At 41.4% G+C, this 52,332-nt stretch overlaps 1 protein-coding gene across 1 annotated transcript; it reads right to left on the bottom strand.

The window, feature by feature from the left end:
• Positions 1-15,628: 15,628 nt before the first annotated feature.
• On the bottom strand, positions 15,629-51,071 carry rem2 (RAS (RAD and GEM)-like GTP binding 2). The gene is made up of 5 exons (XM_085254083.1): positions 50,534-51,071; positions 47,279-47,603; positions 44,630-44,703; positions 30,678-30,855; positions 15,629-17,266 (listed from the first exon to the last, which is right to left on the bottom strand). The coding sequence occupies exons 1-5, from the start codon at positions 50,543-50,545 to the stop codon at positions 16,938-16,940; spliced, it is 918 nt and encodes a 305-aa protein (XP_085110209.1). The 5' UTR covers positions 50,546-51,071; the 3' UTR covers positions 15,629-16,937.
• Positions 51,072-52,332: the final 1,261 nt, after the last annotated feature.

The following is a 52,332-nucleotide window of genomic DNA, read 5'->3' as shown; positions in this document are numbered from 1 at the left end:
TGTGTGTGTGTGTGTGTGTGTGTGTACCCATATTTTACAAATTAAATAGAGTAAACAATAAATAAAATATATAAAAATATACAGAGTTGAGACATGTGCAAAACAGTGGCATTACTGTACAGCATAGGTGTCAAACTCTGGCCCGCGGGCCAAATTTGGCCCGCAGCCTAATTACATTTGGCCCGCGAAGCCATACCAAATTACTATTAGAGCTGGCCTACTGGTATTATACAGCTAATATATATATTGTTTAGTATTAAGCTTTGCTTGTTCCATATTCAGTTTTCCAGCAAAACTTATTTGAGTCCATAAGAAAAGATTCATTCTTATATCTGGAGGAAGGTTTTTTTTTCAATAAATATTAATGTTAGCCCGGGACTTTGTTCCAGTTTTGAATTTTGGCCCACTGTGCATTTGAGCTTGACACCCCTGCTGTACAGTATGGAGTGCATAATGTTGAAGTTCCAGTAGTGAAGGTGAGGTGTCTATGACGTGTTCAGCAGTCTGATGGCCTGGTGGAAGAAGCTGTCTCTCAGTCTGCTGGTACGGGACCGGATGCTGCAGAACCTCCTTCCTGATGGAAGCAGTCTGAACAGTTTATGGCTGGGGTGACTGGAGTCCTTGATGATCCTCCCCGCTTTCCTCAGGCACCGCTTCCTGTAGATGTCTTGGAGGGAGGGAAGCTCACCTCCAATTATCCGTTCAGAGCACCGCACTACTCGCTGGAGAGCTTTGCAGTTGTAGGCGGTGCTGTTGCCATACCAGGTGGTGATGCATCCAGTGAAGATGCTCTCAATGGCACAGTGATAGAAGGTCCTGAGGATGCGGGGGCTCATGCCGAATCTTTTCAGTCTCCTGAGAAAGAAGAGGCGCTGCTGCGCCTTCTTCACTGTTTTGTTTGTGTGTACTGACCACGTAAGATCCTCAGCCAGATGTACACCAAGGAACCGGAAGCTGCTCACTCTCTCCAGAGCAGCGCCGTTGATGATGATGGGGGTGTGTACTTCTCTGCACCTCCGGAAGTCCACTATCAACTCCTTTGTCTTTGCGACGTTGAGGGTGAGATGGTTGTCTTGACACCAGTGGGTCAGGGCGCTGACCTCCTCCCTGTAAGCCGTCTCATCACCATTGGTGATAAGACCCATCACTGTAGTGCCGTCCGCAAACTTCACAATGATGTTGGAGTTGTTAGTGGCTGTGCAGTCGTAGGTGTAGAGTGAGTATAGGAGAGGGCTCAGTACACACCCCTGTGGAGCACCAGTGTTCAGTGTGATGGGGGATGAGGTGATGCTGCCCAGTCTGACCACTTGGCGTCTGTCAGACAGGAAGCTAAGGATCCAGCTGCAGAGGGAGCTGCTCAGTCCTAGATCCTGCAGTTTCCTGTCCAGCTTCGAGGGAACGATGGTATTGAATGCTGAGCTGTAATCTACAAACAGCATTCTCACATACGTGTCTCTCTTCTCCAGGTGTGACAGGGCAGTATGTAGTGTCAGGGCTATGGCATCATCAGTGGACCTGTTGTGGCGGTATGCGAACTGTAGAGGGTCCAGTGAGTCGGGTAGTGCAGAGCGGATGAAGTCCCTGACCAGCTTCTCGAAGCATTTGCTCACGATGGGGGTCAGGGCTACAGGTCGCCAGTCGTTCAATGAGGAGATGGTGGAGGATTTGGGTACAGGGACGATGGTGGCCATTTTGAAGCAGGCTGGGACTACAGACAGAGAGAGGGAAAGGTTGAAGATGTGTGTGAACACTCCAGCCAGCTGAGCCGCGCATGACTTGAGGACGCGGCCGGGAATCCCGTCCGGACCAGTAGCTTTGCGTGCGTTCACCTTCCTGAAGCACTTCCGCACATCCTCCTCAGACACAGTGTGCGCACTGACGTCATCCGCGGTGCGCACACTGTCCGGTCTCATGGTGTTCGCTGTGTCGAATCTAGCGTAGAATACGTTTAGATCCTCACACAGAGAGGCCGTGGTCTGCGGTGTGCTGGGTTTCCCTCTAAAGTCTGCGATCGTGTTTAGTCCCTGCCACATACTCCGAGGGTTGTCAAACTGTTGCTCCACCCTGTCCCTGTACTCACGTGGGAGGAGATCACAGTAGCTATATCAGTCTTTTATGTCCACATGAATCCAAGTTCTATAGAGTTTGCTGTTATTTGTCGAGAAATAGTCCTGTGGATTTCAGTTAGCTAAAATTAAACCTAATCTTAGCACAATAATGCTAAGCTAAGCTAAGTTCCAAATAGTGATGGGTCGGTCGCGAACGAAATGGCTCTTAGAGCCGGATCTTTGACGTGAACGACGCGAGCCGGCTCCTTATCGCAAGCCATGGGGTTTTTTTTCTTTCTCTCACCCTCTCTCGCACTTTTTTCCGCTTTACTCAGCATGCGAGGAAGAGGGGGGAGGGGCAGTAGTTGCACTCAGTAGCACAGGAACAGAGCAGGAGGGAGAGACAGAGAAAGAGCCAGGGACAACAACCTCACATTAGAAAGGTATAGTAATCATCCACAACTATTTTCAGTTGCAGATGATAAAGGATTCAGAAAGTTTATTCATGCAGGTCCATATGACAGAGAATATGCATGTTCTTTTTGTTTTCATATTATAATTTATATTTAACTGTGTTTTGGTTTGCAGTGTTTTGTGTTGTTTCACTTTAAATTTGTAAAAGGAAAAAGCTGAAAATTTAAATAGTTAAAAGTTGAAATGTGAATAGTTGATTTTTGTATTATATGATTTATTTATTACATTTTATGTGGAGTGAATAAATAAAAGTATATTTACGGTGGCCCCTATGACAAAGCACATACAAAATTCAAATCACGTACAAACTCTGAAACGCGTACAAACTCCAAAACATGTTAAAACATGTAAAAACTCCAAAACACATACAAACTCCAAAACACGTACAAACTCCAAACCGCGTAAAAACTCAGAAGCACATAAAAGCTCAAAACACGTACAAAAGACAACAGAAGTGCTCCAGGATGCTAGGGGCAGTGTTGAGCTTTTGTTACCTAGTGGCTACACAAGCCAGCAAGTACCAACGACCGGATTTGATTTGGTGTGTGGTAATAACAGGTAAATGAACTTTTTTAAATATTTGACTATATATGAATGCTTGTGTATAAATACATAAACAATACACATATACTTTCATGCTTTCAATTGTGTAATTTAATATAATATTATTTAATGTAATAAATATATGCCACCGCATATATTTATATATAAACATATATAAATAAAACCACTTTTTTTGTACATTAGTAATTCCTTTTGTGCATAATTTTATATTATTGTTAAGAATAAGTTAATTAAAGCAACAAAACAACCTGAAGAGCCGGTTCGGAGCCGAAAGAGCCGGAAATCCCATCAAAGTTCCAAATGCCCATGAAAGTAAAGACAACATTGAGAACAGATCTACTCAGCTCCTTTAACCTCCTAAGACCCGAACTCTTCCACTGCATGCATTTTTATTTCTCTTTGATATTTGGGCATATTGGGACCCGATAAATATAAAAACAAAGGATTACCAGATTTTTTGAGAGCCACATATGAGGATATTCATTTAAAATTTCGATAGAACAGTAGCAGTATAATGTCCTCGAAAGTGGATATCAGGCCCTTGTAGAGCAAAATTGAGTATTCTGGTCTAAACAACCCAAAATGTGATGTCCACATATGTGGACGCCAGGTCCTAGCAGGTTAAAGTGATTGATTTATAGCAGTGATTAATAAATAAATAAACTTTCTCTAGTTCTACAGAGTGAATCTTTTTTAGGGTTGCCATATTTTGCAACACACGGCTTTGCTTACACGTTTTGACCTGCTATTAATCCACATTACTGAAAATGTGGGGAGCACTGTGTGGGGAATTCAGCGCATAATGAGTTTGTTATTACAATCCCCTGGCCTTATTGTTCACCGCAGCTTTGACCAAAACAATTTTTATTACATCAGCGGGAGATAGTCAGGCTATCGTCTGGCTCATCCTCACTCCTTTTGTTGCATTTTGGTTATCTCGAATGTATAATCGGCTCTATGCACTCATGAGACAAAGCAGAAAAACAATGACCTTTGAGCTACAATGAGCCGTTGCTCCTTGAAAATAAATCACATGAATTCCCCAGAGCTTCCCTCCAATGCCACTTAGTGCCCTGCCATACCAGTGTTGCGGGCATCTCTGCAGCCTCCACATGTCCCGGTCCCAGTTACCATCATTACCCCCTTGCTTACATGCCCATACCAACATATCAGGGAAATATGCTCCTTATTAGTTATGCACAGCACTTACTGAAAATAGTCTATCTATGGTGCAAAATGAGGAGTAAGTTTGACAGCCTTTCTCTGGCACACAGTAGGTGGTGTTTCGTCTTTTAAGCTCCCTGTCTTCCCTGCTCCCGAGAAGTATTCTTTTTCCCGAAAATCACAGTAAATGCCCACAGAATGAGTCAGCGACAGAAATACAGAGAGAGGGAGGATATCTGTCACGATTTAAGAGACTGATATACTGTCAGTGAAACAAATTCTATCATATTTTCCTTTTCTTTTTCGTTGAGAGATTCTGTATGGCTGTCAAATATCTGACAGCTATCTGACCTGTTTAAAATGCCATAAAATCCGTTCTGCGTCTTCTCTTCTGAGAGACACGTTGCACAGTTATTTTGAAGGGCCATCCAGCGCGTGCGCGTGCTTATCACCATCTATTTGCTTATTCAACAAAAAAAAAAGAAACAGAAAAGTAAAAGCGAACATGCACAAAAAAATCTCCCCTGTTTCTGAAAATCAACATAAATATAGGACATTTGAGATGCCAAAGGACTCTAGGACTCATCGTCTCCCTGACAACGGTCTCCAAGCAACCATTACTCCTCAAAGCCTTTCTCCAATCCCGTCTCTGCCTCTGAGTCTCTCTCTCCTCAACCCCTCTCTGTGTCTTTGCCAGTTTGCCTTCCTCTCAAGTGTCCTCCCATGTATCCACTCCAGATAGTTAATGTACCAGTGTAAGAAAACACATCAGCCGTCCGATGTGATCGTGCGTGATTGGGTGTAGGCTGTGGCGCTCTTGCATTTTGGCATGAGGCTTTTCTCTACACCTGCTAAATCTAGGGTGGAGCAGAAAACGGGTAATGTTCAGATTCTTCATGGCATCTTTTTTTTTTTTTAGGTTGTTCTGTCAAAAAAGCTTCTAGTACTGGTGAAGCAACTTAGTCCTAAAGGGGCACTATATGATCTGTAGTGATATCCATGCTGATTTTATTTTTGGAACTACATTACTTCAGTAAAACAGGCAGGGCATAGTTATTTTTAGCTGTGTTTTTGTTTTGAGGGAGAAACTAATACCCCGAAGATCACAACACTGTTTTTGTTTTCATCCCAGACTGTATGAAAAATTTGTGCATGACGTAAAAGGCTCTGAAACTTTTCCTGCCACAAAACTGGTTAAACCAGTAATAAAATAAGACTTATGCTGTTTTTTATTTTGTTGTTTTTTTCCGCCTTTCTTCATACTTTATGTGGCATATTGCTCGCTAAATAAATCTTCCTCAGGGCACTCGTGGTTCTTTTATTGTTGTACAAGAAAAAGTCCCAGGCAGAACTGGAAACATTAACAATGCTTCAGTTCCAACAATCATTTCATTGCAATGCGGCAATTACCAGCCATTTTTTATAAACTGGCGTTAGAGAAGATGAAATGTCTGCTGTGAAAACGGTCTATTTAACTTCATTTTCCCATCGTCATACGCTGCCCTCTGGAATTACGCTCTGTGAAATTAAATGTTCTTAGCAGTGCGAGTGGTACAGATGAAATTCCATTTACTTCCGTTTTACTGGGCTTAAAGCAGACATCTGAAAATCTGGCCAAATAAATCCAAACTTTCTGCATGGTGAGATACTATTAGGTGTTCAGTCAGTGAGGAGAAAAATCATGCAAGTTGGATGAACCACAGAGCTGCAGTTCCCAACCAAGAACTAAAATTACAAAGTCAAAAAAATAAATATAACTGAATAGGTTGGAGCTGAGTGTGAGATTGAGTTAGCAAGTGAGCAAAGTTGAAGTTAAAAAGTCCAAAAGGTATGGAGCTACTGAAGCCTATAAGGTTCAAATAGTATTTACAAGTTCTTTGCAGAACATCTTCATACGCTCCTCGGCCGCTTTGCTCTGGACACCTGTTCAGCTGCTTATTAACACACATATGTAAACAGCCATTCTTAAAGCAGCAACTCAGTGCATTCAGGCATGTAGACATTGTTAAGATGACCTGATGGAGCATGAGAATGTGAAAGAAATGTGTTTTACGTTACTTTGAACAGGCTGGTCTCAGTATTTCAGAAACTGCTGAACTGAACACACAACCATCTCCTAGGTTTACAGAGAACGGTTTGGAAAAGGGAAAATATCCAATAAGCGTCAGTTCTGTTTGTGAAAATGTCTTGTTGATGTTAAAGCAGAAGGTATTGCTGCTTCAAGTTGATAGGAACGCAACAGTTAATCAAATAACCTCTCGTTATAGCCAAGGTATACAGATCTCTGAGTACACAACATACCCAACCTTGAAACACCTGGGCAACAGCAGCAGCAGAAGACCACACAGGGTGCCATTCTTGTTAGCTACAAAGGCAACAATTCACACATTCTTAACACGACTAGATATAGAACACTGGGAAATGAGGATTCTGAATTTATGTTGCGATGATTTGGGAGGGTAAGATATTGGTAAATAACATGAAGTCATGGATCCATCTTGCATTGTATTAACAGTTCAAGCTAATAATGCAATGCAACATTACACCAAAACGGTTCAGGCTGATGGTGATGTAACATTGTGTGAATATTTTCTTGGCACACTTGGGTCTCTTAATAGCAATGGATCAATGTTTCTGCTTCCAGCAGTCTAAAGGAGCACCTTTGGAATATTGTGGAATGGGAGATTCACTCCGTGATTCAATATGAATATATATTGAAAAAAACAAAAAAAACACCCAGCACGCCCCTGCGGGCGGTTTATCCTTCAAGCTCGGGTCCTCTACCAGAGGCCTGGGAGCTTGGGGTCCTGCGCAGTATCTTATGCTGGGCTTACACTGTGCGATTTTTGGCCCATTTTGAGCCAATTTTTGAGTCGTGCGACCGTTTTGGCAATCGGCCCGATTTTGGCCTTCATCGTGCGTCGTGCATCGTGTAGTATACGTGGGGTAACGAGAAGCGATTAACACCTCACGACCAGCTCCCGATCATCAATCGCTTGGTTTCAAACCTGTTTGAAATCCTCGCGACCGTCGTGAGGGTGTCACCGTAGTTTCTCACACTGCGCACGCGCAAACACAAATGTCAGCGAAAAAGACGGCGCAGCACAGCAGTGTAGCGTGTGATGTGGACACAAGCGATGGAGGCACAATTTGTAGAACTTTGGAAAGCTCATCCGAGCCTTTTCGATGTGGCATCACAAAATTATCACGACCACAACAACCGTGAAAATAGTTGGATCTACATTACTGCTCAATCACAGCTGCCTGATCAATGTTTTTCATTAGCAATTTAGCAAAGTTGATGGTGGTGGTGTGTCTGTGTGAGTGAAAGACAGAGAGGGAGAGCGAGCGACAGAATTTCTGTTATAACCTTCATTTTATGGACGCACAGTGTGAGCACTCGGGTCGCATCAGAGCATCGGGTCGTATAGTGTGAGACCCTGCATCGTGACCTATGAACTTCTAACCCCTGCGAGTCAATCGTACAGTTTGAGCAGGAGCTGAATCGCGCGACTGAAAAAATCGCACAGTGTAAGCCCAGCATTAGCTGTTCCCAGGACTGCACTCTTCTGGACAGAGATCTCCGATGTTGTTCCCGGGATCTGCTGGAGCCACTCGCCTAGCTTGGAAGTCACCGCACCTAGTGCTCCGATTACCACAGGGACCAGCTCGAGAGTGGAGGGTGACTCCACATCCTCTCGAGCTCTTCTCTGAGCCCTTGATATTTCTCCAGCTTCTCGTGTTCCTTCTTTCTGATGTTGCTGTCATTCGGGACTGCTACATCGATCACTACGGCCGTCTTCTTCTGTTTGTCTACCACCACTATGTCCGGTTGGTTAGCCACCACCATTTTGTCCGTCTGTATCTGGAAATCCCGCAGGATCTTAGCTCGGTCATTCTCCACCACCCTTGGGGGCATCTCCCATTTTGACCTCGGAACTTCCAGGCCATATTCGGCACAGATGTTTCTGTATACTATGCCGGCCACTTGGTTATGGCGTTCCATGTATGCCCTGCCTGCTAGCATCTTGCACCCTGCTGGTATGTGCTGGATTGTCTCAGGGGCATCTTTACACAACCTGCACCTGTGTTCTTGCCTGGTGTGATAGACCCCAGCCTCTATGGATCTTGTACTCAGAGCTTGTTCTTGTGCTGCCATGATTAGTGCCTCTGTGCTGTCTTTCAGTCCAGCTTTGTCCAGCCACTGGTAGGATTTCTGGATATCAGCCACCTCCTCTATCTGCTGGTGGTACATACCATGATGGTTCCTCGTCTCCCTCCTCTTTCTTGGGTTTCTGCTGCCTGAGGTATTCACTGAGCACTCGGTCAGTTGGGGCCATCTTCCGATACCCAACATCCACAATGACGGCGAAACAACTAGTAGCTCAGTGTTCCAACATTCAAAAGAAGGGACTGCTCTCACAGCTAGAGATTGACGAGGTACAACATAAATGCTATGGCAAGGGGGAGCCAGGACGCCAGGTCAGGGGGGAGATATCATCACCCCCACCCGAGATTGGGTACCAAGCCCCAAGTGCGATAGGAGAAGGATCGTTGAGTGCGAGAGGAACTGACCTGAAAGATAGGACCATGGCCAAGATTGAAACCTGGACCCCCCCGTAGCCGGTTACCAAAGGTGGAAAGTAACGAATTACATTTACTTGCGTTACTGTAATTGAGTAGTTTTTTTTGTGTATTTGTACTTTTTAAAGTCATTTTCCAAGTCGGTAATTTTTCTTTTACTTAAGTATATTTTTTAAAAAGTATTGTACTTCGCTACATTTTCAATCACACCCGTTACTGAGTAAATTAAAAGAACAAACAAAGAAAACAACAACATTGCGCTTCGGAAATACTGCAGGGAATGATGGGTAGTAGAACAAATTAGCGTTGGGTCACGATAAAAATGGAGTCTGACATCGGTGGTACGGATCCAGCGAAAAAAGAAACCCCATCGAATTCTGCTGATCCTGAACTCGAAGAAACCGATGTGAACCCCTGGCCGTATTTAAGGGACCATTTCGGCTTCAAGTGCAAGAAAGGCAACAGCTTTATTATGCAGTGTAAGCTGTGTTTGCACAGAGAGACCGAGTTAGCAGCTTTTAAAAATTCCACATCAAACCTGCGCAAGCATGTAGAGGTAAGTTAAATGAAACTTGTACATTTATTTTAGCAAAAAAGGCTGTGCTCAAGTTAATCACATTAAGTTAAGACATAAGCTGTTATTGGGCACGTTGTTGTCCATGCAACTTAAAATATTTTTACTTGATTGGTAAATTGCCAAAAGAAAATGTGTTCACTTTTCCTGTTTGTTAATAATAATAATTAAAAAAAAAAAAAAAAAAAAGTTAAATTAGACAGAAGACAGAAGCGGCTACTTTCTTACTTAACCCACATATGTTCACACTGCAGGCAAAAGAATAACATGTGCTATGTGCAGAGGTGTTTTTTTCTGTTCTCAAACTGATCTCCCTGTTGGAGCTCAGTCTAGGGCATAGGTGTCAAACTCTGGCCCGCGGGCCAAATTTGGCCCGCAGCCTAATTACATTTGGCCCGCGAAGCCATACCAAATTACTATTAGAGCTGGCCTACTGGTATTATACAGCTAATGTATATATTGTTTAGTATTAAGCTTTGCTGTTCCATATTCAGTTTTTCAGCAAAACCTGTTTGAGTCCATAAGAAAAGATTCATTCTTATATCTGAAGTTTTTTTTTCATATAAATGTTAGCCCGCGACTTTGTTCCAGTTTTGAATTTTGGCCCACTGTGTATTTGAGTTTGACACCCCTGGTCTAGGGGGACTTATTTTTTTCTTCTTATCTTTCCTCACGTGGTGCATTTTCCATCGTTATACCTCTCTGACCTGTCTTCCCCATGTGATGTTTGTGTAATGTATGTATGGTAGGAGGGTAAGATGACGCTGGCAAAGGTCGGCAACCTTAACCCAATTTCCTTCGGGGTCAACCTTCAGGATCAATAAAGTTTTATTGAATTGAATTGAATTGCTCCTCAAAATTAACAGAGCAGGGCCAAGTTTAAAAAATTAAAACACATTTTTATAGCAGCTGCCGTACAGCTCAATTCAGTACTTGTTCTCTTATTTGACAGTTTAAAACACATTCACATGTAAAAGAATTATATGGTTTTGACAGTTTGGTTGGTTGGTTTGGTGACCATTATCCATTTTGATGTATAGACTTGCAGTTTAACTGCCACTGAGCTTTAATTTGTAAAGTTTTTCTTTTAATTAAAAAACAACTACTTTGAGATTTATCCCATTGTCTTTTTTGCACTACTCAGAAGAGGTTGTCCTCCTGCTGACAAAAAAGTAACTATGTAACTTTTACTCTGAGTAAATTTTAAATGAGCTACTTTTTACTTTTACTTGAGTAAATTTTTAGACAGGTAATTTTACTTGTACTTGAGTAAAATTTCAGCAAAGTAATAGTACTTTTACTTGAGTAAAATATTTTAGTACTCTTTCCACCTCTGCCGGTTACCAAGATTACGTGAAGTACCCTCAGAAGGTCTGCTAGATGATGTTAATGCAGCACTACGGACGATACCTACAGCCACGATTACCGACACTAACAAGCTGATGTACAATACAGCAGCAGTGATCAGTGAGATGCTTGGCTACAAGTTGAACAGCCACAAGGGGCAGTACCCTCCATGGAGAAGGAGGCTAGAGGCTAAGATCAAGGTAGCACGGAGGGAGGTTAGCCAACTATCGGAGTTGCAGAAAGGTGCGATGAGGTAGGTACCTAAGAAGTACAGGAAGCTGTCTACACCTGAGGCCTTGGAAACTGCCATATATATATATATATATATATATATATATTAGGGGTGCAACGATACTCGTATCGATATTGAACCGTTCGATACAGTGCTTTCGGTTCGGTACACATATGTATCGAACAATACAAAATTTGTCATTTATTTTATCAACTTTCCTTCTAACGATGCTGTCTGTGTTGAGCGCTCAGTGAATCTGCGTTCGACTACTCCGCCTAGGCTGCACTGTCGAGCGCAGATCCACTGAGCGTTCAACACAGACAGGATCATCAGAAGGAAGAGCGCAGGGCAAGCTAGCGAGACAGAAGTTAAGCTCTCCTTGCAACATGGCAAATTGAACCTCCCCCACCCTCATTCAGATCTGGCGTTTGGAATTATTTTGGTTTTCATGTGACGTATGACCCTGAAGGTAAGCGCGTCATGGACTAAAGTAAAACAGTATGTTGGATGTGCCACGCAATGCTCAATTACATGGGTGGGAACTAGTGTGTTAGCACAGTTAGCTCGTTAACGTGTTAGCCGTCTAGCCCCACGCAGGGGTAGCTCGTTAACGGAGATTTCCCGTGTTGTGGCGTTAACATCATTTCAACGAGATTAACGCTGACAGCACTAGTGGGAACACAACGAATATGACTGCACATTTACGCCGACATCATCCTAGTACAAAGACAAGTGGAAGCAGACAAAAACAACAAGCATGCATGCTACAAACTTTATCCGAGTCATTTAGACAGCCGTTAGCACATGATTCTCCTTATGGGGACCTGCTATGTTTAATATTGTGGTGAGCTCAGACAAGGAGGAGACGGAGGTATCGTTTGGTCTTGCTTCCCGTGAGCTAGCCAGGAAGCACAGCCGTTTATTGACATCTGCAGAAGAACACTGCCGCTAGCTAACTGCTCAGCGCGGAAACCGCACAGCAACAACAACAACAACAACACACAGGGCGCCCTCTGACCCCGGAAGGACACACCGTCGCAGCGAGAAGGCGTCACCCGTCACTATGGCAACATAAACAAAACATAACTGTACAAACAGAACCCCGAACAGCCCTGACCCGCTACAATATGCTGCTGAGAATATAGCCCAGAAGAAGCGGCTAGTATCCGGTTGTTCAGTCTGACGTCACTAGCCGTGTCTGGGTCTAAACTCCGCTGCAGGTCCATATATCAAACGATCACTATGGCATTACTGAGAGTTGAAAAACTGTCTAAAGTATTTCATCTTTAATAAAATGATCAGCCTTCTCCTCTACCAGGTGTAACAATTGAGTTTAACATCCAGGCATCCATGAAAACGGAATTTATGACATTTAACGGAGTTAGAAGTTAGCAGGGAGTTAGCTCACTAGCTTCTATCTAAATACAATATAGCATGTCCTGACTGCGGGGTTTTGGAAACAAATTAAAACGTACAGCTCTGCTATCACTTCCAGCATAAATGAAGACAGAAAACTAAACAGCAGTGACGTTTGTAGGGTTACTGAAGTTGGGCTAGCTGGTATATAATGATGTGCTACGTGACCGCTAGCGACACAGCTATGTTAGCATAATATAAACAAGCTAACTTTTTTTCCACTCGATAAAAGTTAATGTGAGTGTTCTCGGTGGTCAGGAACAAATGTAATCGCATGGCAGGATGCTGTAAAAGGACCAAACTTCAGCCAGGAGAACAACTGAGATAATCCATCCACAATACGAGGTTAGTCATTCATATACTGCTGCATGGGCTGGGCTGTAGTTACATCGTAAGGTTTTAAAAACTGAGCTTAAATAAATGATTAGCGGTAATAAAAGCCGAGGGAGGTCAACAGTGGTCGCTGACTGTTTTAGGAGCTTTTTGAGATCAAATAGAAGAAAATATATAACATTAAACATGTTAACAACACAAAAGCCATATTAAACGCAGACTACTTTAGACCCGGAAGTAGGATTCGTCGCGTCATCACTGAACAACCGGATAGCTTTTATTTTGGAAAGAGCCATTTCTCTGTAATAAACTCTCTTTTCCAAAGATGAGTGATTCCTCAATCAGATACAGGGCTCACGAAATCGCTAGCCCGACGTCCCGGGGCTAGCGATTTTTCCAGTCGGGCTACCAAAATCTATCTCTGCCCTGCCCGTCGGGCTATTGTAGGAAGGAAAAATATATGTCAATGCTTTTGCATTCTTTCAGAAATGTAGCTGGGTAATTATGTCATTGGCATCGGTGAGCCACTGTCAATATGTGACATATTGAAATCGCGTTTGAATTTGCGCTTGTTTTTTTGCTTTCACTTTGCAATCGCGCGAACTGTGTATAGAGAGCGACAGCACTGATCTGTGAGTGATGATAATTTGCGCACCAATTCCTCTGACATCGTCTTATCAATCGTTAGCTTACTATGCAAACATGACAAGTGAAATCTCCCGCAGCAAGCTTAAGCATATGAGAGGTTGATCGCGCAGAGAATCGCTGACCGTGTGTGTGTAAAAGTAGCAGGATATATATTTCAGTTCTGCTGAGCCAAATAAGACAGGTCAGGGTGAAGAAGTGACAGCCAAAGAAAAGCTTACCACAAAACGGAAAAGTTATGACAAATCAGACTATAAGGCAAAAAGAAAGTGCAGCTTTATATTTCTCTGTAATAAACTCTCTTTTCCAAAGATGAGTGATTCCTCAATCAGATACAGGGCTTGCAATATCGCTAGCCTGACGTCCTGGGGCTAGCGATTTTTTCAGTCGGGCTACCAAAATCTATCTCTTCCCTGCCCGTCGGGCTATTGTAGGAAGGAAAAATATATGTCAATGCTTTTGCATTCTTTCAGAAATGTAGCTGGGTAATTATGTCATTGGCATCGGTGAGCCACTGTCAATATGTGACATATTGAAATCGCGTTTGAATTTGCGCTTGTTTTTTTGCTTTCACTTTGCAATCGTGCGAACTGTGTATAGAGAGCGACAGCACTGATCTGTGAGTGATGATAATTTACGCACCAATTCCTCTGACATCGTCTTATTAATCGTTAGCTTACTATGCAAACATGACAAGTGAAATCTCCCGCAGCAAGCTTAAACATGTGAGAGGTTGATCGCGCAGAGAATCGCTGAGCTTATGTGAGTGCGTGTGTAAAAGCAGCAGGATTTATATTTGACTACGATGACCTGGATGACTGAGAACCTTCACAGACAGATATATATTTTAGTTCTGCTGAGCCAAATAAGACAGGTCAGGGTGAAGAAGTGACAGCCAAAGAAAAGCTTACCACAAAACGGAGAAGTTATGACAAATGAGACTATAAGGCAAAAAGAAAGTGCAGCTTTATGGTTTCATGGACAAAATAATTTCTGTGGCTGCAATATGACGAGCTAAATAACCAGGGCTGCACATAAGTGGTCCGCAGGTGCGCATTCGCTGTCAAAATAAAAAACACGCACAAGGGTTAGGGTTAAATTTAAAAACTGTATTTTTGAGTTAAAATATATATTTATAATTTTAATAAATGACAAATTAAAAAGGCATGAACATTTTTTTTGTATCGAAAAAATATCGAACCGTGACACCAAAGTATCGAACCGAACCGTGAATTTTGTGTATCGTTGCACCCCTAATATATATATATATATATATATATATATATATATATATATATATATATATATGGCAGTTTGGACATAGCTGTATTAGCCGAACCTGTTTAAAATCCTTAGTTACAGAGACACAGTTAAAAATAAGGAATAGATATGTAGCTTGGAATAATGGTTAAAATGTCCAAATATCTGCACACTTGAAGAAAAGTTCCACAAAACAACAAAACTTAACTCCTTTGTATTAGCAGTAAGCTAATGTATTTATTGAGTCACACATCTGGCTTCAGCTGACTTGATTGAGGTCTTTGACCTTAAGCGCTGATGTTTTATCCACAGTTAGCGACACAGTTTGCACGAGTTACATTTAGCAAGACTTAAAGTAATTAGCTCAAAGCTACAGATAGCCTATATAGTGCTAAAAACAATGGTTAAACTAAAGGCAAATGGTGTGCTTTTGTTTATCTACTAACTCAACTACAAAACTACAAAAATTGTAACGATATTCACTTTCATATTAATAAAATCAATATAACATCACTTTAAATAAGCATATTCAGAGCAGAGGGCTGTGGGAACAAAGGGGTACTTCAGTTGATCTGCAAGATACTGCACAGGTTTGTAAGACTGAAAAGGCTAGGAGTGAGTGCTATAGAAGGATTTGTTTTTTGCACTCTCATCATTAAGCAGGTAATTTATCACTTCACACAAATTACAAGTGTTCTGTATATATGGTGGAGTTCAGGCAGTTCATATTGCTAAGCCTTGGTTCATATTCCTTCCTCCGATCTATTTTTAACCTAAGATTTTGTTACAGGCGCACAATGATGAGGCAGCATCTTTTTTGCTGCTAGCCCTAAATGGAGCCAGTGTCCTGAGAATCCATCTCCCAGTCTGTCCAGAATACCTGCGAGTCATCTGATGGTTTATTACACCATCCCTCAGTGTGACTGACAGCTGTAATGAGGCGCTCGTTTTCTAGTGGCGTCTTAAAAAACTGACGAGACACTCGGACTGGATGTCAAAGAAATCTTTATTTATTCTCAGTGGTAAAGACGAGAGTGCTCAGTTGACGATGACAAACAAGTGAGGAAGTGTCAGTGACGCCCCCACGCTTGATGAGATATCAGAACAACGTTTCCAGAACGTTCTTTTCTGGGTCACCTGTGTGGCCAGCCCCCACAGAATTCAGTCGAAACACACATAATAATAATAATAACATTAATAATAATGATTATAAGAATCATCATCATTCATCATAATAATGATGCCGGTGGGTAAAAAAGGGAAGAGAAGGAATACATCAAACAGCCACAGGTAGATTAGGTTTTCTTGTTTTGTCCCCCTGCGCTTCGAGAGTATCTCAGTGTTCTGTGACTCAGCTTCGATTGAAGAAGAGTTCAGTCTGGTTATCCCTGCCAACGGCTTAGTCCTTACAGCCGTCTTGACCTTTTCTCCTTTGCTTCACATCCTCCAGTAAAGGGTTCTTTGTGCTGATCACTCGTGGTGCGTTCAGCAAAGTTATGGCTTGGGTGCTGACGTTTTAAACCGTGTATAAAAGTCTCAAATGAACATGTGCCACAGGCAGTATCATCAAACACTACTTTAAATCAATATGGGGACAGAACAGTGGATGCAGTGTGGAAAGTGGCCAAAGATGCGTGGAGATGGAGCACTTTTATAAATAGTCTTGCCTTTGAGATGGTGTTGCTAGAGACACTAGCTAGATTGTGCATTAGCTATTGGCCACTGAGGTACAGAATCGTGTAACTGTAAAACCTACAGGATCATGTCTTAAATCGTCTACTCTGCATGCTATAAAACAGGGTCTATAACAGGTATACATTAGATTGCTATCAGTCTCTACGTTATCAGTGCGTGCTACTTGGGTGTGTGTTTATTTGTGACCCCAGTCTGTTTCTCATTTCGTGACATTAAGCGTCAAATCGCCAGTTTGATCCAACTCTCATGCTAATCTTCCCTCGCCGGCTCTCATCAGGTAGCGAGTGCTCACTGACTCACCCAAGCCAGAGCAACAAATGGAGCTCACCTCCTTATCGTTGATTTTTTGTTCTCCCGAAATGAGTTTCGGGCTATCTGTTCATTGTTTTCTCCCACTTTCTCCTCCCCTGACCTTCCTCTTCGGCGGCTAAATTTCTCTCCTTACACCTCTCTAATTTTCCCATTCCCGTGAGCCTGCTCGATCTCCTTTTACTCCTCAGTCTTTTAGCCCCCCACCCACCTCCATGTCTTTCAATTTGGTGTATGTCTGTGTTCATGTTGAGTGTGTCTATTTGCCTGCATTTATGTGTGTGGGTGTGTGTCACAGTGCACTGAGGTCATGACAGGAGCGGGACTTCTGCCGAAGGATTTTGCTGCCCCTGTGGCGGCTCATCTCCCTGTAGCGGCCTCGATCCCGGTCCCTGTCTCGGCCGTACGATCGGGGCACGAGACCAGCCAGGAAGCGCTTGGCCCGGCTCGTCAGGCTCTCCCTGCGGCCAGCACCGGGGTCACCGTCCGTCCATCCGGGGCCCACGCAGTCTCCCCTCGCGGTCCGCACTGCCGCCTCCAGCAGCTCACTGGTGCCGTGTTCTAAGGAGGCAGAGAGCTCCAAGTAGAGGCAGTCAAACATCATGGCGCTGGACTGGGCCTCTGGTTGGAAACAGAGACATTTGGGAAGCATTTTATAACTAAGGATCTACATAATGTCAGCTGTAGATGGCATTTAGAGGCAGCAGTTTGAAATTTACGGACACTGGATTGTGAAAACAGCCCAGCTGCCGTGTGATGTGTATCACCACGAGGTAGTACTTGAGAGCTCACTCACTGCAGTTTTGAAATCTCTATTAGCTTTCTAAGTGTTTGGAAGTCCTTTCACAGAAAATCGTGACCGGCTGTGTGAGATGGGAGGATTGGACTCTCCCCCGTGTAATGTGCTTCTGAAACTGTGCCTGAAAGCTACGGCAGTAACAGAGAAATAAAAGAGGAAGGGGAATTGTGGTGGGTTTTAGACTGCGCTATTTTATGCGTTTAAAAACAACATTATATTTCTCATTCATGAACATTGAGACTAGAAATCAAATTATTTCCTGTCACGTGTCCTGATGTGGCTTACCAGGGTGGCCCACAGAGTTCAAAAGCACGGCAACTTAAGAAAACACAAAGAAGAAATGTTTCAAAAGCATAGAAAACACTATGGAAATAGAAAAAAACAAAGTTGAAGCTTCTTTTAGGCAACAATAATGTGACAAAATGGCTACTAGAAAGCATGGCTCTGCAGTGTTATAAGAATAATGCATTTAAAACACACATTACCTGCATATTTTCCCCCCTCACACAGACACATCGTTGGCTTCTTTTAAACGTGTCTCAGTGATATCATTCGCATGTTTCCCTTTCTGTTACTTCCAAAAGCTGTTCTGTTGTTACTCACTCCCCAAAAACACTTCCACTGTATTTTGTGAGTTTTTGCCATTCTTCTACTTGCTGATTTTTCTAAAGTTGCAGTGCGTTTGAACTCTCAGGGCCACCATAGTTTACTTCTGCGTGAGCAGCCTCCAACCACCTATGGAGGTTGTGTGTTACTGTTAAAAGACTCGGAAGAAAAGTAAGCCAACCTGGGGTTAGGGTTATGTTGCTTTTCCCAAATTCTACAAAAATACTATGAAGTATGAAGTCATCATATACGAACAGATGCAACTTCATGACAATGGATGAAACACTGTGATGCAGCTGAAATAAATTAGTACAATAAGAAACTTGCAGTACAAACACCTCTCTATCATTTACAAATGTTGTTTTTTATCAAGAAATGCGCATTTCTTATTTGTAATTTTATCTGCCTCTTACAGCACCACAAAACTAAGGAATCTTAATTCTACCACAAGGCCCTGATTATTGTGCATTTGTAAAATCAGCATTCACAGGTGAGTCCACAAGGACACAGTGAGACAGTTGAGCCAAGATGGGGTTAAATGTGGCCTGGGCTGTATAAGCTCAAATCTCTTGGCAGCAGGGAAATGCTTTCTATCTCAGTGTGACTCTCGTGAATAAGGACAGGTGACTAAGCATGTTGTTGACAAGGCTCAGGATATCAGCTAAAAGCGCCCGTCTGTCCCTGGCCAAACAAGCCACAGTGATAAGGAAAGCTGACAGATACAGATCATTCTACAACAAATGGCTTTCTTTGTTAACTCAAATGGCACAACCACTGCTCTCCCTCAACTGTGCTTTAGCTTTTACTCCTGCTCTGCACAGAGCTAAAATCTGAGAGCTCACAAGCAGCCACGCGCTGGAAAGGTCTTTTAAGTGTATTATTGGCACTCACAATAACTGTTTTTAGAAATACACCGCAGGAACTTAAAATGACGGCAGCGGGAAGAGGTCACAGCTGTAGAACAATTATGTTTGGGTTTTGTGAGGACATTTTAGAGTATTAGTTTAGAAAAAATGATGTCAAGAGCACAATAATACTCAGATGAAGTGCTGATAAAAACTCAATTGTCTACTCACAATGGATGGAAAACAGCACAAAAAGTAAAGCAAATTCAGATAAGCTGAACCTTTCAATTATGTAATTTTATATTAAATGTGCCAGAGTGACTGAGGCTCTCCTGAGTAGTTCTGATTCTTCTATTAAATGCACGTTACAATGAACTCTAATTGGAATATTTCTGAACAATAAAAGATTTATAGCTTTTTTTTTAGACCAATAATTGCATAATTACATAAATGTGCATTCCATTTTTTTCACTTATCCTTAGCTTATGTTTAATGCACGATGTGTGTTCCATCTTTAGGTAATATCCCCAGGTATTTCTTAAATCTCAGACTCTATTACAATGGCTCTGTTTGGTTCACAGTTCAAAATAGTTCTCTTTTGTTTTATTGTAAACTGCTTCTCTCCTCTTCGCCTGTAACGTGCTGGTTTAACGAGGTGCAGACAAAGACAGGCCATATCTAAAGGTCACCTCTTTACGTTCTGACTGGGTTCCACTCACAAACTGATGCTCTGAGTAGTACACTGTATTGCCAAAAGTATTCACTCAGCCATCCAAATAATTGAATTCAGGTGTTTCGATCACTTCTATGGCCACAGGTATATAAAATCAGAAACATTTGGGAAAGAATGGGTTGTTCTCAGGAGTTCTGTGAATTCCAGCATAGTACCATGACAGGATGTGACCTGTGTAACAAGTCCAGTCATGAAATTTCCTCACTATTCCATAGCCAGCTGTTAGTGGTGTAACGCAGTGAAAGAGATTGGGAACAACAGCAGCTCAGCCACAAAGTCATAGGCCACGTAAAATTGCAGAGCAGATGCTACAGACCTGCAAACTTCATGCTGCTTTCACATTAGCTCAACAACAGTGCATAGAGAGCTTGATAGAATGGGTTTCAGTGGCCACATCCAAGCCTTACATCACCAAGCACCACTGCGTGTAAAGCATGCGGCCACTGGACCAGTGGAGGCGTGTTCTCTCGAGTGACGAATTACGCTTCTCTGTCTGCATGGCCCATGAATGAGTCTGGGTTTGGCGGTTGCCAGAAGAACAGTACTTGTCTGACTGATTGTGCCGAGTGTAAAGCTTGAAGCACAGGGAGATTATGGCAAGGGGTTGTTTTTCTGGAGTTGTGCTCAGCCTCTTAGTTTCAGTGAAAGGAACTCTTAGTGTGACATTTCATGCTCCCAACTTTGTAAGTGGCTCCTTTCTGTTCCAACATGAGTGCAAATCAGTTCATAAATAAAGCAAGGGTCATAAAAACATGAGCAGGTTTGGTATGAAGAACTTGACTGGCCTGCAGGTTGAGTCTTGACCTCAACCTCATAGAACACCTTTAGGATGAATTAGAGCGGAGTCTGCAAACCAGGCCATGTCTGACTTTAGAAATGTGCTTCTGGAAGAATGGTCAAAAATGTCCATAAACATGACATCATACATCATAGGGTGACATCATATTAAACCCTATGCATTAAGCATAGCATCTCCCTCAAGCTGATATGCATGTGAAAGCAGACAAGCAAATATGTTTGGCATTATAGTGTAGGTTTATGGGACCTTTTCCTAAAATAGCTGTGTACTTGAGATGACTAGATATGCTCTCTTTTTTACTTAAAAATATGCTAATGTCATTATTTGAAACTTTGGCAATGATTAAAATGAGCCACCATTCTAGCAGTACAGTGGGGGAGCTAATTATTTTATCCCCTGCTGAATTTTTACATTTGCTCTCATACAAAGAAATGAGCAGTGTCTAATTTTTATGGTAATTTTATTTTAAAGGGGGAGGGAGACAGAATATCAACCAAAAATCCAGAAAAAAACTTACATAAAAGGTATAAACTGAGTTTCATATCATTTAGTAAAATAAATATTTGGGTCTTCATCATACTAGAAGATCGATCCACGACCCGTCATCAGTGTTCCAGCTGAGGGAACATTTTATGGACACTGCCCTGTCCCTTGGCCCCTCAATGCGGTGAAGTCATCCTGTACCGTTAGCAGGAAAAACACGCCCAAAGCATAATGTTTCCACCTCCATGCTTGACTGTGGGGGTACTTGTGCTGTAGGGCAGGGGGTGGTGTTCTTTAAGTCCTCCTCAGCATTTCTCTTCCTCCAAACATAGCAGGCTGCATCAGTGCCAAAGGGCTTGATTTTACTTTCATCTGCAACGTAGCACTTTATCTGAATCACTTACATGTTCACTAGAAAACTTAAGACAGTCCTGTACATGTGCTTTCTTGAACAGGAGGACCTTGCAGGCGCTGCAAAATTACAATCCAATAATGGTGTAGTGTGTTGCCAGTGGTGTTTTTTGTGACTGTGGTCCCATCTGCCTTCAGATCATCAACAAGTTCCTCCTGTGTATTTTCTGGCTGATCAACTACCTTTCTTATGACCATCCTGACCCCACGTCAGGGGCGGAGCGTGGAGGTGGCTTACTGGGCTTAAGCCCGGGTTGTTTTGTCAGAAGCCCGGAGTCTTTTGGAGTGTAATTTTTTCATAGTTAGATGTCTGGCTGACAACTGTATAAAACAAAAAGTACAGACAATATTCGAAGCACATAGTGCACACTGTGGGAATTTACGACTGTGCGTGAATTCCCCCGATATTGGTATGATCCAAGCTCAGGCACTAAGCGACTGAGCGAGGGGGCGGGGCAGCTGCTGCCTGTGAGTGCGCTGTTGGAGAAACGGAGCCAGCCATACTAAGGAGAGCTTAAGTTTGACCAGGTACCAAAGCAAACCATTCATACCGTACAAATAATGTAAATATGACGGTGAATCACGAAAGATTGATATCAAACTGATCAGTTGACCAATATTACGTTACTCGCTCTTCAAGTGAATCAACAAATGGCGAAATGAAAAGCGAACAAATGCTTTTTTTTTTTATAGAGTCTTATCTTACGTGTGTTTATTTCATATTTTCAGTTCTTACCCTCCCCGACTAAATCGGTTTCAGTTATGTACTGAAACATAAGAATGGACATTAGAGGCTTCTTTCAAAGAAAAAACTCAGGTAAATGTCATTTTATATATTATGCTTTGTATGTTGTTCAGTATATTTCTATGCAAAACAAGAGGGATTTCAGTACACAGCAGGATATTCACATTTGTAACCAGATATTTACATACACTTTAGGGAGAAAACATAAAACATTTTTACTGTACAACATCAATTTAGAGTAAACTTTTGTTTTAGATAAATATTGAAATATCTTTTGAATTAGTTAAATGTCAGAATAAAGAGAGACAGAGCTGTCTATTTTTATCACTTTGATCAAATTTAGGAGTACATGTACACTAAGTTTGTTAATTAATAAGAAACTCCAGACGATTCCATTCTGAGCTGAAGAAGCTTCTGATAGGTTCGTAGAGTCCATGTGAGTAAATTGGTGGCACAGCTGTGGATGCATATAAAGGCAAAACACAGAGCCTGTTTCTGTGACATGGGAACATCAAGAGATGTCAACCAAAACACCAGGAAAAGAACTATGGAGCTCCATAAGTGTGGCTCAGTTTGAATACAATTTGGTGCCATTTGCAATTAAGAAATACAGATAGTTTCTCTCTTTACTCTTAAAGTTAACAAATATGTTTTTTATATTTATCAATCTAAAAAAATAAACATTTAGTCTGATTTGATGTTACAATTAAAAAAGTGTTTGTGTTTTGAGCTGAAGAGTACATAAATATGTGGTTTCAACTGTATATTTGATGATTGTCAGCACAAAGAGGGAGAGAGAGGAACAGAGAGGGAGAGAGAGGAACAGAGAGGGAGAGAGAGGAACAGAGAGGGAGAGAGAGGAGCAGAGATTGAGATGGAGAACGAGGACAGAACAGAGATGAACAAGAGCAGGTGAGACACACATGTTAGTCAAATGGTTGTTTACCAAAAGTATCACCGTATCATAGGTCCTCATGTATCTTGTACCTAGTGTTTCTTTTTAGGTTTGCTATTTTTCAAATTCTATATTTAGCCTTGTTATGCAGGCTTGTTTGCACAACAAGGCTAAATAATTATATAAACTTTTCTCAATCTAAATAGTGTACTTTGGTAGAATTAAAAAAACAAGTGTAGTGCAGGTCTATGATGATTTTTAGTGCTACTATCATCTAGTTCTGATTGTGGTTCTGTCTTGGTTAAGTCCTCAGTAGTCCTGATTTTGAACTGTTGTAGTCCTGTTTTAATTCCGGATCAGTTTTGGGTCTGGTTGAATTGGGGTTTAGTCCTCATGTTGTGATATAGCCCCGATTTTGTTCTGCCTTGGTGCTTAATTAAAAAACTAGTTTAAGGTGTCCTGCACATGTGATATATATTTTTCCCTATATGAAGTCATTCTTTTTTGAACAAAACTCAAAACAGAGCCAATTAATCTTTCAGTCATTTCTAACCCCTCCTCCCCCCCCAAAAAAAAGCAAAGAAGGTGAAGCAAAGAAGTAGGTGACAAAAGATTTAATAAAGTTTCCAAGACGAAGAACAAAAACCAGACTGTAAAATAACAGAATTCTTCTATGTGGTCACATATGATCATCTCATGGTGACTTAAAGTTTTCTTCCAAAAGTTTCAGGGCTTTCAGTTGGATGATGAGTTTGGTCTGATTTCTTTGATATGGACTTGTACCTGAAAATGAGTTCAAAACACTGATCCTATAATGCTTACATTATATTATGATATTATATTTTAAATTAAGGCCATTCCAATGCAACTTGTCAGTCTGGTTTTGGTGTGGCTGCCTTTGCAGAGCATGAACATATGCACACCAGTGTTACACGGGTATTGCACTAGGGAAAAACAGCTCCAGATTTGATCTGGGTCTAATAATCCAAGCACACAGCAGCTGTTGAACGTCTGCAGTGTCACCTAATAGTGGGTGAGGTAAAAGAGAGAGGAAATACAGCAAATCCCAGACCAGATTACCAGGACTTTTACTAATACCTACAACAGCTGATTGAATAACCTGTTAAAAGGGAGCTTGCAAAATTGAATTGAAGGGGGAGAGGGCTGAGAGGGGTACAACATGAGAGGATGAAGCAAAAGGAGAAGAGAGAATTGAAAGATGAGGTAAGAGCATTAAACGAGATAACAGAAGCAAAGGAGCAGATCGAAAGCAGGAGGAGATCAGACAAAAGTAAAAGTGAAGAGGTGACAGGAAAATAAGCAACAAAACAAAGGAAACGAGTGGAGGAGAAAAGCAGAAGAAGAGAAAAGGAAAGGAAATGAGGGAATTAAGAGGAGTTGAGTAGAAAAGCAAGAAAGATGATGAGAATAAATGAAGACAGAAGGTAAGAAGGAGAGAGGTGGGAGGAAGAATATGGAGAGGAGCTGAGACAACGAGATGAGACAAGGACAAGAAAGATATCAAGAGCAGAGGAGGTAGGAGGGAACGAATAGGAAATAAAATGATGAAAGGAGAACAGAAAGGAGATGAAAGAGGGGAAAAAAGAAGGGAGAGCAAAGAGGAAAGCAACCAAGATGAGAAAACATGGTGAGGAGATGAGACAAGGGATGGGGCTCTCTACCTATATCCTGACCATTAGAAAAGACTGATGAAGAAAGACAACAGTGATGAAAAGGAGGAAATGTGACTTATAAAGCAAGAAGGCGATCCCGACAGGGAACGACATGCGAGACGGCAGATGATGTGAACATGCAGGAGAAGGGGAAGGAGACAGACTGAGACAGGAGGGGAAAGACAGAAAGAACGCCGACTAAGCAAACGGAGCCAGAGTGCATATTAATCAAAGGCCTGAGGAGCAAGGCCACACCAACACCATATTGAGCAAATGATAAATATGTTCCCAGAGTGACAGTGTGTGTATCACTGGGTGGTGAGGATAGAGAGGCAGGGAGAGATGTAGCAAGAGGGGGTAGGTGAGACATAGCAGCATAAAAGTGTCACTGTACATGCCATAAATAGACTTTATGACTTTAGCTCTCTCAGAAAGGCCTCAGGTACTTTTAGAAGGATGTTGGCTAGGCAAGCAGGTCGGAGAGCTGCCTCTGTCAAGTTCACATGTCAGAAAAAAAACAAAAAAAATGTACACGTGGCCTGTCCAGAGACAACATGAGAACATTGTTGTCATGCGCCCCGGGAACATGGATGCAGCATTTGCATATCGCTGACCACAATCCCCCCTTTTTTTTGTTGTTGTTGTTTTTCTATGACAAAAGAATCTGCTGAGTATAGGCATCTCTCATTATTCATTCCTACCCTCTCTACCGCCTCTTTCTACTCACATCATCAAGTGTACGCTGAAGCCGAGAGCCAACACGAGTTGACAGCAACGAGCATGCGCCAGCGTGCACATTTTGCACTTGCTGCCTTGATTTAAGTTGCACAGCAAAAAAAGCAAAACCCCCCCAAAACAAACAAGAATTTCCCCTAAACCGTGTTTCCACTAATTTTGATTGACTATACAAAGCTTGAGGAAAACAAGAAATGCACAGCCTACTGTGTCTTGAAACTTAAACCATGCCAAAAACAATATCCTTTATAGAAATTTATGATAATCCTAAATCCATAAATTAATCTAATGTATAACTATGTACAGTACTGTGCAAACGTTTTAGGCAGGTGAGAAAAATGCTTTAAACAAAGAATGCTTTCAGAAAAATTAATGATTGTTTATTGACCCCAAATGTTTTCTGCAGCAGGACAACGACCCCAAACATACAGCCACTAGGTCATTAAGAAATATCTTCAGCGTAAAGAAGTACTGGAAGTACTGGAAGTGATGGTATGGCCCCGAACATCATCGAGTGTGTCTGGGATTATATGAAGAGACAGAAGGATGTGAGGAAGCCTACATCTACAGAAGATCTGTGGTTAGTTCTCCCAGATGTTTGGAAGAACCTGCAAGCTAAGTTCCTTCAAACACTGTGTGCAAGTGTACCTAGAAGAAGTCAGTGTGGTCACACCAAATATTGATTTGATTTAGATTCCTCTTTTGTTCATTCACTGCATTTTATTGATGTATACAGAGACATCTATAACCAAGGATAAGTGTAGTTATTTCAAATATATCACAATGCAAATACACCAAATGCATGTTTCTGACCAAATTTCATTAAAAGCACACAGTAGTTGACATATTATTGTCTGACATTACTGCAGATAAAAATCTAACATTGATTTATCAAATTCAGTTTTCCAACTAACAATCCTCAAAGCTTTGTTATTATTGCCTGCCCAAACCCTTTCTTTATGGTTTTTTTAATATTAAAGCAGCAAATATCATATTTTGGCCACTAGGGGTCAGAAATGCTCCAAAACAAACCCATCAATAAAACCTTATAGCAACAGGTAGGTACATTCTTGTTGCTTCTCACACCAAAGCACAAACACAACACAGTGCTGATATAGTGCCGATCGTTAGGTTCTTTATGTGAGCAAGTACAGTCCAATATGTGTACACAATACTCAGCCTATTAATCTTGATTAATAATACTTATATCATTGTGCAATATGGCACATATATATGCTCTGGACTAGTAACTCAACAGCTTTGTCTTTACTTTTACCTGACCCTGACACATAAACAAACTCCAAGATCATCACTTTTTGCAGCAACTACTTCTCAACATAAAATGGGCACTCTGTCTTTTTCCAGCTGTAAACCATGACCATGACATGACCATGTATTTTGCTCAACTCTGTGATGTTGACTGTTAACCTTTTGGCTATAATAGATAGGTTAGTGTATGAATTCTTGAGTTTTAGGCATCGAAGAAATAAGTAACCATACATTTAGTGTGGATACTACAACAAACTGTAATCTCAAGAGAATTTGTGCCAAACTTGAAGATTCCCTCATGAAGATGAGAGAGTTGGATTGCTCTAAGTCTTTAATTGTACATTGCCATATTTAATCAAAAATATTCCTTTCATCTTATTTTACCAGTGTCAACATCCCTTAAACAAACCTAGTAAACATGCCTGTGTGCAGATGTTGGTGAACTGTGAGCCTGCATAAGCACAAGCAGACCCACACTCATCATGCATGGGCCCCAAGTGGATGTGGCCATAGTGCTTCTGTTTGCTGGGTATTTGTTAAACTTCCGAACTCAGGAAAAAAAGCATGAAACTTTTCTGACAAAAACATATTCAAGTTTTGAAAGAGTCTGTCCATCTATAGATCATGAAGTTATTTATCTAGCACATCAGCATATCATTTGCATCTCATTTAAAACATGTTCATGGCCCTACTTTACTTTTTCTTTTGTCCCCAACAGGTCCTTAAAATAATATCAGGGTCCACATATTTACTTTGACTCTGTTGTTATGTGATATGAGTACACGTTATCTAGCCTAGCTTTATTATAAGTGGTTTGAAAAGGTTTTATTTATTCACTGGGTTCCACTTAAATGATCTATGTACATTTACAGTAATAAAACCAATCCAAAGAGTTAAAAGTAAATGCATGGTAGAGCTGCAGAGATGAGTTGGCTTTTTTAGGACAGTTTGGTAGGACGAGCAATCATTCCACATTACAGTAAGTCACTGGATGTTCACATCAAAATTGCTTTAGCATTAAAAGCTGAGTCGAGTAAGGGCTAACATGCACTCTGTCCAGACTTTGATTCAGACTCACAATTTAAGCTTTCATTTTATCTGCTAGTGAAGCTGATCTCCGATCAATGACAGTTCGTCCAGATTACAAATGAGACAATTTAGCTTTTACGCCTGTCACAGCCAGCAGCAGCGGCTTGTGGGGGTCTTTTAAAAACTTTTGTGACTGAATAGTCAAAAAAGAGCAGAATTCAATAACACTGGCAGGCCGTTAGTAATTTTTAAATGAATGCTACCTAATAACAAAAATTTTAGAGATGCACACTCACAATATTGATGTGTGGCAAAACTGGCACATGGATGTAGCACAAACAGTATAACCTCTGCTGAAATATGCCCAATCTGATTGTGTAAGAACTCAGAGTGGTTCTTTTGAAGGGCAAAATAAGCCGCACTCTTCCCCAGCGCACGCGCCACTCCACTATGCATTTCACACATCACCCCAAATTGAGGCTCTCTTTCATACGCACAGCATTCTCGTACATTTGCCCTTCCCTGCGTCACTCCTCTCCTTCCCGTTCCTCTTATCAAAGCCCTCTCTTTGAAACCGCCTCGCTGACATCAAGCAGCGAGAAGATAGAGCGAGATGAGGGAGTCTGCTTGTAGCACGTTTAATATGTGGATGTAAATGCAGCCAGTTGTGAATATATGATGAGGACAAACATACGTAAAGATTGTAAGAGCAGCTGTGCACTGTAAAAGGGAGATTATCCAATCAGAGATATGCCTTCTGGAAAACAAACAAAAAACAAAACATCAAGCAGCGCCGAGGGACACGGAGTTAAATATATAAATGAATATAAATTGAAACTGCAGAGATGACAGTGAAGGCTTAAGATCACAGCCATATATGACACAATTACAAATTTAGATCAAGGTCAAACTGGGCTGTCACTCTTTCTCTCTCTTTTTTTTCAGCTACCACCACTCTTCACCCAGCTCCTGTTTGAAACATTAATGAAATCCGGGTAATGGGTTTGCCTGGCAGAGCTTCATAAAAATTCACCCATAAAAGTCCAGCCAAATTATAACCTGCCCGTGGTCTGATCTGTGTTCAGTGGATTGTCACCAAATGAATTCAGTGTAGAATTGCTTGTTTCTCCCTCACTGAATTTATTTAACTTCAGTGCCGAACGCCAAAAATATGCAAAAGCGTGCGAAGCTCGCTGCCCAGCAGGGTTGTTTAGCAAAGAAAAGTTAACTCTAAGATCTGTGGGATTTATGCTGCTTTTTTAACTCAATAAATAACATGAAATTATGGTTTCTTGACTTGATTTGGCTACCTGTGTATATAGAGGTGAGTAATCAACCACCAAGGAAATCTTGTGTTTGGTCAACTTTTCTTATTTGATTTTTATACTATACAGTCATTCTGTTCATCACTCTCAAAAAGCCTAATCACGCCCACTTTGATTGAGTTCGGTAGAATAATACAACATTTTTGTTTTTTAAAAAGCCAACTGGGGTAAACAGCTTTCATAGTTACTCCATATTAACATCTCATCAGTTTGTAGCAACAGATCTCCTCATGGGAACTTTGTCTACCACAGAGCATTAATCCCTGGATATTGTAAACAGTGAAGAAATTGATTTTGCTGATCAAAGATAGATCCCCAAAGACGGCTTCTAATTGAGATGATGTCAGCCTTGAGGAAGATTTATGGTAAAACAGCGTGCAGAGAGAGACAGATGAGCCAAGGCAGAGAAGAGGGTAAACAGAAGGGACTGATGAGTAATTGTACAAAGCACACACTATTCTCTGGGGAAAATGTGTGCCTATTAACTAAACATTTTCATTTTGGGCTTTTAGGCATTCTTATCTATTATAACCAGCACCGAAAGCATCGGTACTGACCAGATCCTATTGTGTGTTTAGGATGTTACATTTGGGGAGGAATAAAGGAAAGTGGACAAAGAGAGTGCATTACAATTTTTCATTTGTTTCTTTTCTTGCGTCATTCACCCAGAAACATCATTTCCAATAAGCCCGTACATGATAAACATTACAAATGAGGCAGAGTCCATGGGAAAGTTAGGCAGCTGCGTCACGCTCAGATATGTCAACTGCAGAGATTAAAGGTTTAAAAACTGGAAAACAGCAATGACAAAGAAGGCTTCTGTGATTTTTGCAGCGCTGATGTTAGGACTTTGTACATTTTCAAAGGAATTGCATATTTGTCTGCGCTCACCACTGACGCTTTAAACTTTAATCAGATTTAGTCTCGCAATAAAAACAGTAAACCTCTGGAACACACTTCTTTTGTGAGAGAAGCTACTGCAGGAAAATGTCTGATTAATTTGTTTGTCGTGCATTTTTAAATCATCATTCCCCTGCGAATGCAATGTTAGGTTCTCCGTTTGTATCCAAGATGGGATTTAGTTAGATTAATCACTAAATACAAAATGAATAAAAAGTGCAGCACAAAAATACGGAGGTCCACAGATGCCAAAATGAATAAAATAAATTATTAAATAATTAATTGAATGTGTCATTAATGATTAAAAATGGGAATTAATTAATTAATTAGATATATAAATAATTAATTACATGGGCTTTCAAATAATTTAAAACATTTAATAAATTATTTAATTGTGTATTCATTTAATTCATGTTGGCACTTGTGGCCCTCCATACACCTGGATTTTGCTAATATAATAAATGAGTCATCATGAATGCACTGGTGTAAATGCATTTTTTTTACATTTCCCTTGATGATTACAGCTAAAATTCTAGTTATGTGTTGAAAGTGTCTTCTTTTAAAATCCAGAGAAGGCACTAATGTTATTGCAGTAATGTGTATTCATATTACCACAACCCCATGCTAACAGTTTCAGCACTGAGGCAGTCTAAAAATCTGCTCCCTGTTACAGTTGGTACAGGGGTGACTGGGAGGTTACTGGGAAGAATGTGAGAATTCATCATGGGTCTTTCTTTTTTTACATACAGGTTATACTACACACCAGCATCCATCCTTCTACCTACCCTCGGAGCTGATTTCACGGGACCGCACTAGGTCACTCTTGTTGCCCACAAGGATGATTGGGGTTTGTGGCTGGGACTCCCTGAGAAGGAGGCGGAGCTGGGCGGTGCGGTGAAAACTTCGCCTGTCTGTCACTGAGAAGACCAGGATACACACATCGCACTGCAGTGTGGAGAGGTCCTGTGAATTGCAAACACACACATGTATTATACAAACACCTTGGTGGAACAGACCGGTGTGCACACGTAAAAAGAGAGATCAGGTGACAGCAGAGCAGGTGTGGAATGTCAGGTGTCTACTAACCATTACAGAAGATCGTGTTGCATTCCGCCAACAAATTGATCATTTGTTATTCAACTGCTTTTTAAAATTGCCTCTCCAGTGCCTGCTGGTGTGTTTGTTCAAAGCCATGGGAATGGCATCAATGCTATTTCCAAGTACTCAAATTTTTATCACTGTCCCACGAGAGGACTCAGAGGGGTTCTTTGCTCAACTTGACTATGTGCCTGTCACGCTTCACTTTGAATTGCCTGACCCTCTTAAAAGTGAGCACCAACATCCCGTCGGGGCTTCCTGTCACAGAGGCTCAATTAGCCCGAGTGGCTCTTGCAGAAACAGCAGCTTGTAACTGCCTGGGACCATGTTCGCCCTCTATTGCGTTTCCTCTCGATTCAGCTGGCTGCGTTTACATTGGACTGAAGGTGGTCCGTGGGTGCAAAATCGGTCATGGCAAGCTAACTGAAAAAAATCATGTCCAGCAAGCAATCGTGGCTCAGTCCCTCCCAGCTGATCACTTGCTGAGCCAGTCTAGCATGCTTTCAAAATAATGTCTTCTCTGCTGTTGCAGCAGTCACACAGCTATTGTTGGGTGAGTGATATTAGACAGTCAAGATTAAGGAAACTGAACTGTCTGTGGCTAAAACGTGCTTTTACATTTAAGTTTGACCTTGTGGTCAGGGAGATTAGACTTTCATTAAAGCCATGATAAATGGACTGGTTCTTATATAGCGCTTTTTTACTTTACTTAAGCAATCAAAGCCCTTTATAAAACATGCCTTATGTAGACCAACACTTTTTTCTATGCTTTCTGTCTAACACTCCAGTGAACGCATCGGAGAAACTTGGACTTAGTATCTTTCCCGATGGCATTTGGCATGCAGACTGCAGCAGCCAAGAATCAAACCACCAACCTTCCTTGATAAACCGCTGTACACTAACAGCACCCACGGCAAACATTAAAGCTAGAACCTAGTTAGTTTTTCTGCTGTTTGTTGTTAAAGAGAAAGTATTCACTGCAGGAGACCAACTATAAAACTAAAAAGATCTGCCAAGTGACAAGATGTACAAGCTGAAACTTTTCCTGGTTTGGAAAAATAAAGCTAAACTGAAAAAGCTGCAGTTACTTGAAGAACCACTTGAGACTGGCTTCAATATAAAGTCAGTCCCAGAGACAGTATAACCTCCATGACTGCTAAAAAATGCATATGATGTGGAGGGGTGGGTCTGACTGTGATACTACACAGTCTTTGGCAAACAACTTGTGATTGACAAGTCATGCAGTTGCGTGTTTCATACCCAGGATAATGCTCAATTTTGAAACATGGTGTAACCGAGACTTGGCTTTTTTTATTCAGTATGACCCAAATCAAATGACTGACCTCAAGAACTCAGCAGTTAAATGTTTACAAAACTTAAGAGATAAAGCGGTTTCCCCATAGACTTTGATAGGACCAAAGGTCTTTTTGCACTAATAGCTATTGCCATCGGGCAAATGCTATTAGTGCATAGGAACATATTTGCATCCATAGCTAACTGCTCCCTTCATGACAATGACAACATGACACTGAGGTTTTGTGGGTTCAGCAAAGTTTCTCCACAATAGCGTGCACATGGAAATATAGATTTGTGAATGGGTCAGTGGGGTCAAAACGGTTAAAACGAAAGACATTTCATCTTATGTTGAACAAACTGAATCAATACAAACCATTTTTCTCCCAAAGACAGAAACCTGAAACCAAACCACACAGTGTAATGTCAGGCCTCGTTCTCGAGGCTACATGTCGATAATACAGGAACCATTATGAAAATAGAACCATAAAGTGGAAAGTACAAAGTTTTATATCCAGTCTTTGGGAAACACAGACTATGCATGCAGTCTTTAGCTATAAAGGAATACAAGTGCAGTGCATTTCTGTTCCCATTTTGTGGCGCAATAGCAGAGAATTAAGTTTATATAACATTCTTTAGCTTGGAGCTTTTCTCTTGACTTTACTGTAAAATAAAGGAATTATATTTGATGGTTGGTTTAATCCAAAACCTTAAATCTATAGCATTCCATCAGCAGACATAATCTATTCATAGTTCAGCTGAAAATAGGACACAACCACAAAAGACTGGATCAATAAAAAATAACTTATTTCGACCAGATGATCCAATTTGCCTGCTGAATTGGGACCGCATACAGTCTGCTTGTGTGAGCGTGCCCATGCCTGTGCCCTACATCTACAGCTCCCAAGGTAAACATCCCAGCCCTCCAGAGAGTTTCAGACGGCTGAAAAATTCAAACAATCTGAAGCGGCCAAGAACTGCCCGATCAGACCCCGGAGCAGGAAATTCATGGGGAGCACCTTGGCAGGCTATCTGTTTGACAGCACACAGCAAAAGACAAGCAGAGGAAAAGGAAGGAGGGGGACGGGAGCCACCGGCCACCTGTCACTGATGAATTGGGGGGGGGGGGGGGGATCAGGAGGAAGAATGAAAACAAGACAGAGAAAGAATCAGGGACAAATCTTTGCGAGAAAAGCCGTACAAAAATAGAGTAGACATCGATTAGATGGGCAATGAACCGATCCAGGAAGAAGGCTGTGACCAAGTAAATACACCTCTCTATCAAACGGAGGCAGAGCAACTCGGGACAGCGCCAACTCTCTCCCTCTCTTGATTAAGCAGCTTCTCTCTGTTCACGGAGAGCAGGCCATCTGTCAATACCAACTCCTCCCATGCACACACAAATACAAAAGCCAGGCACGCGTGCACATACAATCATCCACAACATTCACACAGTACTAATAGAGCATTCAGGGGAATTTAATGGAATTATCAAGATTAAAAACAGGGACTCGTCTGGCTGAATTGAACAACATTTTGCCAAAATGTGAAAATCCAACAAACCAATGCAACTGAAGAAGAGGAAACCAAATGCAGAGAGCCAGCAGGATGAATGCAAACTGTGTAAACACCAGGGTGAAGTCAAACAAGAAAATAACAAGGGTAGGGAAGGGAATAAAAGAAGGAATTAAAAACCCAAATATCCACAAAAAGAACTAACCTTTAAAATAAACCAGGAATTGAAATGAAAGCAAGACAGACAAAAGGCAGCGATATTCAGACAAGCGCAACACAGGAGGCACAGCTAAATGCTCAGAAACACAAAAGAAGTGTTCATCAGTCCTGGGACCACTTCGTTTTTTTTGAGGGAAACCTTTTAGTGCTAAGTTTCAAAGTCTGGAGGACTTCTCAGTAGAGTTGAAAGAAGTCAGAGTAGTAGATTTGTTTTGGAATAACACATTCAATATTCACATATCCCTGGATCTGATCCATAAGTTTGACTATCTACCCATATGGAAAAACTAGGGCTGGGCCATATTATACCGTTCACGGTAATACCGGTATAATGTTAGGCAACGATAGGAAAATGAAATATCGCGATAGAATATGAGTAAAACGCGCATGCGCAGTGCCTTTGTTTTCATACGCACATGGCCGATTGTTGAGTGAAACAGATGAACCAGAATTGGTTTGTAAAAATGGTGCAACTTCAGTGATGTGGAACTGGTTTGGTGTTTGTCTGTCAGATACACAACAAAGCACATTTTTTTGCAGAACATACAAGCGGCCGTCGTTATTGTCGTATTTGTCGGACTAAGATGCTCTTAAATCTGGGAGTAATCTGGGTCCTAAACTCCGTACACTTCAGGTCAAACGAACACTGCAGCATCACTGAGAGTTAAAAACTGTCTAAATTCTTTCATCTTTAATAAAACGATCAGCGTTGCTGCTTTACCAGGTGTAACTATGAAGTTTAACTTCCAGGCATCCATGAAAACAAAATGTATTACATTTAACGGAGTTAGAAGTTAGCAGGAAGCTAGCGGAAGTTAGCTCGCTAGTTTCGCTAGTTACCTAAACATGATATAGCATGTTCTGACTGAGAGATTTCTGAAAAAATTCAAACGTACAGCTCTGCTATCACTTCCAACATAAATGAAGACAGGAAACTAAACAGCAGTGACGTTTGTAGGGTTACTGAAGTTGGGCTAGCTGGTATATAATGATGGGCTACGTAATCGCTAGCGACACAGCTATGTTAGCATAACATAAACAGTGAAGCTGGAGGACGAACACTAACACTTTTCCACTTATAAAAGTTAACGTGAAGGTTCCTCATGGTTAGAGACAAATGCAATCACATGGCAGGATGTTGTAAACGGACGAAACTTCAGTCAGGAGAACAACTGAGATAATCCATCCACAATACGAGGTTAGTCATTAATATACTGCAACAACATGGGAATAGAGCAGCTGCCAGAGAATTCAACATTAATGAATCAATGGTACAGAAGTGGAGGAAGCAAGAAGAATGAGTTTAATAAAGTTTGATTTATCTGACTGCTTTGTTTCGCTTAATGTTGGGAGTTCGCCTTGTAATCGGAAGGTTGCCGGTTCGAGCCCCGGCTTGGACAGTCTCAGTCGTTGTGTCCTTGGGCAAGACACTTCACCCGTTGCCTACTGGTGGTGGTCAGAGGGCCCGGTGGCGCCAGTGTCCGGCAGCCTCGCCTCTGTCAGTGCGCCCCAGGGTGGCTGTGGCTACAATGTAGCTTGCCATCACCAGTGTTTGAATGTGTGCGTGAATGGGTGGATGACTGGATATGTAAAGCGCTTTGGGGTCCTTAGGGACTAGTAAAGCGCTATATAAAATACAGGCCATTTAATGTGCCTTATAATCCCGTGCACCTTATGGTCCGAAACATACGTACTGCACACTGCAGTTTAATGTTGCAAAGCACCTCTTTTTAACTTCAGTGGATATTATACATGGTTATGCTCAGGATATGTCAGCCCATTTCTACTGGAAATGCCTTTTGGTTAAACTTTCAGCTAGAAATTTGCATTTGCACTGTTACATTTTTACAAAGCTTTAATGTACATAAAAACCAGCTTCTTGTTTTAGTGAAATAAATGGAAGGTTGTCTTTTTGCGCTAGTAATGTTGTGGAGTTGTATTTTGTCTCGCATCAATTATATCGTCGGTTATATCGTTATCGCAAATTTTCAAATATATATCGTGATCAATATTTTGGGCCATATCGCCCTGCTCTAGTAAAAACTTATATGTGACTACTCATGAAAGTGGCCACTTTCATGAGTAAATCATATAAGGCTTACATGATTTACTCATGAAAGTAGCCACTTTCTCATTACTTTCATATATTGTTTTAGTAAGTATCCAAAACATACAAGTTTCATTATATAATTTTTCAAGGGATCTTATATCTGTTTTCACTCTTGTATGCTTTTCATACAAGTTTCACACAAGACAGATACAAACTTTATAAGATTTATATATATCTTTTCCATATGGGTAGGAATAATTATGTATAAATAGATATGTCTGAATTTTCCCTGCACTGGGGCTGAGCTTCTCAGACTCAGATGATTACACAGTCATCAGAATCAGAATCAGAATACTTTATTGATCCCTGGGGGAAATTATTTTTTGTTACAGTGCTCCATTTTAAACCAACTTTAAGACAAGACAGACAATACACTAACTAAGAATAGTACAATATATACATATATATACATACATACATACATAAGTCACTCATAAATAAATAGTTGGAAAAGAAACATGTGTAGTTGTAGCAGCAAACAGTGTGTTAAGTGGATGCGTTGTACAGGGAGATGGCCACAGGCAGGAATGATTTCCTGTGTCGTTCAGTGGTGCTTTTCGGTAATCTCAGTCTCTCACTGAACGTGCTCCTGTGACTGACCAGCATGTCATGGAGTGGGTGGGAGGTGTTATCCAACATTGTCTTTGTCTTGGACAGCATCCGCCTCTCCGACACCACCTTGAGGGAGTCCAGCTCCATCCCCACAACATTGCTGGCCTTACGGATTAGTTTATTAAGTCTGTTGGCATCTGCGACCCCGATTAAAATAAAGGAACAATATTTGTTTCCAAAGCTACAGTTGTGATACTGGCTCTATATTGAAATTATCAATAAAGAATGGCCTTTTTTTCTGTGGGTGAATGTAGCTTTGGGCTAAATCCTCAAACGACTCCTCCTTATGCCTCATGCTGTTACCCATCATTAATGACTGTGCATTACTTTCTCTGTTATTGATAGCCTCAGTTTCATGATGCTTAGTTTTAGTGCTGACTTTTAGGGGCCATAAAAACAGCATAAACATAAAGCTTTAGTTAGAATCTGTTCTAAATGACAAAGAAAAGGCTTTCTAAGACTTAACGTCTCCACATTTCCTGTTCCTGGCAAAGATAATATTGATGGAGCTGCGCTGGAGTACATCTCATTGAAACTTCAAACACTTGATTTTGAACTGGTGGAAACTATTTGAGAAGCTTAAAGTGTGTAACAAAGTTTCTGCACTATTCTCTGAATCAAAATCAGCACTTTTTAAAGACTCATATAGGTGGTGAACAAGGAGGATGATGAAAACTGCAACATTAAGAACAGTAACTTAAAACAAATTTCATGTGATAGATCATGTTCTCGTTATTTCATGAAAATAAGTGAAGATTGAAAATGTGGGAACACTGAGTTGTTGAAGACTGTGTCATTTCTGCAACAATCACCTGGGTGATGTTTATCTTATGTTAAAAAGAAATAAAATAAACCTCCAAATCTCCTCCAAGAGTAAATATTTAAAATGTGTCTGCTTTTGTCTTATAAGATGTCTTGTTAGTGCAATGATTAATTCAACAGTATGAGTCAGGTGAACCTCGTGAAAGTAGACCAAAGCATTTCTTTTCCACTTTGGACCAGCGACCCTCTCCTCCAACGCAGCAGCATTGAAATGAAGCAAGTTTGCAGACGAAGGATCAAAGATCGGATCAAAGCCTGTCCTCGGGCCTGACCCAGCACCGAGACGTGACTCTGAAGCTGAACAAATCATTCGTCGGCTTCAACTTAGCAGGTAATTCAAAGTACACTGTAATGCATTCACTGTATTATAAAGAAGAAAAGCTAGTTTTCCCCAGGAACCACATGTCCTGAACACTGTGGGTTGGGGTTTTTTTTGTGTGTGTCAGGTTGTGTATATGGATTAGTTCTGAGAACAGATAAAATGATGGAGAGTGATTTTACCAAAAGAGTCCGAAAAATTGTAATGAAGGGAATATAATCGAGTAAATCAGTTAGAAACAGTCAAATAGAAGGGTTCAGTGGCGTTTCATATACAAATTCCTTGGGGGGGGTGGGGGGGTGGGGGTGGGGGCAGAGCCTAGAGTGTTTTGCTCATCATAGCAAAGATCTTCTGCAAATCAGAATCAGAATCAGAAAGGGTTTTATTGCCAAATGTTGAGCAGGTTTACAACATTAGGAAATTGCTGCGGTGCTTCAGTGCAAACATACTGTCATAAATTGCGCTTAAATAGACATGAAAAAATAAAAGTAAGAATAAGAATTAAAAATGCTGCTGATGTCAGACAGACAGCCTGCCCGGGACTTACCACCTCGGTAAATTCTGCCCCAGAGCAGAATGTCTGATTTACAGATGTGTTTTTCTAAGAAATTGTTTGTACAGAGGAACAGCAGATATAATTTGTGCAGACCAAGAATAGCTTTTAAGGAGATACAGCCTGAGAGACAGGGCAGCTTGTAATCCTTGATTCAATTATGAACTCTGCATCATATCAAAAAGTGCCTGAAGATAATCGTGACCATTGGTCCAAAAGTAGAAGTTTAATCACAAGCTGACTTTGTGACAGGACAAAAGTAGTAAATCCAAATATTAAATAGAGGGCTACTGAAAGGACTAGTTAAAGTTCAGATCCTCATTGTGATGTTGTGGGGGATTTAAAATGAGTTGACTTTGCAGCTGAAATAATTTGGGGTGGACGAGTGGTCATAAATTTGCTTTTCAGCACAGAAGGCTTTTACTGTTCAAGCACAACACTTTTATCTGTATGTTTCAAAGACGATCAAATGTGCGTTTTAAAGGACTATTTTCTTTACACGACTCTGTCATTAAACTGGAAAGATTACCAATTTTCATGCATTGTTGTGTTTTTTTTTTAGCTTTTTTATAAAAACAACTTTTTCCACACATGCACACACACATAGATTAGCATGCACTCTAAAAACCACTCACATGCTGGCTAGTGCCACGCACTACATCAGTATCCATTAACAGTGAGGACAATGAATCACTTATCAGGCATGATTTGCATAACATGTTGTGGCTCTGTGAGCACTCAGACTATTATCCCCTCCAGTTGTGGTTTAAAAAAAATAGGCTGAATCAGAGCATTTGGCCCTTTTTTGAGAGGACGTGTGAGCATCCTCTCACTGCTTCAAACACACATCCTGAATGACTGCAAGCTGTTTGCTTTGCAGCACAAAATACATAAGCAAAGCTACTTTAGGGCCTTTACATGGAAACAAAAGGGTCAAGCACATCCCCACACAATTTTCACAAACATACACAGACATATATATATATAGGCGTATATAGCCTCCATTCATCTTTCTGAAAAGTAATCACATGCACTTTCCACACGCCTGCCTCTTTGGCCTGTGCTGTATTTGTCTGACTGACTGGCTGTCAGAGCAAAATGAAAGAGCAGGAAGATCAATAAAGATGCGAAGGTGATGAATGGAGGAACAGAAAATGACAAGGAAAAGGACAAAGGAGGAAGGCGGAGCAAATGCAAGAAGAGAGGACAGAGGAGCACCTTGCTCTGTGGTAGTCAAAATCTGATAATAGGATGATGAAGCTTAGTGCAGATGTAATGCCGAGTTAGTGGGTTCGCTCTTTCTCTTTTACTTACTTACTGCTGCACAAAGACAACCCTAAGGAAACATATATCTGAGTCCATCTGGCCTGCACTGAGTAAGTCAGACACACGCCTGCACACACATACCCATTCCATAATCCAACCATGAATGACCACAGCTTGCTGAATAAAGCTGGCATCACAGCATAGACTTAGTACACCATAAAGACCGTTAGTGCACCATGGAGACTATTGCACGCCACCTCAGACACACACAAGTGCACAAGCAGAACATACACAAAAGGATAAAGTAGTAATGGGTGTCCCTGCATGACCTAGTTTCAAGCTGAAATATGTCAGTGTGTGGAACCAGCTCCCTGCAGAACTGTCTATTAGTAAATCCCTGAATCCCTGCCCAGATGCTGCTCTGTTCTTGACCCATGACCTCTATGTACATTGAGGATAAAAGAGGATTTCTTTCCAAAACACAATAAAGTATTAATAATATTAGAATTGTTCCATGACCATAGAATTATAAGGTTTGATCTGACTTTTGGGCTTAGAAAAACCTTGCTAACATTAGATTGTTCTTTGCCATTATTACTCTTATTTTATCATTTTAAAAAAGAACGTTGCCCGACGTATGTACAAGCTATGCAGTGTTAACACTCATAACATGGTTGAAGGCTATTTCTCCCATCTTTTTTTATTCTTTTCTTTATTCTTTGCCAATACTGATAGACACTGACATAACAAAGAAGCTGAGGGTAATAAGTCAATCCATCTGAAACAAGCCAGGTCAGCAAATTTTTACCATTAGCTTAGGGTGACCAACCGTCCTCTTTTCCCCGGACATGTGCACTTTTCACGTTCTGTCCGGGGGGATTTTCGAGGACCCATGTGTGTGACGTCATCCCCGAACTGCTGCTTTGTGAGCGCTTGTTCTGCACTCAAGGACAGGACTGACAGCGCGCAGCAACGCGCCTAATGATGTTCAAACGATCCCAAAGCGCAAGTGCATCTTTTCAGACGAACTGCAAAAGAAATTTCCCTCGTACTGACCATAGCTGGACTGGCCATCGGGCATACCGGGCATTTGCCTGGTGGGCCGATGGTGATTTTTCGTTTTTACGGCCGATGGTTTTGTTGTTGTTGTTTTGTAACGGTATAAACAATCAAAGGTGGTGGATTGGCCAGATGCTGGCCGGTGTGTAAAAATAACTCAGTTATTTGGTGGTGTCTATGGCGGAGCTTCCACAGAGGCTAGCAGGTGGATGAGGGAAACGGGAGGCAGGAGGAGGAGAGACCCGAGGCGGCCGCCGGTCCGAGTGTCAGGTGAACTGAACTTCAGGTGAAGTTATGACCTGCAGTCTATCTGGGTCAGATATAAACCAAATTTAGGTGTAGTTTATTTTCATTGTGCTAACTTTTTACAGTCAGTTACAATAACTCATACTGCGTACTAGCTAGCATGACGGAGTTTCTATACAGGTGGGCGGGTGCTATGATGTTACTGATAGTGATATGATATCGGTTTGGATATGTGGTGAGAGGGAAACATGAAGATGAAACCAGGAAATGTCCTTACTGAATCATCAGAGCTAAACAGGTGATGGAGAAACAGGGTTACCTTTAAGGTGGGCATATATGAGTTGAAGGGAAGTTATGAACTGTTTCTGAGAGACAAATAACACCAGGATCCTTTTCTATGTAGCTGACAGCTGGTAACTGTGCAGGGGCGGGTCTAGCAAAGTTTTGCCAGGGGGCCAGGTTGGGCATTAACAGGGAAAAGGGGGCACAAAGAAATACCTTTCTTTCTTATTCTCATTTAAAATGTCTAGATTTTAAAAAATAATTATCTGAATCTTACAACCAAAGTTTTTTGGCTTTATGGTTTTTCCTATAATACCTGGTGGGCCGGTCTCCAGTCAAAATACCCTGGTCAATTTTTTCTCCCAGTCTAGCCCTCATACTGGTAATTTTTTTTATGCAGATTAAGCATTATTTCTGTACCATTATTTAATTCCAGAGGTTTTTAAGTTCTTTTTTTGCACTTGTTGACTTGTAAAAGCCTATATGACATATTTTTTTCACAATTAATTAACCGCACAGTGAAGGCATCGTTTAAATATGTTAAATATGTTTCTTTAAGCAAGTTCTTCATGATTGAGCTAAGTGTCCTCTTTTTTGGAAATCAAAATGTGGTCACCCTACATTAGCTACCATGCTAGATAGCTACTGATGTCAAATTATGCTGGTGTTTACTAGGTACAGTGACTAGAAACAACAAACGGGCTAATGGATAGCTGAAGCAGCTAGCAGAGTTAGCAGCAGGGTTAGCGGAGCGCTAATGCTAAACAACATGCTTTTTGTTGATGTCGTGTTCATCTACTTGTGACCAACAGTATAAATCTTATATACAGTAAATCAATTTCTCTAGTTGACATTGATCTCTTAAATATAGTACACAAAACTGTGACTTCAACCTTTATTTTTGTTTACACACTTATCTGCACAAGATGAGTGTCCCACCGGAGACTAAAACAAACAGAACTGCTTAGGTATAATAGCTTATATGGATTTGGGCAAGAAATGGGGAACCGTAAATAGTGCAGAATGACTCTCTTAAGACTAAACAACAGCAAAACAGGAAAGGGAAAAATGTCCAGGGAGTTGCTTCTCTGGACAGAATTCAATACTCCAAGAATTGGCTGGTTGAACTGTGTTTTTCTTCCTTCCTAATTGAGATAAGAAATGTGGTCAAGCAGCAATTATCTTCTTCCAAATTGCATCCTGACTTGCTTTAACATAATAAACGATCCTACCCTTAGGTGCAGCAGCAAATTCTCCTCACTCCATGCTGATAAACACGCATACTGTGCATCATTGCCCTACATTCTTCCAGGCCTGAGGCTGCACGTTTTGGTTGCTTACAATAAATATAAAGATTTTAAGCTATCAAATAACAATGGAAACTTCAGGACTCACTTAGGGAAAAGGTGTCCACTTGGTCTTTGACACAGAGACCCTACTGGCTGTTTAAAGCTTAAATCAATGACCAATCTCAGGCTTAGAGTGGAGGACAACATAGGCTGGCTAGGTCAACGCCAAGTGTGCCAGTGTTTCTATTTCTGGCACATCGTGACTTATTTAAACCATCCTATCCCTATAACGTCATCAACACTCACAACGTCCCAGTGTCTGGCCAAGCAGACTCTCAGCCTTCTGTGGCTGTGTTTGCTGGTGTTGTTTTACACATTTGACCAGGCCGATGCAGAGTGTGCATTCACGCACGCAGGTACAGTCTGTACATATTTACAGGTTCTTTCGCTCTTACGGTGCGCTCTACCTGTGATTTGTTGTGCAACGCTCCCTGCAGTTCGGGGAAAATTGTAGCTCCGACTTGACGTCCATGTACCAATCAGTTGTGAGTCGAACTGAGAAGTACTTGAAGGAGCAATCTATGGGTGTAAATGCCACCTTTTCACATTTTTTTGGCAGTTTGCATTGCTGGGAAAGGAAGAGGATGGGGCCAGGCCAGAGAACGGATGAAGCCCCAAAGCCAGCAGGGTTGGATGCTGACTATTCCAGCATCATTTCATGCGTGAGCGAGTGAGTGATTAATTCAGCCACATTTGAGTGCGTATGTGTGTGTGTGTCTGTGCATGTTGCTATGGTAACTTCGGTATAGGATGGGTTGCCCCATGGAGAACACTTGCGGCTCACTACAAGACCAGAAGCCTGGCCTCTTGGGATGGAGAGTGCCCGGCGGTTAATGTTGTGCTAGTTCAATGCCCGGCCACGCGTTAGACATCTGGATGACATCTGTTTCTGCACCTGATTGTTTGTATGTGGGACACTCTGCCTTTAGACACTGTGTGCATATATATTGTATCTAGTGGCATTACTGCAAAACAAAACAAAACAAAATACTAGCATAAACGCGATGCTGAACAGGGTTGCTGCCCCTCGCCCCACCAAGTGCAGACGGCCCTGGAGTCTTTCCAAGCTCCCCGCTGTACTGCTTCTGTTGCTTCAGCCTTAATGCCCTGCCTTGTATAAACACGCACATAATAACAAATATAATTAACTCTCAGCAAGATTTAACCAGCAGAATGAGGCGAGCAAGCACGAAAAAAAGCCACCGAAAGAACAGACGAGGGTATTCAAACACAACGACTGCAAGGCAACAACACTGGAGGTGAGAAAGGGGCACCAGGAAAAGTGAAGAAGTGAGCACCCCTGCTGTGGATGCTCCTGAGTTAAATGTGACTAATTCAACCTTAAGAAAAGAGAAAGCCCAGTGGACATCTGGAATAGGATGATCTACCCTACATACTAATTAGAGGGCTCTGCTGTTCCATCACATTATTAACAGCCATTAATAACTGCACGGCTTTTGGTTTTGCATAATACGCTCTGTGTCAAAAGGATCTTTTTTTTTGACAAGCTGGCTGCTGGTGCTCAAGTTTCTCCTGCTACGACAATCACCACCACCAGGTCACATTAACTTGCACGCACTGTTCAACTGTAAAGACCGATGATGCGTAGCAGGAGCAATTTTAGCCTGCGAAGAAGTCGTCTTTTTTCAGCAGATTTAAATCGAAACATATGTTGTTAACTACTGAGTGATTCCCACTTTTGAGAGAGAGAACTTCAAAGAGATCAAGTACAGCGAACGCTTCTCCAGGATTCCCTCTACAGTGGAGGACACACACGCAAACGCACAAGTAGGTGTAAAAGCAAAAGTAGGAATGCACTCTCTTTACACCTCTTTACACGTGAAATCAGACAAATGGCTTCCCCTGTTCTTCAGTACAGGCAAAGATTATAAAGAGTGGGAAGAGAAAGAGGGCATTGAGTGAGAAGGGACACAGAACTGGTTTAAATGTGTAAAAAAGAAGACAGAGAGAGGACGAAGCTATCAGTCACTCACCTGTTTCCAGTTGTCAAAAATGATGACTTTGCTGTCCTCGTCGTCCACTGTCACCGTATACTCGTAGCCCTCACCTGCAAACAAAACGCCCTTGTCACACATAAGAAAGGACAATGCAGCTCATGTTAAGAATAAATAGGGGGGGTCTGACAGGTTGTAAAAGAAAATCATAACAGGAATTGTGGCGATAAAAAGAATGAATCACAATATTCACTACTTAAGTAGATTGTCTGCATATTCTGCCTCAAGACACTGATGAACCAGTTTAAGTCTTAAAAACTGTCCTTGACCTACTCTAGAGTTCTTACATCATTATCTGTGAAGATTACAGCAAAGCATTTAAAGACCGGGCTTTGGAGCTAAATGATGTGTTTATGAAGGCGGTATAATGCAGATGTTTTAATGCTATTTTGCTCCAGTTTAAATGATGATGGTGATATTCCGCATTTTCTTAACTGTCAAGGAATCCCATGAAACAAATGTTTTAAGCCTATATGTTAAAGCCCAGTCTAACTGCTCTGCCTTATCGGCGACTCTCGGTCCAAGCCTCTTTACTCTTACCGAAGAAGGAAATCTTTTCAAACAGCTCGTCAAAAAGGTAGATTTTCCCCATTTCCTATAAGTCAAGGTCAATTTTTACCAAATGCTACTTGAAACGAGATTTATTATTTTGGGAATGAAATGTTTTCAGATGCAGATTAATAGACATTTTTGAATATTCACAGCAGCAGCGTATATGAGACAGTGAAGATTGAGTCCATATAGAGCACAAGTGTCGAACTCCAGGCCTTGAGGGCCGGTGTCCTGCAGGTTTTAGATGTGTCCTTGATCCAAAACAGCTGATTTAAAGGCTAAATTACCTCCTCGACATGTCTTGAAGTTCTCCAGATGCCTGGTAATGAACTAATCATTTGATTCAGGTGTGTTGACCCAGGGTGATATCTAAAACTAGCAGGACACCGGCCCTTGAGGCCTGGAGTTCGACACCCCTGATATAGAGAAATAACACATCATGTGTCACTATTTTGAATCGCATGCTTAATTTTCCATCATCTGATCTCAAAAGGCAATTTTTTTGAGTAATGGACATTGAATCTTATGATACATTTAAAATACAGGCACGTCTGGAATCACTGTGGCGACTGCCGTTGGTACGCTACCTTCCAGTAACCACATGAAACTCACGGATCCCCTCTTTCTAATTGTACGTGTTTTAATTGTTACCGGCAACAGCTGCAAAATCAAAGCACTTTGAAAATCCAATGATTCTTTTTGATACACAAAAGCAGCCAGATGGAGCTACTGTACGTGCCCATTAAATATCGTAAATTCATTTAGGCGTAACAAACTGAAGCTTCCTATCATTACACCATTAGCACAAACACTTCTTCATTAAAATACACAATAACTGTGGAAAACTCACCGGGATCAATGAGATTTCTGCTCTTAGGGACAACAAATCTCCCAGTGTAAATCAATGCTGTCTTTGGAAAGTAATTACTTTGCGTATTGGCTGGTAAGGTGTTACTCCACTCACAGATGCTATGGTTCTGAGCATCTGTTCAAAACTACTAAAAAAGTGCTAATTAAACAGGTGTTGTGTCTTTTTTTTTTCTTTCCACACTTTGCAATTTTAATGTGTGAATAATTGAACGGTTTAGTGCACCACTTAAATTCCCCGGCATGATAAGAGTAGCATTGGGGAAACATGTAAAGGCTCCTTGTCTGAGAGGGGTTTTTGTTTCTCTCCCTGTATGATGCATAAATCCAAATGTACAATGTTGGCAGCAATGAATACCACATGATGATGTCAAGGATACGTCAGCTTTATGCATGATGGAGAGCGTTCGTCTCTTAATGACAGTGACTTATCGATTGGCCGAGACAAGAGCTGATTATCCCCGGTGTTAAACTGATCTTTGCCACAGACAGACCTGCTGACTGATAGAGGGGGAAAGAGGGTCGGGACAGTTTTAATGAGCTTTAATGGTAGACGTGTATACCTTAAGTAGAAATATACCCAATGACACGAAGACCAATAAACCAGAATATCCCATTTGCCTGGCTGAGGTCACTGAGACCTTTTACATGTCTCTTTATTATATTTAAAGCTACAGCTAGTAGCTGGTTATCCTAGCTTAGACTGAAAAACAAAATAGGTGGAAACAGCTGGTACGGATTAGTGCAGAATCCCTTGGTCCCACCTACCAATCTGCACAATGTCTGCATGCTAAATATAAAAGCATTTGCTGAGCTGAGCAAAAAGAACAGGAAAAAAGGGAAATCTGTAAACCTCTCTTGGAGGTGAGAAATTCAGGATCAGAATTGTAAACCTAAACATAGTTTTACTCTTTGGTTTTATACTTAATGTAAACTAAAAAGGTATAGCCTTCATGCATAAGCGCTACTGATGTACACCAGTCTTTTTTAGACATTTGGACACTACATGATTTAGGTAGTCATGATATGGCAAAACAAAAGTGCTCAAAGAGTGGTTGGGTGAATTTTGTGGTTGGATGAGCGTGCTTTACTGTTTTCTAAAGTTAAACCTTGGTTAAACCTAGTTAAAAACTAAGTGGAAACAAACTATGAATATAGGTGAACATGCATGTATGAAGACATTCCATCAATCTCTGTCCAGGTCATTACCACATGCTTGTGTCTCAGAGTCTATAGAGAGGGATCTGTCTGACTGCCCGGCCAGAGATAAGGCCAGCGACGACTTGCCCACGCCATTCTGTCCCAGTAGCACTATCCTCAGTGCCCCGCCATGGCTGTGGTAAGATGACTGGGCAGCAGCCGATTGGCTGAAGGACTCATCCCGAGGCACCGCTGTGTCACTGATAGGCTCCTCCAAGCCTGGGATCCAATCACAGTCCTCGGATACGGCCTCTTCCCTTCGCAGCTGGTGCTTGACAGGCAGGGGTGTGCTCCCTCGTCGAAGCGGGGGTGCCGTCGTTAGAAACATACTGTACTAGAGTGAAATAGAGACAAAATAAGAAAGACTGTCACTGGGCATTGCGGGAGGTGTTGCTGGCACGAGTGCATTCCCAGATTTTTAAAGTTCAAAGCAGACAGCTGATCTACCTGTAACGCTGCCTATTCTTGTCCATGTTATCGCAGGAGAATGTGGGAGGGGGAGGGTACTTCCACTGTGTGCGTATGTGTGTAAAAAATAAAAGGAGAAGGAGGTGATAACAGCAGAGGTGAGACAGATGAATGGCAGTGTGAGAGAAAGATGCTGATGAAGACACAGAGCATGTCAAAGGGAAAATTAAGAGAGGAGGAGGGTGATGTTGAGGTGGGGAGTGGTGATATGAGGGCAGTAGGAGCTGCTGACAGAAAAGTGACAGCAGGTTGATAAGGATGCAGAGAATGAGGTGGAGACCAGAGAACAACAAGAAGCGTGCATGTAACACGGAAACATTTGGCAAGGATAGACAAAAAGAGACTGCAGCTGTGCGTAATAAGTGCACTCAGGTGGCTATATGCTGCACGGTGAGTGTGTGCACAGCGGGAATTCACGTGCAAACAGGTCAAAAACATAAAGTCTGCATCTTTATTCTTAGTCTTTTAAAAATGGAAATCTATAATTGGAGGCTTCCAGTGGTTTTGTATAGAACAATGGCTTTGCTGAGAAAGCTGTGAGTGTTTCTGCACGAGCACAATAGTGCATGTGTGTGTGGGAGTGTGTGTTTTGCAGCCACAGCAGGTCAACCACAGAAGACCTGCATTAATATTAATACAGCAATTAATCTAGCTCCACAGCAGCACCAAGCATTGGTGGCTCTGTGTCTGTCTGTGGCACAGCCAAGTACAGTACTGGCACTTAATTAAAGGGGACTGACACAATAATAGGAGCACACTCAAATACATTACAATGCAGTTTACAGCTACTGTTGTGTTACTGAGCTGAGCACGTCACAGGACACGAGCTACAAGTCATAAACTTGCGTGTTGAATTAGATTTGGGTAGGTTGCTATAATGTAGCAAACTAAAAAGGTATAGCAGAAAGGTTCGGTATATTGTAGCATATAGTATAGAATAGTATAGTAAGTATACTATAGTTTATTTTAATATAGTATAGTATAATGTAGCACATAGTATAGCATAGAATACTATAGTAAGAGAAGTAATAGTAATACTCTATACTGTAGTGTAGTTTAGTATACAATAGTACACTATAGCATACAGCACACACACCAAACTTAATATTTAATGGTTTTTTAAATGAATAATGAAAGTTAATGGAAGAAACCCAGTTTCTATTTGGTTCCACAGATATGGTAAATGGTAAATGGCCTGTATTTGTATAGCGCTTTTCTAGTCCCTAAGGACCCCAAAGCGCTTTACACAACCTGTCATCCACCCATTCACACACACATTCACACACTGGTGATGGCAAGCTACAATGTAGCCACAGCCACCCTGGGGCGCACTGACAGAGGCGAGGCTGCCGGACACTGGCGCCACCGGGCCCTCTGACCACCACCAGTATCACGATGTATCAGAGAACTGTTGTCCTGTGAATGTGATACCATCACTATTGTGACATTCACAGGACTATTGTGACAGTACTGCATTGTTAGTTACTCTGTACATACCATTTGTAGTGTTTTTGTATAGTGTTGCATGGAGATGTCTTTTTTTTAAGAAGTCCACCTACTACTGATGAAACTGAGATATTTTAAGAAAGAAAGTGTAATTTCAAAAATGTGTATTCAGTCTGTCTGCTGTTGTCACAAAGCAATGCTGACAAGAAAATGAAAGAAAGCTGTTGCACAGCTCGTTGACTTAACCACTGTGTGGTATGACTGGTATAATGTAAAATTATGTTTTTGCTAGTAAGGAGGCTGTAGACCTGACACTGATTCAGACCTCTGTCTTGGATGAAATGTAACAGTTTGGACAGCCAGCCTCAAGATAGGATCCTCTGACTGCTAACATGACGCTTTTCCTGGTGTAAAATAGAGCACAGAGTGTAACAGTGCAGTCCTTTGAAGTGCACTATAGCGTAATTGCAGTGTTGTTAATATTGTATAGTGTTTTTACAACAAAATGCAGTTAAGGTGTGGCTGATTGTGACACTTGAGTATGTAGCTCTCTCATGCACACGCAGACACATCAAGCCTGTCGCTCAGGTAGCAGCCAAAGGATCTAATCAATTAAGCACGCCTTTATTGTCTGCAGCGCTCAGAGGAGCTTTCCTACGCAGAGACCGTGACCACGGATCGCGCCAGCGTGTCAGGGGTTAATCTCTCTCTCGCCAGGCTGTCTAGAAACTGGGGCAAACAGCAGTGCATAATACAAAATTAATACTACAGGCTATGTTTTTATTCTCTCTTCCTCGCAGCCCAATCACACAGACACTGCTGTTTCTTTCCAGCCCAGTTAGTCTTTTTTACTTTCGAGTCTTACGAGCCGTGTTTACTGTACAGCTGATCCATAATTGTGCTCAGCATCTATGGAGTAACCTGTGGGATTAAGTGCTCCACTATATGAACGGATCGAAGGCGTTTAAGAAGTGTAACACTTGCCGACGGTTTACAGAACACACAGATATCCTGTCACAGCAAACGCCGAAACGCCTAACAGCAAGTGGGGTTTAGACCGGGTGAGAAAATCTGGTTCATTAATATTCAGTCTTTAAGTCACCAATGAGCAGTCAAAGTTCGCGTGATAGTGAAAGAAATTAAGAGCCTAAATAATAATAATAATAAAACAATTATCTAATAAAAGTGAAAAAAAAAAGGGATTCCTGCACATAGAAAGTGTAGCTGTGAGAAACCAAAGTGTGCTGCAGAAAAAAAACGTAGGCGGTGTTGTAGCAGCGTACCTGGAGTGTGTGGCTGGCTATTGTGCAGAGCGCACGAGGCTGTAGTGGAACATCTGCGTCCCCTTACCTGGTCAGCCATGGTTATCGGTGAGTCTTCTCTTTGCAGAACGAGGCTCAAGTCATCTGTGCTGCTTGCAGACCCGGCATCACATTAACCACGGCTTTAACGCACGGCACCCAAAAGGCACGCGCGACTCATTTAACGTGATGTTATTTTCCCCTTCTCCGCCGAGTAAAACCTCCCCCCTCCACCTCCACCTCCTCCCTGCCTTCCTCCTTCCGCTCGCTAGAAATGAGAGGTGTGGCGCGTGGAGCGCCGGGATGGGAAGAAGCAGGCTGCCAGGTGGAAGAAGACTCTATACCTGCCTCTCCGCTCGGCATAGGAGGCGACTTTCTATGTGAAGGAGATGAGGACGGACAGCCACCGGCACCGAAACGCATCCCCTCATGTCCTCTGAGAAGAGTTCCAGCGGACAGCAGTTTGTACGCTCCTCTCTCCACCTCCAGTTAACACCTGCATGTATCTCTCTCTCTCTCTCAGTCTGTGTGTGTGTGTGTGTGTGTGTGTGTGTGTGTGTGTGTGTGTGTGTGTGTGTGTGGGAGTGGGAGTGCGCCCTTGAGTGACTGCAGAGTGATCTTGGGTTGGAGGTGAAGGGAGTGATGAGTATGGGGTGGTGTGCCCCTCTAATGCTTTCAAAAAGCTTGTTAAGTTCTTTTCAATAACTGTGTGTGTGTCAGACACCAGGGTTTGAGCTGCTCCCGTAGAAAAAATATCATTCAGTTTTGACAACTGTTAGCAGTTTCTGTCTGTGAGGCGGAGCGGCCGCCAGGGGGAGGCAGAGAGACATCTCGTGGATGGGGAAAAAAAGGCGCTGCCGCTGAACGCTTGTACAGAGAAATGAGGGTGTTGCCAAAAAGTGATTTCCGGTGTTTCAATTTTTTTTAATGTATAATATTTTTGCTATATTTTTGCCAATATTGATAAATAGTCTGGGATCATCGAGATTTAAGGAGGAGTTATAAAAGGATATATAAAACAAGCAAATGACCTGTTTTGCAAGTATCTTTACGTACCTGCTGCTACATTATAATCAATCCAGCTCTTTTTGACCACTTAAAATATCTTTATGTAACTATTATGTTATATTTGTTGCAATTTTACTGCTGGCCCCACCTCTCTTGAAAAAAACATTTTTAATCAATCAGAGTTTTGTGTTCATAAATAATGGGTATATAAAAGTCGCTTTGCTCTCTTTTTGGCCTAAAACAGCTTGATATCATTCACGGGAGATATGTTTGATATGTGTTTCACAGATTATAGGTCAACACGTAATTTAAAACCGTTTAAATACAGACAATCTTTTTTTCTATTCTTTTTCTTTTTCACACAACAAGTGCCAAAAAATGATTTCCAGTATTTGCCGAAAACTAGTTGTGGTAATTAAGCTGTATAAATGACTTGTTGGCCTATGATCTGGCAAAAATATTCCAAACATATCTCTCATTAATGATATCAAGTAATTTTATACCCAAAGGAATATTATCACAAGGTAGAAATTCCAATCAGCTTTAAAAAAAGTAATTTTCAAGCGAAACCTGGGCATGAAAAGTTATAACAAATATAACATAAGATTTCTATAAAAAATATTTTAAGGAACTACAATGAGTATAATGTGGTTACAATAATGTAAGGTCACAAAGAGACTTCTAAAACAGGTCATTTCTTTGTTTATATATAAGCTCTTTGTAAATCCTGTTCACTGCAATCTATTTGAAAATACAAGTGAAGATACTAGACATTAAAAACACATAGGAACTTCTGAAATCACTTTTTTGGAACAACACCGGCAGCATCACAGAGAAATA

Source organism: Mchenga conophoros, linkage group LG18 (genome assembly GCF_057382185.1).
Source record: "Mchenga conophoros isolate Kocher_MC1m ecotype Shallow Benthic linkage group LG18, M_conophoros_male_GT1.1, whole genome shotgun sequence".
Classification (NCBI taxonomy): Eukaryota; Metazoa; Chordata; class Actinopteri; order Cichliformes; family Cichlidae; genus Mchenga; species Mchenga conophoros.
The sequence above is the reverse complement of the archived record's forward strand: the minus strand, read 5'-3'. Positions and strand labels throughout refer to the sequence as shown.

Excerpts from the sequence above, each read along its gene's own strand:
- rem2 (XM_085254083.1), bottom strand. Across the intron at positions 44,704-47,278 it reads CTCTGAGACACAAGCATGTG|GTGAGGGCTACGAGTATACG; the intron begins GTAATGACCTGG and ends TTTTGTTTGCAG. Across the intron at positions 17,267-30,677 it reads CCGTGAAATCAGCTCCGAGG|AGGCCCAGTCCAGCGCCATG; the intron begins GTAGGTAGAAGG and ends GTTTCCAACCAG.